The 72,089-nt window shown below is 40.2% G+C and overlaps 1 protein-coding gene and 3 pseudogenes across 1 annotated transcript; all 4 read left to right on the forward strand.

The window, feature by feature from the left end:
• Nucleotides 1-3,763: 3,763 nt before the first annotated feature.
• Nucleotides 3,764-4,365, forward strand: LOC143627025 (ethylene-responsive transcription factor ERF025 pseudogene; annotated as a pseudogene).
• Nucleotides 4,366-28,339: 23,974 nt separating this feature from the next.
• Nucleotides 28,340-29,069, forward strand: LOC143627026 (ethylene-responsive transcription factor ERF027-like; annotated as a pseudogene).
• An 11,904-nt stretch (nt 29,070-40,973) lies between these two features.
• On the forward strand, nt 40,974-42,028 carry LOC143627027 (ethylene-responsive transcription factor ERF026 pseudogene; annotated as a pseudogene).
• A 1,548-nt stretch (nt 42,029-43,576) lies between these two features.
• Nucleotides 43,577-44,089, forward strand: LOC143627052 (MADS-box transcription factor PHERES 1-like). Its single transcript, XM_077096952.1, has one exon. It carries the CDS (start codon nt 43,577-43,579, stop codon nt 44,087-44,089), a length of 513 nt encoding a protein of 170 aa, XP_076953067.1.
• Nucleotides 44,090-72,089: the final 28,000 nt, after the last annotated feature.

The following is a 72,089-nucleotide window of genomic DNA, read 5'->3' on the forward strand; positions in this document are numbered from 1 at the left end:
AAACACAAAAAACCGGGTGGAAACCGGGTAAATGTGACATTATGTGTCTAATTAATGTGTGTGCTTTTTCAACACCAGTAGGCCCGACAGCTATAAATACAATAATCCCCCAAACCAAGCCAAACGTACTGAGTGAGAATTTGGACGAATTTGGGGCGATAAAGGGGATGAACACCCCCCCCCCCCCGGCGATAATTGGGCAAAAAGGGACGGGGGTGGCAAATATTTGTCGCTGCGAAGTGGGAAAGAAAATAATATAATAATAATAATGTCGTTACCCAACGGCTATATATATATAAAAAATATTTAAAAACTTAATATATATATCAAACTTTATCTAACCATTTTCACCTTATCATACACAAACACAAACATAAAAATACCAATCATTTTTATTATTTTCATACTTATTCAAACTCAATGAGTTCCTCGGATTCCACGATCTCTGCCGAGATTTTGATCAATTAATATACGAGAGTCTTAGAATTCATCAGATTCACCGACAAGTGGCGGAAGAGCATTTAGAGGTCACGAACACGGTTCGGGCCGTCGTCAATAACATGGTGTCCGGCTCTGCTCCATCTACGGCACCACGTAGACGGTCATATATCCTTCGGGATTGTACGCAAAAGAACGCTCGTTTGATGAATGACTACTTTGACGACTCACCTACATTTAACGACGCTATGTTTCGACGTCGTTTTCGGATGTCCAAGCGTTTATATTTGCGCATCGTTGGAGATATGGAGCGGGAGTATGAGTATTTTCAACAGATACCCGATGCAAGAGGATATTTAGGATTCTCCGCCATCCAAAAGTGTACTTCGGCTATACGCATCCTCGCATTCGGCAACACGACCGATATCAATGACGAGTATTTAAAGATGGCTGAGAAAACAACGAGAGATGCGTTGGAGAATTTTTTGCATCGGTAATATTCAAATTGTTTGTATTAACTATTGTTTTTAATATAAATATTGTTTAATAATTTATTTGTATAGGGATAATACAATTATACTCTCGTCGTTATCTGAGGATTCCTACTTCAAACGACCTGTCTTCAAGCCATTTGTTCACACGACCTCTGGATTTGGTCAGCCTTCTTCGGCTCAGTCGGGTCCAACAACGACATAAACGTTCTCAACGCGTCACCCGTGTTAGAGTATTACATCAGCCGTAGCATACCGGTCTTACCGTTTTATGCCAACGATACCTTCTATCGTCACGGATACTATTTGGGAGATGGGATATATCCAGAGTACTCGATCATCGTCAAAACGTTTCAAGACCCTATCGAAGAAAAAAGAGATTATTTGAAGAAGAAGCAAGAGTCCGCGAGAAAGGATATCGAGAGGTGTTTCGGGGTTCTAAAAAAACGTTGGCATTATGTGAAAAACCCTTGTCGTGTATGGACGTTGGCAAAGATGAGCGATGCCATGTATACGTGTATCATATTGCATAATATGATTTTAGAAGACGAGGGAAAAGCAATATGTCAACACTATATACCAGGAAGCGTTCCAGAACATTTCCCTAAACCAACCCAAGACCAACGAACATATAACATTCACCAGCTCACATCAAGTGATATACATAACCAACTGAAAGCGGATTTGGTTCAACACGTGTGGGATAATCGTCCCGTTGAGGATGACGAAGACGAGTACGAGGACGAAGACGAAGACGAGGAGGAGGACAATGACGACGACGGGGACGAAGACGAAGATGAAGACGAATAAATTAGTTTTTTTTATGTATATTTATATATCGGTGTGTTTTTTTATTATAATTTATTTTATTATTCGTGCATTTTTTTTAGTTTATGTATTTTTTTGTATTTATTTTTAAATTTTAATACATTTTTATTTAATTATTTAAATAAATTGGTTTTTATTTAATTAGTTTAGTTATAAAAAGAAAGTAATAAAAAAAGAAACTGTGGGCTCAACTTGTAGCCCTAAACCATTACACCCGCAAAACAATTTTCCACTCCATGCTGACTGGGCGCCACGTGTCACAATTCGCCCCCAATTGTAGCCCCTTAACTACACATAGCCTAATGAACTACATCAAATTTGTTTTTTTAATCAATTGATCTAGACAATGTCTCTTAGAAGATTATTATCATTTTTTATTTTTGTCAACGAGTTGGTGGTGTAGTGATATAAAATAGGTAATTGAGGTTCGATTCTTATCTTCACCATTTAGTTTCAGATGCACTTGGTGATGATGAGAGACTAGATGAGTTGGGTGCGATCACCAGTTCGATTCTTGAACTGAACGAGCTTTAATTCACCGCACTGTCGTGCATTCGTGCTAGTGTTCATGGGTTTCGGCCCTAGAAGAGGGTTTTTCCCGGTTCGGCGGCGAGTGTATCCCGATGTGATGAATTCACGAGTAGTTTATTTGGAGATTTTTTGGCCGTAAAAAATAATCTTCCAAAGAAATTCCCTCCAATTATTTTCCATCACAAGCACGATCAGCATTATGAAAAAAATTCACATCGTGACACGGCGTTTACCGCGGTCTTCATGATCATCACTTGATTATTTGGCTCCATCACGAGAGTGCCAGTCCCCCCTTATAGTTAACTAGAGTTTTTTTTCTGGCGTGTTGCACTGAGCAGGTTGATAAAACATGAATGGTGATAAAACACAACCGTTGATACGATAACTCGACGTGAATTCGGTCGGTTTCAGTTACGTGCGTTATTGTATCGAAACTAAGGTAAAAATAAAACAAAAAAATTATAAAAGTTGGGATGGACCAATGACGTGGTGTCGGTCGGTAAAACTCGATCATTAGTAAAACCCGAATGGGGATATGCATGAAACCAAAAACCATCCAAAACCAAAAAAAGCCGAATCGAACTAATTCAATATGATTTATGCCTAACTCTTTGTTTTAGCAAATCATTTGCTTTCTATCAAAAATTTTCAAACCGACAAAATCAAATAAACTGAAACCAAACTACAGAACTTAAATCGAAAACCCAAAAAACAAACCGAATGCTTTGAAAAATCAGAAAACCGAAACCAAACCAAAACGTGTGCACCCCCTACTTTCGTAGTATTCTTGTTTTCGAGTGAAGTAAAATAAAAAAAACGAAAAATGAAAAATGTTATTAGCAAGTTATTAATAACTCAAGGATTAACTTGTATTTTTCTAAACTAAAAAAATGCCAAGATTAATAATACACAATTAAATGCTTCTTATACGCTCTGCTTGCGGTGCACAAAATTAAATTGCAATAATTTTGACGTTATTTTACTAATCTCGTGAAAATAACGTTAAAAGTGGCGGAAGGTTAATCAGGCATCATGTGGTGGCGTTGATAGCCGAAAGACAACGGTACATGCACCAATCAGTCGGTGTCCCGATGATTGTGTGTTATGTGTCTTATGTCCAAGGCTTGATGCAAAACTACTATCGAGCCGGGGGTCTCACCGGAAGCAGTCTTTCTATCCCTATGGAGTTAAGGTAAGGTTGTCTACATCTTACCCTCTTCAGACCCTACCATAACTTTGTTATTGGTGGGATATACTGAGTACGATGATAATGATGATGATTCATTAAATGCTTCTAATAGAACTTTCTTTTTTTAAATTCTTGCCACAAATAGAAGCACACTTAGCCCCCACGACTTTCCCGCGTTTAATAATGTTTCCAGTTAATGACAACATGATCTTCTTCAACTATAATAATATATAACATGTTCCTTAATTCTTCCAAATCCACAACAGTCGACAACAGTGTATGCATGCATGTCTAACCGTCGCCGTCACAGTTCCGGTTCCTCCGGCCGCCACCCGGTTTACCACGGCATCCGTTTACGAGCCGGGAAATGGGTTTCGGAGATTCGTGAACCGAATAAAACTAGTCGAATATGGCTCGGTACATACCCGGCACCCGAAATGGCAGCCGCGGCCTATGATGTGGCCGCATTGGCACTTAAAGGTAATTACGCAACGTTAAATTTCCCCGAATCGGTTCTTTCGATTAGTCTTCCTGAATGTCCCACATCTGATGATATCAGGGCTGCGGCTGCTAGAGCCGCAGCCTCGAGATTACCAAATTTTGAAAGTGGTGGTGGGAGTGGGAGTGGGAGTGGGAGTGGGAGTGGGGTGGGCCCTAATGGAGCGGATTTTAATATTGCTCCAGTAGGGTTTGTGGACGATGAAACTGATCTTGATATGCCGAATTTGTTGTCGGAGATGGCGCAGGGAATGTTGTTAAGCCCGCCGAGGATGGATTATGGTACTCCACCGGAAGATGGATCGTATTATTCCGGTGGAGGGAATTTATGGGACTATTAAAGAAAAAGATTTTTGAATCAGGGGTCTTACTGGATCAGTATTTCTGGGATAGAGGAAATGGATGAATTAATGTACTCATCCTGCCCTTCCTGAACAATATCAATAACTGTGCTGTTAGTGAGATTAACTCTGTACGCTTTGGTTGTTTGTTTAATTGTTTGTTGTGTTTCTTTTGTTTAATTGTTTGTTGTGTTTCTTTTGTTTAATTAGGTGATTGTGACTCACCTAGTGTTTGTGAAATGATTGCACCGTTTGTTGTTAACGTGAAAAAGTAAGGTTGATTTGAGTCATGTTTTAATGGCAATGGTTATTTATACACCTTTTTTGGTTATTCATACACCCTCTTAACACACATATTATCTTTATATACACCCTATAAAGGATGTATGAATAACACGTCCCGTTTTAATTTTTTGTGTCACTAATAATGTAAAACATGACAATTATTCTAAATGTCTTGGATTACATTCTCAATGATGGTTTCAGTATGGTCATTTAAGACACTTGTAGACTCCCCATGATTAAGAATTAGTGGCTGTGATGTAGGTGACGACGACACTATTGAATAATCTTCAATTCTTTCTGAATGTTCAAATTTTACATGAATATAAAATAAAAAATCCAACAAATCTTTATGTGTGTATGATTATTTTTTAACAATTGTGGGTTATTATATATATATATATATATATATATATATATATATATATATCACACAAAGTATAAATTTCTCGCAAATGTGGTGATTGAGGGTGAAATGAGAGATTCATATCCTTAATCATTCCATGAGTCATGGATGGCTCCGCTAAGTGAAAACAAAATACCACGAATCGCTGCTAGCCCCGTTTAGTAAAAACGAAAGCGAAACTTTTAAAATAAAGAAATGGAAACCCGAAAATAAAGAAATTGAGCACACATCGGTCAAAAGAAAAACTAGAATGAGAGACTCACCATCTTAATCATCCCACGGGTCACTGCTAGGCCCACTAAAATTAAAAAAGAAAACGAAAAACTCTTTATTTATTTAATATATTTTTTGACAATCGTGGATTACTATACACATATGTATCATATAAAGTATAGTTTTTCGAAAATGCGATGATTGAACGATTGTTCAAGATACATAGTGGAATGAGAGATTCCCCTCCTTAATTATTCCACGATTCGGTGATAGCCCCGCCCCGGTAAGTGAAAACAAAAGCCCAAGGGTCGCTGCTAGTCGCGTTTAGTGAAAACGAAAGCGACACTATTAAAATGAAGAAATAGAAGCCGAAAATGAAGAAATGGAAAACACAACGACAAAAAGAAAAACTAGAATGAGAGACTCACCATCTTAATCATCCCATGTGTCCTTGCTAGGCTCAATATAAAATATAAAACCCAACAAATCATTATTAGTTTATTTATTATTATTATTTTTTAATAATCCTGGGTTATATACACCCACGTCACATAAAGTAGAAATTTCTCGAAAATGCAATGCTTGAGCTATTGTTCAAGATATTGGGGGGTGGAATGAGAGATTCACCTCCTTAGTCATCCCACGAGTCACTGATAGTCCCGTTGAGTGAAAACTAAAGCCCACGATTCGCTGCTAGCCCGTTTAGTGAAAATGAAAGCGACAATATTAAAATGAAGAAATGGGAGACGAAAATAAAGAAATGGAAAACACATCGATGAAAAGAAAACTAGAATGAGAGACTTACCATCCTAATCATCCCATGGGTGTTTGTTAAGCCTAATATATAAAATCCAACAGACTCTTTATTTATTTACTATCAGTATTTTTAACAATCGTGGGTTATAATACACATGTCACATAAAGTATAAATTTCTCAAAAATGCTTTGATGGAGCTATTGTTCAAGATATTGAGGGTGGAATGAGAGATTCACCTACTTAATCATCCCACGAGTCACTAATAGCCTAGTAGAGTGAAAACTAAAGCCCATGATTCGCTGCTAGCCCCGTTTAATAAAACCGAAAGCGACAGTATTAAAATGAAGAAATGGAAGACGGAAATGAAGAAATGGAAAAGACAGCGACGAAAAGAAGACTAGAATGAGAGACTCACCATATTAATCATCACACCGGTCTTTGTTAAACCTAATATTAATATCCAACAAACTCTTTATTTATTTATTATTTTTATTATTATTTTTAACAATCCTGGTTTATAATACACATGTCACATAAAGTAGAAATTTCTCGAAAATGCAATGATTAAGTTACTGTTCAAGATATTGAGGGTGGAATGAGAGATTCACCAACTTAATCATCTCACGAGTCACTAATAGCCCAGTTGAGTGAAAACTAAAGCCCGTGATTTGCTTCTAGCCCCGTTTAATGAAAACGAAAGCGAAAGTATTTAAATGAAGAAATGGAAGACGGAAATGAAGAAATGGAAAACACAGCGATGAAAAGAAAACTAAATTGCGATACTCACAATCTTAATCATTCCACGAGTCTCTATTAAGCCTAATATATAAAATCCAACAAACTCTTTATTTATTATTATTATTACTTTTAAAAATCCTGGGTAATAATACACATGTCACATAAAGTAGAAATTTCTCGAAAATGCGATGATTGAGCTATTGTTCAAGATATTGAGGGTGGAATGAGAGATTCACCACCTTAATCATCTCACGAGTCACTAATAGCCTCGTTGAGTGAAAACCAAAGCCCTGTGTACACTTGGACCGTAACATCCGTATCAATAACTCTGCTATTAGTGAGATTAACCCTGTGTACACTTGTTTGTTTTGTTGTGTTTCTTATTTGTTTTATTAGGTGATATTGTAACTCACCTATTGTTATTGTTATGAAATGATTGCACTATTTGTTGTTAAGGTGATTATGTGTTAAGTATACTTTTAAGTAAATGTAACTCTCATTTACAAAATGAAAGGTTGACTTGAGTCATGTTATATGTTTTTATGACATTAATGATGTGTTTTGTTTTTGTTTTTTTCTTTTTTTTTTCATGAAAGTTATTTGTATCCTCCTTCCACTACATCTCTTCTCTATTTACTTTAAAATATATAACTTCAATATATCAGTCTTTACTATAAATAAAATAATGATTGTAAATAATATTGACTAAACAAGTGGTCTAATTAAAGATCAACCTTTGATCCAAAGATAAAAGTGAATAGTGATTCTGAGTAACTTAGCAATGAAGTGCAACACTCGTAACCAAAGTAACCTTTATTAATTAAAGAGAGAACTTGATATATAGTTAGTTCCTGTTAAATCTATAACCATATAATCTGGATCATTCTCGTAAGGCAATTACACATATCTTGTTAGAGGAAGATGAGACGCAACCCATCGAGTTAGGGTTCTTCAAGAGTAAAACCGGGTCAGGATTGAGAGTTGCAATCAGTTATTTGAGTTTTATTTTCTGATTAATATAGTTGAGAGTTAATTATTTAGTTCGTGTTCGTTTATCAATCAGGACTTGATATCTATGATATTTCTGTACAAATATTTAAAATATTTTTGAAGTTTTTTTCTAGATTGATATTATTATATTTGTTTTCACATTTTTAAGTTTCTAAATGTGTAAAAATTCTAACATTTACCATTGCGATTATATCATGTTTAAATGACCTACATTAGATGGTGGTTTAATACTGGTTTCATATGGGTAAGGTTGATAGTCAGAGATTGATCGGTGACAATTTGGATGTGTTCTTTGTTCACTGAATGAGGTACTGGATTTGTTGTGCAAGTGGGATACCTGGATTCCGATAAAAATCAACTGTTTTATTTGGAGACTTTTGCAATATAGGATACCAGTAACGATTAACTTAATTATGCACGAGATGAACGTCATTGTTCCTTTGAAATGTTTTTCATTTGTTTCGATAGAATAATGTGGAACACGTCTTCCTTGGTAGTACTTGGGCTAATGACATGGAAAACAATGTCATTATTGTGTGGTTGGGATGTGACGGTTTATGGGTCACGTTCTCGGGTTATGCAGGCTGCTGAACAGGGAACTGCCTTGGGAAGGAGAATCTTAAGGATAGGATCCATGTCTCGCTAGTTTGTTTGGAAGCAAAGGAACGCGAGAACTTTTAGTCACCCGTGCCTTTCTACGAAGGCTATTTTGAAGGAGATTGTGACGAGTCCTTATGTTTGGGTTAAGTCAAGGTCGTCTCATGTTTCTTATGTATGATTTGATTTTATGTTTGTTGTTATGGGTCTTGTTCAACTTTTGGCTAGTATTTTTTTATTTTTGAACAAGCAAATATTGTGGGGTCTTGTTTTTTCTAATAAAAGCGCTTTAAATAATAGAGGTGCTTTGTCGTTCAAGAAATAAAGAATGAAAGGAAAGGGTCAAGCTTAACGTACCCTTCTGGTTGCTTGTCATACCCCCCCCTCTTGAAAAAATCAACTTTCATATTACCCTTAAAATTATATAATTATCAAATTAGCACAAAAATAAGGATTTTATATATTTTTTTTACAAGTTGCGTTTTTTTTTTATGATTTCGAGTTTAGGGTTTCGGGTTTAGGGTTTAGGTTTTCGGGTTTAGGGTTTACGGTTTCGGGTTTTAGGTTTTTGAGTTTCGGGTTTATTTTGTATAAGATAAAGAGGTAAAATAAAGCTATTATTAATATATATCCTATTAAAATTAAAAAATAGATATTATAAATATTTACAATATTAATACTAAAAAAATAAATTAATAGTAATACTTGATAGTTTTTAATTTGATATATGTAGTGAAGACTATTAAGTAAAAAAAATGTTGTAGGGACTAACATGTATATTAATAATGTTAAGAGGTAATAGTAATTTATCTAATAAGTTTTTTTTTTTTTTTTTGAAATATAACGCTCCTTTTATATTTCATAGAAACATCCAAACGATTTACAATGAAGTGGCAGGTAAGCGGGCAACAAGCTGCGCCGCAACCCCATTTTTGGATAGCAAACCCAATCCGACTAAAAACAAAGTTTAACAGCACCCAAAATGAAAATCTACATTTGAAAATGTTTAACAGCACCCAAAAGGAAAATCTACATTTGAAAGGTGGCCATTTTATAGATATTAGTTACGATCCATTAAATAAACGGTAAACTTAAAAATAAACAATTAAAATAAATGAGTTGGTGATAACTCACAATTTACTAATTAAAATAATTCAAGAAAGTCTTCAGAATCACTTTTGAGATTCATTAATGCTGTTTTCAAAGTGTCTACCACACTCCAATCCCATTGTATGTATGTAAGCTTTAGTTTTGGTATAATTTATTATGCCTGCCGTCAATATATGTATATATACACTCTTTGAGATTCACTGTTTTTCTAACACTCATCAAGTGTAAGTTTTGATTTTGATTTAATATATTATGCTTGTCGTCAAAATACATTAATACATATATATAAATTGTTTGAGATTTGTTGTTGTTTTCTAATGTGTCTATCACACTCTCATCAAGTGCAAGTTTGATTTTTGATATAAAATATTATGTATGCCGTCATAAAAACATATAAATAAAAACTGTTTGAGATTCGTTGTCATTTTCTAACGCATCTACCACAATCCCATCAAGTGCAAGTTTTAATTTTTGATACAATATGTTATACCTGCCGTCAAAAAATATATACCTATCGTAGGGTAGCAGCGATGCGTTATGTTACTAACGTAGGGTAGCAACGAGGTGTTATGTTGCTAACGTATGGTAGCAGCGATGCGTTATCCACTAACGCATCGTGGAACCTCTGCTTTAAACCTTTTCCGGCCACGTGTCGTTATCCTATTTGTTTTAGTAACGCATCGTCGGTGTTCGCTATCATGTCGTCGACGATAAGATACCAATGGGACAAAGTTGAAAACTTGAATTAGTAGAAATAATTTTAGAAACATATTATATAAATAGACTATTATGGGAATTTTCCCCATATACTATGCCTACAGTAAAAAATGATCCAAGCTTAATCATTAAATTATAATAAAAAAAAAGCTTTGCAAGCTTAGTCAATGATGATTGTCCGTTTAATACTGAACACTTAATTATTTTACTTGTTTCACAATCAAAGCTATTTTATTACTACCACAAAATGCATAGAATTAAGCTGACACATTTACCTTATCTAGAAACCTTTATCCTTTGTTAAAAAGCACATACGCGAACTTGCCACGGTCCATAATGTTTCTTGTCACCACCGACAAACTATATTAGTCTATAAGACTATATAACATCCCCCAAATTCATCCAATGACATAATATGGATAACCGTCGCCGCCGCAACCCTTTTTCTACCGGTACACAGGGTGGCAGCTCATCCACCCGTCACCCTGTGTACCATGACATCCGAAGAAGAGCCACAAAATGGGTTTCTGAAATTCGGGAGCCAAGCAAGTCAAGCCGTATATGGCTAGGCACGTATCGAAGCTGCCTATGACGTGGCGGCATTGGCACTCAAAGGTAAGTATGCAATGTTGAACTTTCCTGAATTTAATTATTCAAACATGGTTCCCGAGTTTCCCACTTTTGATGAGATCAGGGCTGCAGCCGCTCAGGCGGCTGCTGCTCGAGCTCTAGCTAATGAAAGTGGAAGTAGATCCTCGACAAATGTATTATGTGACGATGGGGAAGATAGTTCGAGTGGAGGTAATCCGGGGGACAAATGAAGGAGTATGAACTATGAAGTTAAAAGTTAATACTAGCCAAAAGCTTGTTGAGTGTATGTGTGCATTGTTTCTCCTCCAAAATAAGGTTACAAGCAGTATGAAGTTGTTGTATGGTTGGTGAATGTATAAAACTAATAGGTCACCGAATTGTATGAAAGGATTGCAATGATTGTTTTATAAGCGTACGTGCTACTTATACCTTATGATTTAATATGCATAAGTTGATTGTTCCGGATATAACGAGTTGTTCGGCTGTTGTTCCATGCATGTTTTATTGTGGATGTCTGAGGATCAAACTCCAGTACCATCCGGCTTACACCGAAATATGTAATTTACCTCCATTATGTTGGTCATGGGATTGATCAGCGGGGACATCCTATGGTGGTTTACATCATTTTTCACTACCGAGTTGTTATTTTAGGGACAATGGTTTAGTGTGGTTTGGTGAAAGTAACATATGAGACGCGTAATTTATAAAATTTTGCATGTTTGACGTATGTTATAATGTTTGTATTCGATTACTAATTTCCATTACAAATGTGTGAACTTTTTCTAAAATGATTATTTTATCCTTTTTGACAAACCAATTGACTATTTATTAGAAGTTTTACCTTGACGTTTTTTTAAGGGGTCTTTTGTTTGACGTCTTGGGTTTAAATCTCAATTATATACCATATTCTTTTGTTTAAGCCTAGATGAAGCGTCACAAGATGTCAAGGCGTTAGATTGTGATATGGTTGGTTTTAATTAGGTGCACATTTTTAGTCTTGTTTTGTGTATGCTTTTGTGTAAACAACTCAGAGTGAAAAAAATTGCAGATTGCTAGCTGCCTAGTATTGTTCAATGTGTCAAACAAGCAATGTGTTATCTTGGTCTCGATATCAAGAATGTAAAAATATATTCCATTTATGAAGTACATAAAGTTTCAATTTCTCACCTCTAACGTCCAATGGCTGCTGTATGATTTTTGATTATTCATTTTAAGAGAAAGTTATATTATAACAAACGAATAAATATATCTTTATAATAACCCGTTTCCTTTTTTTTAAAAACACACCCCACACCCACACATAAACAAAACCCTATATCAATGAAGGATTTGAACAAGGTCTTGTGAGCTTGTGTCAGTTAGAAGCCCGAGCCCACCTGTGTTTTAGTCTCACTGTGTATTACGTCAGAGAGTTACACTCTTATGGCGACACAACGACTGTCATATGGCAGTCGGCTACGAGCATTGGGGAACAGGTACGTGACCAGGGTACGGGGACGACACGGGAACGGGAAAAGACAAAACTCAAACATCCAAGAAACTAGTATGACAATAAAAAAATAATAAAAATATATTAAACAAATTCCCACAATGGAGGTTTTGCTACTGATGTAGTTGATGATCCTTATGTATCTTGAGAAGACATAGTATGGTGAGATGATGAGACTTGACAGTTTGGAGATTAGAGGAACCGAATATGTATCGTCTATTTATTTAATGGCCGGTTTTAGAATTGGAAGGGGTTAAACCCTAAAATTAAATGGAAACGAGCTGGATATATACTTCTACCAGATACGTCCCCGACATTAGAAACGTTTAGGATACGTCCCCAACAAGTACCCATGACATTTCCATCCCCGATGAGTACATAGGCCGTATGGTATCCTTGGGGAACGTCCAAATCAAACTTTAAAGCTAGTGTGTACCCGGTTAAGATAACATAGTGTGGCTAGAGTGGGTCGACAATTAACCGGGCTCTCCAAGTGCGGTGACCTAAGAAGAAAGTCGTCGTTTAAACAAAAAAAAAAAAAAAACTAAACCTTAGCTACACCGCCTGCATGCTCTGTATTCTTTTTTTCATCAAAATAATAATGTCAAATAGCGTACCTCCTGCTGATATCCAACGGGAAATCTTGAATATCCTTCCTGAGAAATCTTTACTACAATTCCGTTCGCTATACAAAACATGGAAGTCCATCATTGACAGCTCTGACTTCATCAAGCATTATAGTAGACCCGACCGTCTGCTTGTACAGGCTCGTGATTTAGATAACAACCAAAGAATAATATACGTTGCATTTGCCATGACGATCACACTTTTCCTAAGCACAAGCTTTCCCTTCATATCCCTCATTCTCTTATGAATCTTGAATGTTGACTCTACATTGGATCTTCTCGCAGGTTGTTGTGTATGCGTACACTCAGCTCTTCTTACGACGGTTTGCTCTTTGGAATCCGTCTATTGGAAAAGTAGTTAATATCCAAGGAGGGATGTATGGAGAAGTTGTAGGTTTTGGAGTTTGTCGTGAAACCATGACCCTAAGATTGTCAAAATTGTATATATATATATATAGGCACAGAAAGAGAAAAGAATTTCAAGTCTCGGGTTTTTGCGTTAAGCATAGGGGCTTGGAGGTGTTCATATGGCGATGACGATCTTACTAATGAATTAATTGATCAAATACGCTTTAGTAGTGACACTGGCATTGAAATAGATGGATATCAGTATTGGCTTGCTAGAGATATGTATACTTATAAGGGTACGCGTATTATTATTTTGTTTGATATGACAAGTAACCCTTCCTAATGGTTTAAATAAAGAAGCCAGTTACTTGTTTAAGGTAGGGGAGTCTCTTGTTGTTCTTGTTGCTACTGAAGATGGACGTGGCGTACTGAGTTTTGAATGCCATGCATGTATGATGGAGTATGGTGTTCCAAAATTGTTTACAAAGATATTCACTGTTGCGCCAGGCATGCATGGTTTACATGTCAAAGCTCGGAAGACTGGAAAAATATTCTTAGATGTTCGTGTTTACGACCCCTACTCAAACCGTTCTTATTACTTTGGGATTGTGGCATTATATGGTTCGTTTAACGTGGATACCTACATGGAGATACTACTTCCTTGATAAGCCAGATCTTATGCTTTTTAAGGGTCGCATTTGAAGGTGGAGAGTAAAAAGCTTTTGAAGCATACAAGCAAGGTATAGAGTTTTCCAAATGATCTTTGTTCATGGAGTATATGTTTTTACAATGCCATTGGTATGAGTGTTGATGCAGTTTGCATTTATATGTTGATTTCACATATGCTTAAATGACTTTATTATTATTATTATTATTATTATTATTATTATTATTATTATTATTATTAATGCTATTGAAGAAACACGGACTTACTCCCCTAGACGGGTCCTAGATCCAATGAGTCAACAGGGTAGGATACGGTTAACTGCCAATACGATATGAACTCAATTCCCAAAGTCCAGTGACGTGAATCTGCAAAACAGACACCATGAGCTCGTTACGGGAAGGACAAGAGGGGGGTCTTCCCGTAACCACCCTCCGGCGTGAGAATAAGTACAATTCCGATGAAGATAAAGTACTTAAGTAAATTGAGAGAGTACAGTGGGAGTGAATGAATACCTCATGATGATTGAGAGGGTATTTATAGCCGAAGGGTGTGGGAAGGTGATTGGGCCAGCTGTCCTTTTCAGAAGATGCTCTCGTAACCACCTGGACACGAGTCCCCATTTGATAGGTTCGGTTATACGTTGCATGTGCATGTATAACAACCTGGACACGCGTCTTCTTATGATAGGGTGGTGGATAACCCTAGCCATGTGCACGGTTATAACGACCTTGCCAGGTGTTCTCTTCTGGTTGGTTAAGGGATCACGTATTGCTCAAGAAAGTATCTTGGTAGATCTTCTAGAATGTTGCTGGTTACTGACACCTATCCTGAGGCATTACCTCATAGTTATTTACGCGGACGAATGTTTCGTCTTGCGGATGACTCCTGAGGGTGCCATGATGCTTCCGCATGCCTTGTGAGGGTGTTTCCTCCGTCGATCATTATGCGGGTGTTCCATATGTCCCGCGGGTGTCTTATGAGGGACTTCTGGTTGACCCGCAGGTAATACTTAAGGGTATTTGGGTCTTTTTGGTACCCTACATCTATAGTTATGTACTGATTTATTTGTGTTTTGTATTGATTTGATGGGTTAATGTGGAAATGAACTGATCTTGTAGAGAACATGTACACTTTTGATTTCTTTTTGAAGGTTTTTTAGTAGGCTTTGGTGAAAACATGAATTTAGATAACAATATTGCCTTGTTTTCTTTTGTAGTGGCATACAGATTGTACTCAGTTTGAAATTCTTTATCATTGAATTTAGCAAAATACTGTTAGTTTTGTCAGCCAGACACGTACAACATTGAGTTCATGTGACCAACATTCATAGTGATTAATAGTATCTGAGTTATTGTGTTCTATTCATTATGTTCACTTGTGTAAGCTCGCTTTTAGGCGTTTGAATTGTATCGTACTTTGAGTAAGCATGGAGTCGTTTGTTTGTGTCCTGATATCCCCACGCAATTAAAGGGTTTGCAAACATTATTCAAGCTTGTTGTAGGTGATATCACGCAATTAAAGGGTTTGCAAACATTATTCAAGCTTGTTGTAGGTCAGATCGATCTTTCTTTTGTCAGATTGTTTTATCTAGTGGAGTAGAATTTCTTTTTGATGACCTCGGTGACCAGAACCTGAATTTCGGGTCAGACACGTGACTCATGAATTGACTTGAACACGACATAAGTGATTAGAAGCTTAATAAAAACAAGCATATTGCGACTTAACAACATGGTTTCCTCCATCTCCTAGCCAACCTTAACCATTTGTACATATAAAGATTGTTTCTTTATAATGTTGGAAAACTTGTATTATAAAATCCAGAAAATGAAACGAAAATAAACGATGCAGTAAAACCGGGCTTGTGTTTAACACAATTCCCTTAAACAGATTCTCGGTCTGTTCCCAGGGTACTCCAGTTCGAAACAGAATCGGTGCTCTGCCAGACTCGGACACTTGCCTGAAACGAAATCGGAAATAATATTGTTGTAGAGAGGTAGAGGAAGAAGTGTGTTTGATTTGGTGTGTCTAAACTGAAGAGCCGGTGTTGTTTATATAGCCATACAATCACAATAATGATAATCAATATTGTTAATGACCATTAAATAATAATAATAATATCAAATAATGGCCATTAGTGCAGATTATAAAGCTACAAATCATAATCATTCTCTTAATGATTATTAATTGTATTGACTAGACCAGTTTTGAATTTCAAAAACGAATTCAAAAAATCGTCTAACGCGGGCTTGGGTTTTCAAAGTTGCATTTGTGTCCGTGGGACGTGCGAGCACACACGAGTTCGATGAATTTCTAGTCCAGAAACCCAATATTGCACCACCCCCTGCGCGCGCGTAGAACTTGTGGTAAAACATCACAAAGAATTCAAATGGATGTAAGGGCTCCACCTTATAAACAATTCATTATTTTGTTCCCAATCCGATGTGGGACAAACATTTACCACTTCCACCACTTCCTTCATTCACACAAAACTTCCAACAATCCCCCACATGAATGGAGGTCGTAACAACAACATTATTCCGATTAGATTTCAGCAGTTGAATCTTGCATGTAATAGGTAGGTGTTATCCTTTGAACCTTTGCTTATGAAGCATACTTAGCCAACTGGCTCTGAGTAGACAGTGATGCCTTTGAACTCGTCTGCCATTTGTGTAGACGACAATACACTTCACACAAGACTGTCCCTAACAAAGTTAAGTCCTCATAGTTATGTTCGTTATGGTCATGAACATGCGCCTAGTTCTGCAAGAGCTATTAAGTATTGTGCCCACCAACACCCTTCGAAGCGACCCCACTTCTCTCTCACATAGGTGATTCACCATGTATGACTACCTTGGTCGAATCATTAAAAGCCATATGCTTAGCCTCACACTTGTCACTTTTAGGAATGGACTAGGAAGGTTACCTTGCCACATGGTAAACTCCCTCTTAAAATTGTAGGGTTATCCCCCCACAGTGACCGCACTAATTCATACAAGTAGGTTTTCCTATTGAACTCAACTCTTGGGATCTCCAGTCTGTTGAGTTAGGTTTCCTTCGCATGAATTTTAATTTTTCAAGGGCTTCAGTCCCATTCCCATGGACGACTTCTGAATTAACTCTCTACTTAGGCCTTTTGTTAGCTGATCCGCAATATTATTGTAACATCCTAAAATTTTCATATTTAATAAAGAAAGTTACGTTTAGTGTTTTCGCATTAATAATTAATAGAGAAAAGATCATAGTCTTAGATTAATCAAGATGGGATTATGGATAAGATGGGCTTAGGGTCTATAGGCCTTAGAAGTATAAATACTCCCTTAAACCACCCTTAAACCCTAAACCCTCATTTCTTTCCATCCTATTCTCTACACACTCAAAGACACACACATACACCTACACTATACACGGCCGAGAGAGAGGGTGAGATCCAAGGCCAAGAAAACGTGATTCTTGATAGACCCTTCATTACACAAGATAAATACCAGATCTAAAGTCCGTAACTAAGCCAATCACGAAAAGGTATGTTTTGATATTAAAGTTTACGTTTTTGTTAACGTTTAGTCTTGAAACGTAGAACGAGATTAGATCGGGTGTAAACGAAACGTAAAGTTGCAAACTTGACATTAAAACGAACTTAACAAACCCACGGCCAGGCACGACTCGTTTATGATAAACCGTAGTTATGTTATTGAACGTTTTAAGCTTAAAGGTCCAAACTTTATGCTTTTCCGGGCCTAGTTCTACCCGAGAAAGACCATGGGAATGATCACGGGTTCAGTTAACATCATATCCAGGAATTTCTTGATGAAACGAAGATGATTTTGGTGATCAAAGACGAACAGCGGCGGCTGCTGAACAACTTCTCCTGCAAGCCAACTTCGCCTGCACGCAAGTTCGCTTGCAAGCAAGTTCGCCAGCTAAGTTCGCTTATGGTTAACTTCGCTGGACACAAGTTCGCCAATGGTTAACTTCGCTGGACACAAGTTCCCCAATGGTTAACTTCGTTGGACACAAGTTCGCCAATGGTTAACTTCGCTGGACACAAGTTCGCCTATGGTTAACTTCGTTGCATACAAATTCACTTAATGATAAGTTCGCTTAAAATGCTAAGTAAAAGTAATCCATTACTAGACCACGAGTCGGGCTAGCGAATTATAAAATGAATTAAAGTCCTAATGGAAAATGTGTTAAGACATTTAACCCCAGCCAGGAGCTCTGCCCCCTTGGACCCCGCTAGGGGCTGCCGCCCCTAGAACCCCGCTGCCAGGGGCGCTGCCCCCGGACCCCCGTTCGTGGAGGGCAATAATTAAACTAGAAACACGTTATGGGTAGTGATAGTTAAATTTATACGTGTAATTGTTATACAGTTAGTCGTGCACAGTTAAAGAAAGGGATTTCGATAAACAGAGAACGAAGCAGGATTCATGTGAGTTTCTAGCCCCATTTCTGTGATATGTTTTCGGGGCTGTGTGCATACTCGATGTGAAGTGTGAATACACTTACCTTAAGTGGTAAGTGTATGCTATAGATGTTATACGAGGTAGCTATTATATAATGCTTGTCGGTACGTGAACAATCTTCGGATATTGCACGTATCGCCAAGGATAGTGATTGCCAAGTGGTTGTTAGTGTGTATGAATGCTATGATGTGACTTACTTATTATGTAAACGATATGAAGTGTGTTGTAGACAAGTAGAGGTAGTGTGTTAGAAGTGGCAAGAGTATAGTAAGAGTGTTAGTGGCATGACGATAGTACGTGGTAGGGTAAGCCTATACATGACTATGTTATTAAAGTGGCATAACGTTATACGTTATTAAAGTGGCAAAGTGGCATAACGTCATTCGTTATTAAAGTGGCTAAGCGGTAGGGGTATATAAAAGGTTAAGTGGTAACGTGAGCAGGTCGGATAGTGGGCTACGTGTCTTCGGATACGTATATGATATTTGTAGTGGTTGTATGATAAGTTGCTTGATTAACTAGAACTCACTCAGCATAGCTGTCTTTTAGTATGCACGCAGGTGAGCTGATTATAGAGTTAGCATGAGGATGGCACATGGCATGGATTGAACGGCTGGCATCTGAAGACGGAATAAATGGTGTTTAAAATATGATGTTTTAAGTTGGTTTTAGGGAAAGGATTTAATGTTTTGTAACAAATGAATGATGTTTTATATTCCGCGAAAAGTTTTAATAAACTCTGATTTGTAGAACTATGTTTATGAGTAAATCCGACGCTAAAGTAGGGCTACCGGGAACGGGGCCTTACAATTATCCTTTGACTTCACGTAGTCAACAGTGATAATTCCAGTAGATATTAGTTGTCGTACCGTATTATGTCTATGTATAATATGTCTATTCTTACCATTATACATTGTGCTATGAGCTCTGCCAATTGGCTATCACAATGTATACAGATGGCCGATGACGGCTTAGGCCATCTTGGTATATCCTCAACAAATTGACGTAACCATTCTGCCTCTTCGCCCGCTTTATCTAGGACGATGAATTCTGATTCCATCGTGGATCTAGCTATAACCGTTTGTTTTGACGATTTCCATGATATAGCAGCACCTCCAAGTGTGAATACATACCCACTTGTTGCTCTGGAATCATTCGTGTCAGATATCCAATTTGCATCACAATGTCCTTCTACAACTGCAGGATATCTGTTGTAATGTAACCCGTATTCTCTAGTGTATCTAAGGTACCGAAGCAACCGAATCACACAGTTCCAATGACTTGAACTTGGGTTGCTTGAGTATCTACTTAGCTTGCTCACAGCATATGCAAAGTCGGGTCTAGTGCAACTCATAAGATATATCAAGCTGCCAATAATTCTTAAGTATTCCAACTGGTTAACGGGTTCACCTCTATTCTTAGCTAGATGTTGACTTGTGTCAATGGGAGTTCTAGCTACATTAGAGTCATTCGTATTAAACTTCTCAAGAATTTTGCTCACGTAATGGGATTGACTTAAAACAAGTCCATTTTGGGTTCGTGTGATTTTAACTCCCAAAATCACATCCGCAAAACCCATGTCCTTCATGTCAAATCTTGCTTTTAACATGTTCTTAGTGGACGTTATGATTTTGTCATCACTTCCAGCAATGAGCATATCATCTACGTATAGACACAAAATGACATATCCATCAGATATGTCCTTCACGTATACACATTTGTCACATTCATTGATTTTGAACCCAGCATCAAGCATGACATGATCAAACTTTTGGTGCCATTGTTTAGGAGCTTGTTTCAATCCATACAAGGATTTCACAAGTTTACATACTTTCTTTTCTTGCCCAACGGCTATGAAGCCTTCGGGTTGTTCCATGTAAATCTCTTCCTCTAGATTTCCATTTAAGAAAGCCGTTTTTACATCCCTTTGGTGAACTTCCAAGTTTCTAATGGCGGCAATGGCAAGCACCAACCTTATAGATGTTATTCGCGTAACCGGCGAATATGTATCAAAGTAATCTAAACTTTCTCGTTGTTTATATCCTTTGATCACCAACCTTGCCTTATACTTATCGATGGTGCCATCAGGTTTCATCTTCTTCTTGAAGAGACATCGATATCCTAGTGGTTTACACCCTTGAGGAAGATCCACTAGTTCCCAAGTATGATTTTGTAAGATAGAATCTATCTCACATTTGATGGTCTCCCTCCACTGAGGTCCTTCAGCGGAATTCACCGCTTTTTGATACGTTTGAGGTTCTTCTTCTACCATGTAGGTAAGGAAATCAGGGCCGAAGGATTTTTCAGTCATTTTCCTTTTTACTTTTCTTGATTTCAACCTCCTCTGTCTCATATTGTTCCCGAGGTTCATCTCCAGTACTCTTGTTTTGAATACTTTCCTCAACCGGTCTAGAATAGCTCGGTTTTCCTTTATCCAAACATGGGAACTTATATTCAAACCATGATGCATCCTTTGATTCTATTATGGTGCCATTGTTTATTCCGGGATTCTTGGAATCATGCACAAGAAATCGATATGCACCACCGGGAAGGGTATATCCTATAAATACACAATCCACGGTTTTGGGTCCTATTAGTAGGCGTTTTGGTTGAGTCACCACTACCTTGGCTAGGCACCCCCACACTCGCAAGTATTTATATGGTGGTTTAATTATCGTCCATAACTCATATGGAGTTAGATATGTCTTCTTATTCGGTATCATGTTTAAGACATAATTAGCCAATAAGATTGCTTCCCCCCCACATGTCCGGCTTACCCCAGAACTTATCATCATAGCATTCATCATTTCTTTCAAGGTTCGGTTCTTACATTCCGCAATGCCATTTGATTGAGGGGAGTAAGGAGGCGTGACTTCATGTATAATTCCTTCTTTTTCACACAAGTCAATAAAAGGTGAAACATATTCACCTCCTCGATCACTCCTTACTCTTTTAATTTTTCGATTTAGTTGATTCTCAACTTCGGCTTTAAATAAGATAAACTTATCGATAGCCTCGTCCTTACGTTTAAGTAAGTAAACATAGCAATATCTTATACTATCATCAATGAACGTGATGAAGTACTTGTTCCCACCACGAGTAGGAATTGCTTTTAGATTACACACATCGTTGTGAATCATCTCGAGGGGTTTGGTAAATCGTTCAATCTTTTTGAATGACGATCTCGTTTGTTTTGCTTCGACACAAGTTTCACATTTATTTTTTGAGTCGATATCGAATGTTGGTATGCAATTAAGTTTAATCAAAAGTCTAATAGAATTAAAATAACATGACCTAGTCTACCATGCCAAACATTAGAAGACTCAAGCATATAAGTAGAACTAGTAGCATTCTCATTCATTTCATTAAACACGGTTACATTCAACTTAAACATACCATTGAGGGCATAGCCCTTACCAACATACACACCATTTTTGGTCAACACGACCTTATCAGACTCAATCACCATTTTGAACCCAAACTTGTTCAACTGCCACCCCAACACAAGATTCTTACGAATTTCGGGAACATACAACACATTTGACAAAGTGAGTTCTTTTCCCGAAGTCATCTTCAAAACCATATTCCCCTCACCTTTGACTTCGGCCGTAGCAGAGTTTCTCATAAACACCTTTTCTCCATTAGTCACCTCTTTGAAAGTGCTAAAGAGACTTTTGTCAAAGCACACATGACGGGTAGCCCCCGTATCGACCCACCAATCTTTGTTATTTTGACCAACCAAGTTAACTACGGTGACCATAATCGAGGGTCCGTGACCACCACAACAAGGTTCTCAACCTCATGAAACATGTTAACTTGTCGAGCATTTTCTTTCTTTGGAAGCTTGCACTCATTGGCCCCTATGGACTTGCTTTCCACAATTATAGCAAGTTCCTTGGAACTTCTTTTTCTTCCCAACTCCCCCCTTAGGACCAAGGTTGAAGCCTTTCCCATGATTTTTCTTTCCACCATTTTTACCCTTTGAAGATTGGCCATGTTCAACAACAATGGCATTTGTTGTTCCGGGACCGTCAATTCTTTTTAGAGCAATTTTGTTATATTCTTCAATACGAAGACGAACAACAAGATCTTCAATGGTCATCTCCTTTCTCTTATGCTTGAGATAGTTCTTGAAATCGACCCAACTTGGTGGTAGTTTTTCAATAATATAAGCAACTTAGAATGTCTCACTAAGTGACATCCCTTCCGCATGAATATGAAGAATGACTTGCAAATCTTGGACTTGACTCATAACAGTTTTTGAGTCTATCATTTTAAAGTCCAAGAACTTAGCCACCACGAATTTCTTAGTACCGGCATCTTCGGTTTTGTATTTGAGGTCCAACGGCTCCCATAATTCTTTGGCAGTCTTGGCCTTACAATACACGTTATAAAGTGCATCCACCATGCCATTCAAGACATAGTTCCGGCACAAGAAATCCGAATGATTCCGAGCATGAATCGTGCTTACCGACAGCGCATTCGTTGCCCCTTTATCGACTTGGGGAACGGTTTCAGTCAAGAACCTCGCGAGGTTCAAAGTGGTTAAATAAAAGAACATCTTTTGTTGCCACTATTTAAAATTCACACTGGTGAACTTTTCCGGTTTCTAGCATGATAATCTATATTTATAGAAGGTATAGAGTTTTGGTCAACATATTAAAGTTTGTGAAAAAAATCTATATTAATCCAGAAAGTCAAATTGTAGAAATTGTAATAATCGGATTTGTATATTCAGTTAGATATATATATTTTAACGTGTAAATTTAGAAATTGTTAGAAATACTTACTAATAGGTTTAGAAATTATTAGAAATACTTACTAATTGATTTTTGTTTTGTTACCTTTTAGTGTAATTAAGTCTATTTATATCATAGTTATAATCTTCCATAAATGGTACATTTTATTATAATATAAGATTTCAATATATATTCCATGTTAATTTTAGTCAAATCATTATTATGAAAGATTAATTATCATTATTTCGTGATTTACTTATTTACTTATATATCGATTATATAAAATATATTACAAATAGAAATGAAAAATAAATTTGTAAATTAAAACATATTATAATATAAATAGAAATCATATCGTTTTTTAATTGATCAAAATACGGTAATAAAAGTAAATTTTCTTTAGTTTTAGTCAACTTATTATTATGTAAATTTTTTATTAATATTTCAAATTAACTATAAAATAATTAATTTGAAATAATTCAAATTAACTTTAATATTTGAAATAATAATATAACATTTTAATTAATTTATTGTTATTATAAAATAATTAATTAATATTGACGTTGACTATAAAATAATTAATTTGAAATAATTCAAATTAACTTTAAAATCGGCTTGTTTATAAATTAAGGAAAATCAAAGAATATAAAATGTTTTAATGAGATAACTAAATCACAATATTTATGTTAATGAAGTTATTTAAAACAATAAGGAAAGTCAAACAAAATAAATCGTATCAATGAGATAATTCTTATAATATTTTGTCAAACAAAATAAATCGTATCAATGAGATAATTCTTATAATATTTGAACTAACAATAAAACATTTTAATTAATTTATTGTTATTATAAAAATAATTAATTAATATTCACGTTAACTATAAAATAATTAATTTGAATAATTCAAATTAACTTTAAAATCGGTTTGTTTATAAATTAAGGAAAGTCAAAGAATATAAAATGTTTTAATGGGATAATTAAATTACAATATTTATGTTAATGATTTACATAAAACAATAAGGAAAGTCAAACAAAATAAATGGTATTAATGAGATAATTTATATAATATTTGAACTAACAATAAAAAAGAATATTAATATTGATAGTATCGATTATTTTAATTATAACTAATAACAGGAAAATTTTAAAGGCGTTAATGGGAAAACAAAATTTAAAGATGTTACCGGAAAAAAATTGTATAAGCTGTGACACTTACCGGAAAATTTTACCGGAAATAATAAATAAGAATATTAATATTGATATACGGATCATGTTACCGAAAAAAATTACCGGAACAACGTAACAATGGAATATAAGATTTTGATTAACAAACTAAAATGAAATCCTCAGCAAATTAAACGGGTAAATAACCTGAAATAATGTAAACATAAAAAGCTTAGAAGAAAGATTAACCGGAAAAAATAATAAGGTCGCCGGAAATTAATTTATATAAGTTTACCTTGCATCGGAATTAATAACCGGAAATAAGAGGATTAGAGCGGCGATTAGGGTTTCTGATTAGTGGCAGCAGACGAAATTAAACTAAAATATAGTATTTGAATTTACTGGTTAATGGGTTAAATAGATATCCAAGACCCGCGAGAAAATAAGCTTAAATGGGTTAATGGGTTAGATATAGGTTACTTGCTGAGTTGGAATGCTTAAGAAATGTAAGGGGTGACATGGCAATGAGTTGGCATCCTATGTGGACACCCTAGAATTGTGACATGTGGAAATTGTTCCTTACTTTAATAATATGTATAGATGTAGCTCTTCGCGGGCAGGTTTTTTTCGGTTACCATCAACTTGTTCATCAAATTCACTTCCATTTCATCTCGTCGCTGTCTGCCTTAAAGGTTTGCTTGTTCTTGGTCCAACTTTTCTATTGTTTCTTTCGCGCCTTTGAATAACAATCAAGTATATATATTACTAGTTAATTATCCATATATCTTATGCTAACTATGTACCTCAAAAGACATGATTTCAATCAACGCGTTCGTCTCTCTCAAGTAACGAGTCATTAATCATCACATTGTCGCTACTCGCTAGCTAGCACTCTCTAATCTGCAAAACAATTACATCCACCTTAATTATTATTAGCTTGTTCTCATCTGCAGCAAAACAAAATGAAATAATAAAACACCTGGGTTTATTAATTAAAGCAATATAGTAATTGTATGGTTGGTTAATGTATATCTAACTATAAGTCACCGAATTTTAGAAAAGGTTTTGCAGTGATTAGTTTATTATACGTGTAGAGGTAAGTGCGGGTTTCGTCCATATGGTTTGTTCAAATCTGTGGTTTTAGTCCAATAGTTTCAAATTTGCGATTTTCGTTCATGTGGTTTCATTTCACTTACAATTAAACCCGAATTCACTACTCCTGTTAAGTTTAGTCGTTAAACCCATCAGTGTACACTTCACGTGAGGGACAGTTTTATTTATTTTATTTTTTTTTCAAATGCACCATAGCAAGGGCTTGCGAATTAGGATTGAGGTTTATTTGGTGAGAAAAAAGACAAAACAGCCCCTCACGTGAAGGTCAAGTTGATGGGTTTAACGACCAGACGAAACGAAGTTAATGAATTCGGGTTTAATTACAAGTGAAATGAAACTATATGGACGAAAATCGTAAATTTGAAACTAATATACTAAAACTGCATATTTTGACAAACTATATGAACGAAAACCGCAGTTTACTCAAACGTATAAGTTATAATGCAACATGCATTTTACTTCTAGTAGTTTTATAATAAGGCCATATGATTGTTCCCTTATATAATGAGTTGTTGTTAGGGACAGTAGATTACTATGGTTTGGTATAATTAACATATGGGACGCATAATTTTAAAAATTTGCATGTTTGAAGTATGTTAGCTTTTTTATTTCTAACATGTTTGTATTCAAATTACTAATTTCCATTACACATGTTAACTTTTTTTTTAAATAACTATTTTACCCTTTTTGACAAACATGACTATTTATATAGAGAAATATGCAATTTGCCTCCATGGGTTATATCGTTGCTGGATGGATTGACCACTGAAAAAGATTTTGCGAACTTTGCGCCCCTGTAATTCTCGGGCGGGTTTTTTGACTCCTGCCGTCAGTTGACCGTCAGTTGAGTGACGGATGCCAAGGGCATTTTGGTAATCATCTCGTAATAATAATAATAATAATAATAATAAAAATAATAATAATATCTTATCATCATCATCCTCATTTTCTCATATCCATATCCATCCATAACAATTCCTTTTTTTTTATCTAAATCTCATTATCATCTTCGTATCCATAACATAAACCACTTTGAAACTAATCAAACTTTCAACCCTTTCCAACTAGTGAGTTTAGGGTTTCAAGATTCTGAAATCAAGAATGTAAATTGAAGGAATTAGGAAGAAGGTGGTGGTGGCGGCTAGAGAGGGAGAGATGTGTGGCGGTGATTGCTCCATGGTGGTGTAGAAGACCGATTCGTTTTTTCGGCAACAGGAAGACGGCGGTGGTGGCGCCGGCTAGGGTTACCGCCAGCATGAACTGTTACTGGATGAAGATGGTTGTGGTGGCAGCGGTTAGGGTTCCGGCAACAGGAAGACGGTGGCGGCGGCGGTGGCGGCAAGGGTTTCCGGGTCACCTCCGTCCAAATTCAAATCCGGACATCTTTCGTTCAAATTCTTGATTTTCCGGCGGTCACCTTCGCCGGGATTATGTTTTAGGGTTTGGGGTATATAGGTTTAGGGTTTCCGGTTTTGGTGAAGGGGGTACGTTGGTGGTGGTGTGGGTATGATGATGATGAAGATCTAGGTTTGGTGTTGTATGATGATGATGATGATGATGATGATGATGATGATGATGATGATGATGATGATGATGATGATGATGATGAAGATCTGGGTTGAAGAAGATGATGAAGATCTGGGTTTGATGGTGAAGATCTGGGTTGAGGAATAGAATTACAGGTAAAGATCTGGGTATATTATTATTATAAAAGGGCATAATGGTAACTTCACTAACTCAACGGTAAGTCAACTGACGACAGGAGTCAAAAAAACCCGCCCAAGAAATACAGGGGCGCAAAGTTCACAAAATCTTTTTCAGTGGACAATCCATCCAGCGACGATATAATCCAGGGAGGCAAATTGCAGATCTCATTTATATATTCCAATAAAAGTTAATAGAAAGGAAAAAAGAAAAACTCAACCTCTCTCCCTAGCCACCCAGCCATATATGTTAATCAGGATTTACCGGTGATATATTATTCCGAAGGCTTTTTAGTCATTCATTGGTGTTCTGGTCTATGTCAAACTCAGGATAATCCGGTCTCTTTCTCTTTATTTCTTAATAGAGGAACTTAAAATGACAATTTTACATTATACTAGCTAACACCAACAATTGTTTGAGGTGTAAAAGGAATTAGATTTGGTATAGTGATTTATTTTGTTATTAATTTTATTTAGTGTATAGTTTGATTTAATTAGTAGACTACTTACATTAATTTGAACACAGTCAAGCTTTAGTTTCTACAACATTCTATAAGTTTACATGATGTTTTTCATATTCTTTCATAAGTAAAAGATACAGTTTAGCATTTATATGTTTCGACATGACAACTACCAATATTAATAGGTCGACGATGGGTTCATTTAAGCCAAGAAAAGAAACGACAAGAATAGGCTTTTGAGTGGTGGTTTGGATCATTGGTTGAGTGGGGTTAGCCAAAGAATCATTGAAAATCATAAATCTAAAACATAACTTGATAAAAGTTAGACCGAAAGAACTAATTTTGCCTTAACTCGTTGACTCATGTACTTCATTTTGGAAAGAAAAAAGTAGTTTAAGTTAACTAAGCATTTTATGTGATACGTGACGGCTACTTGTTGGCTTAAAAGAAAAGGGTGTCGGCTACATACACCAAGCCCATGACGGGCTAGGTATATGGTGGTTTTGTTTGATTATAAGGTGTCCTCATATATTATACCAAATAAATCATGTTTTTGAAAATAGAACAAATGGTAAAAATTAGTCCTTTTATTTTTGCACTTCTTATGAACACCCATTTTATTACGTCTTACTTGCGGTGTGCGCATATAATTTATATACGTGTCGGCCTTCGAGTGGGCAAAACTAAAATATTAAATTATACTTCTTATGACCACCCCTAATATGATATATTTAAGATTTAAGATCTAAATAATAAAGGGGTAGATATGCACTTCTTTGGAACTAGATGGTCAAATATTAATATCCAAATAAACCGTTTAAAAGTCTTGTCTATATGCTAAAAATAGCATCCGCGAAACCGCCACGCACTCATAATGTTTCCAGTTAAAGACCCAACCACCTCTGGGCCAAGCCAACAACAGAATCTATTGGTCTATAACTACACACATACACTCACCCATAACCTTGCATGGCTAATCGTCGACGTCGTAACTCCTTACTATCCACAAATGATAACAAATCTCCTCATGCTCCTGCTGCTGCTCCTGCTCCTGCTCCTATAGCCAGAACCAGTAGTACATCTACTGTTCTGGCCGTCACCTTGTTTACCACGGCATTAGATGCCGATCTGGTAAATGGGTGTCAGAAATCCGTGAGCCAAACACGTCCACCCGTATTTGGCTCGGACATACTCAACACCCGAAATGGCGGCTGTTGCTTATGATGTAGCCGCATTGGCTTTAAAAGGATCGTATGCGGTACTAAACTTTCCTGACTCGGTTCTACCTAGCACTCTTCCCGAGTATCCCACCGCTGATGACATTCGTGCTGCGGCCGCAAATGCAGCCGCAGCACGACATCCAGCGAATGAAATTGGCGGTGGAGGCTTAAGTGCCACTCCGGGTGAGTTGTTTATGGACGATGAAACGGTATTTGGCATGCCGAATATGTTATCCAACATGGCGGAGGGAATGCTGCTAAGCCCGCCGAGAATGAGCTCTTTTTTGCCGGACGAGTATGGAGATAGCTCTGGTACTGGATGGAGTCTTTGGGATTACTGATCAAGACAAGCTAAAGCTTGAAGCTCTAAATAATGTGTGTGCAAAACTATTATTATTTTCATATATGATGTTGGGGTTGAAAGAAACTATATGTTAAGAAGTTATTTTTACATTGGTGATCATATATAACTCACCAATTAAGTTAATTGTATCATCAATATAAATATATAAATATGCATATCCTACTTCTTCCAAGTAGTTGATGTTGCATTATATATAAAAAAGAAGGTTGATTAATTGATTGATAAGTGGATGTCGGTTTAATTAATTTTCTTTTGTAGCATTTTGCATCAAATATTTGTTTTGAAACTTTAAATCCAGATGTTATTATTACTAAAAATTGACATTGAACCTTAATTTTAAGTTGTTCAATTTATTTAACAATTATGAAATCAAAAGGCGGTTGGGTACCATATTGTTGTTGGATCGGACCACTTCCTCTCTTATGACTTGGCTCAACTCAGCTCATTTGATGTTATCTAAAAAATATTTAGTGGGATCAATTATTTTTATTACTTGGTGGATTACTTGGAAGTTGAGAAATGACATTGTCTTCAAATCGAAAGAAATCAACAATTGACTTTTCGATAATATTGTTCGTCTTTTTTTTTTTGGTTTTATAGTCGCTCTAGTAAATGTTGTATCACATGAATAGAGTGGATGATGAATCCCATTTTGTACTTGTAAAGTTGTAAATATGTTTATGTACTTTGTCCGTCTAGCTTCTTGCTAGTCATAGTCTGTTCTTTTTTCTTTTTTGTATTATTGACGCCTTCCAAAAAAAAAGAATCAAAAGGCGTTTAAATAAAAATACCAAGATAAAATTACAAACACTTTCAATTATTCTAATTAAATTCCTGACATCATACCACTAGACCACTGTAATACTTTATAAGTATAAATGGCTGGTCACTTAAAAAGTTGAAGACTTTGAAATAGATTATCCACGCTTGTTCAAACATGATATGATCGAACGTACATTGTTTGAAAAAAAATACCGTATGAAATCATCTTGAATAATATCGAGCTAAATCGAGGGGACACACAAAAACTTAGAGCCATATATTAGCGATGATGAACTAGTTGGTTAGCTCGCTTAAATATTTATTTCATTGCCTTTTTTCTTCCTTGATTTTGAACCGAGCTCGTCAAGCCATGTTCGAGCTCACACTTCAAATCAGTAAAGTACGTATTTCAGGCACTAACTCTTTAAATTTCAAGTCATGCTCGAGCTAAGCTGTTTCAACTCTTGAAGACCCTAAAATACATATAAAAGATGAATTTAAGTAACTAATTACTTGTTTAATACTTCTTATCACATATTAAATCAAGATGAATTTAAAAATAGAAGTATTTGTCGTTATCATTTATAAGTAAGCTGGCAAACAGAAGAAAATAAAACATTGCTTTCATTTTCATTGAGATCACCAACCTTTTTGTATGTTTAATCTTTCAGAAAATTTAATAAGACATGTGAAACATACGATTCAAATGTCCAACTATTCATGAACAAGTGATAAACGGGTGGAATTAAACTGTAATCGTTTGTGAACAGAACATGCCTTAAGAAAGTTATATTGCAATATAGTCATTAGCTAGTCACACATATTGATACACTAAAGTAAGGCAATATTTCTTAAAAGTCCCCTCATACTTCATAGATCATTACACTGCCCCCACCAATATGCCTAAATGTGAATATTCAGATTATTAATGATTATTACAATGTGACGAGTAGTGCAAATGAGCCAAGAATCGTTAGTTACTCGAGATTAACTCATTAAAAACTTGAATCAAGCCGAGCTGTAACGAACTCGACTCAAGAACCATAAAATTAGCTTGCTTAATAAATGAGATTGATCTTATTTTAGAATGACGATATTTTATGTGTTAGGTCAATGCACTCTCTAATTTGGAGCATCTCGTTGCCCGCACTCTAACCAGATTATGCTGTATAACAAACCATAAAATGAAAATAAAGAGACAAGTGAAGGAAATTTCATCCCACATTGGTGGAGGAAAGAAATTGAGAAGGAACCACCATAGTATAAAAATGTTTGTAAACTCTTGTCCCACATCGCTAGATTAACAAACTAGTGAGCTCTTTATAAGAAATGAAATTTCTATGTTAATGTTCTTATAAGACATATCACACCCAGTGGTCCTAGCGGAGGGTGCGGAGCACCCGAAAGCGCATGCGATAGGCGCAATGTGGCGCTTTGATGGTGTACTTTGCGCATTAAGGGTCGCCTTACTATTTTTGTTGAAAATTAAAATAAAATAAAAATCCTTCGATCGCGTACCGCGACGGGTTTGGGTTACCCATCGCGTACCGCGACATTGAGGTTACGCATAGGACACGTGGCGTGCCACGTAGCAGGCCTAGGGCTAACTCAGCGAAGCTATAAGATGCTTCGCGATACGCGACGGGTTTCTATTTATGGCCATCGCGTACCGCGACGGGTTCCGAAACTTACTATAAATAGGAAGGAAACGAGACGTTCATTTCTTGCTCAAAATTTGTCTCTCTTAATACACACACACATATAAGAGTATAATATAATACCGAGTATCGTAACGATATCCTATCCGATCGAAAGAAATATACACGAATCCGAAAGCTCTGCCTGTTAAGGTATGACATTGTGCCATCGTGTAAAGTTTCTACTCTCGTGATTATCGTTATGATTATTGGTTTTATACTAATCTAGTTATACTACATTGTATTTATCCTAGGTGCTTAATACCAGGAGGTGATCTTTAATTGTAAACTTGCAAGGTGAGACATTCGAGTGTCTGTACAACTCACATTTGTGTGAGACAACTATTTTTCCGACACTGTCATGGTGATTTCAAAACCTACAAAACCCATGATAAATTGTCTAAATGGTTTCAAATATATTTTTAAAGTATTTTAAATACATTACAGTGATTAAGTCTCTGTAGACTTACGGGATGGTTACTACTGGTATTGTAGGGTTTTGTGTACAAGGCTTGCCTACTGGGCTATTACACGTTACTTATTGGACAAATGTTAGCCAATAAGTAATATGACCACAGTCATAGATACGGTCGAGTGACAAGTACCTTTCGGTAATTTATAAGCAGACAGGTGTAAAAACATCTTAATGCTGTAACTGTAAAATGTGTCATTTTCAAATGAATGTACTCACCAGTATTTCTTGCTGATCAAATATTTTAAACATGTTTCAGGTGACTTGTTAGAGACAAAGGAATGATGCATGCGGGCTTCCAGCTTAAATAAGTGGCTTGTCACCAGAATAAAGAAACGTGTTTTGTAAATAAGGGTTTAACCCTATAAAACTTATGTTTGTATCAAAAGGGATTAAATTCCCGTTTTATCATAATAATAATCATGGTGTTTTTATAACTCTGATCATTTTCCTAACTACGGTTCTGATGAAATTTTCCACCGCAAAATAATTTAATAAACACCGATACCACCAATCAATGTTCACGGCTCCCCTCCCGGGGTATAGGGGTCGGGGGCTGTGACATGCTGTCTTAATGGGGTCAACGCTGTCTTCAGAGCTTTGATTGAGCATTCTTCCGGGAAACCATACCACCAGCTAACACTTGACAGTCGATGTGACATTATAAGAGCTAAACTCTCTATGTAACACATATGAGACTTAAGTTCGGGTGGCTCAGAATTCGAACCGACAACTTCGCAAGGCTTAGCTCAAGTACTTAATTGTCAATATCCACCAAATGCTTCACAAGTGGAGATCGAACTTGGATCTCCATGGGAGAACTCAAGCCCCCCTACCACTAGGCCACAAGCAAGTTTAACTTGTCAAGCCTATTATTTATTTAGTTTTATATTAACATATATATGTGTGTGTCTGCGCGCGCGTTCACTCTATATAAACAGCGTAATTAAATATAAATAAAAATGTGTATAAATTAATTAATATATAATAAGTATGCCGAGTCCGAGCCAAGCTAGACCACTAATTAAAATAAAAAAAAAACTTAAAACAAACTGAGTTTGGCTCGACTGATTCACACCCCTACCGTTAAATGTGATTAGTAAAATTACTTCTAACTTTGTTTACCTAAAATTTCATATTTACATAGTAAAGGGGTTTATATGTACCTTTTTAGAAACAGTATTTATGTCTAGTTTCTTCTTCTTCCTAGAAGCTAGCTTTGTCTTTTACCCAAAAATAGATCCACGACATCCCCACGCACAATCATGTTAAATTTCTAGTTAAAGACCCACGGCACCTGAAGAAACACTAGGTGACCCCGGGCAGATTACGGATAATCTGGGGGTTAAATAGATGTTTCCCACGAGGGTTAGGTCTGGCAAAGATGGTTATTCCTCTGATGACCTACAAAACAGACACCGTGAGCACGTCACTGAGAAGGAGGGGGGTACCTCCTTGTGACCACCCTCCGGCGTGAGAATCAGACTAGATTGCACTTGAATATAAGTGTATATTAAGAGAAATTGCTAGAGCAGATATCAGAATATATGGAGATATAAGATAATGATACCGTTCCAAGGTGTTGGAGTATTTATAGCCGAAGGTAGGTTTCCAAGCAGGTACAACCAGCTGTATACTATTCCTTTTCTACCAACTGTAGGCTACGCACGTGCCATGCTGGTGGTTGGTGGGTAGGCAGCGGCTGATAGTGACATGGCCGGCTGTGTACTATTCCTTTTCCACCAACTGCAGGCTATGTACGTGCCACAACAAGGGTTGGTGAGTAGGCAGCGGCTGATAGTGACATTTTGTACTAGAGCGTGCTCCTCCTCGTACTGTTGTCGGTGAGCTGTCACCCTGTGATTGGTTCATGGGCTGCTTTGGTCAGATCTTGTCTATTTTGTCCATACCTTGGCAGGTATAGTACAAAAGATCTTCCAGAAGCGTACGGACTGGCTCATTTGGGCGGGAGTATTCCCGCCTTGCTCATTCCTTCAGGTGACATTACTGAATTATTGAGTTAGTGCCTTGTGCGTGTAGCCTTGCTATTAGTGCGGGTAGCCTTCCCTGATGGCTTGTATCCGCAGCTGCGGGAACAGGCGGGGTACTTAACCATTGGGAGGCTTTTCCTGCAGGAACAGCTTGCGTACTGCGCGTAAGGACGTCATCTCTGAGCATGGTGGGTCCTGCGGATCCAGTTGGTCTTTGCGCAGACGTCCCTCTAAGGTGAGTCTTGCGGGTCCAACTGCGCAGACGTCCCTCTTTAAGGTGAGTCTTGCGGGTCCAACTGGGTTCTGCTGGGACCTACCTCTTCAAGTCCCCCCAGTCCAATGTTCTTCTCATGAATTGTTAATAAGTGAGGTGAACTTTTGGACTTAAGCAAGGGGTTTCAAAAAGGGTTTAGTTTTAAGGTTCTCCGTGGGGATTCTTCCCGCGGGTTTCCTAATGTCACGCAGAATTTCCCACTTTTCTGCTTGATCTTTGGGTATGATGCGGGTAGGTGTGTAACCTCCTCGCAAGTCAGGAGCGTTGAGTTTCAGTTGTATAGGTTCTCCACGAGGTTTTGGTAGTTTTAGACATAGTGATCAATTATGTTTAAACAACCAATTCCATCTTGGAGCATCAAACAATCTAGTTCTCAATGTTCCCGCTATGCGGGGATGTTATATCCCTTTCCACAAGCATGGCCCAGAAGATCCTTCTTGGTTTCAATTTCCTACGGGTGCTAAGTATGTGAAGGGTTTTGCCTTGACACTGTACCCGCACCTGTCTTATAGTTACTTGGTTGCCAAGATATTCTTGGCTTCAATTCCCTGCGGGTGCTAAGTATGTGAAGGGTTTTGCCTTGACACTGTACCCGCACCCGTCTTATAGTTACTTGGTTGCCAAGGTATTCTTGGCTTCAATTCCCTGCGGGTGCTAAGTATGTGAAGGGTTTTGCCTTGACACTGTACCCGCACCCGTCTTATAGTTACTTGGTTGCCAAGGTAAGGGGGTGTATTCCCTCTTATTTTTGAATCTTTTTGAATAATTTTGAAATTCGAAGAGTTGGTGAAAGGATAAGAACAGTCCAACTGTTGAAAGGACGTCAGCGTGGTGTGACGGTTTCTTCTGACAGTTTCAGGACGTGCATGAATTTATGGCGACGTGACAGTATATGGTCATTCCAGACGCTTTTTCAGGCGCGTGGGCGCGAGTTTTCGGGCGCGTGGGCGCGAAGTTTACGGCACGCGTTCTGTCAACAGCTGTTGCCAGCGTGCTCTTTCCACGTGTCATAGTTTCATTGCACCTGCGCTTTCCTCTCTCCTCCGCATCAAATTCATCGCATTCATTGCGATGAGTATATAAAGGGAGGAGAGGATGCATCTCAACTCACAGTTTCACTTCTTCTTCTAAGCGATTTCCGGCGAATACTCTAACTTTTCCGTCGAGCTTTCTCCTGAAATCGTTCTTTCATACCTCCAAGATGTCTTCTACTCATGATCCTGAGGCTACTTCCGAGGAGTCTGACGTGTACACGGAGAACCCGATGTCAGCGTCTGACAAGGACGATAAGAGTACTGCTGGCGAGTGCCAGTGTGCTCTTTCCGTCGACCTGTATCACTACATCGTCAAGAAGTTCATGCTCGAGCCTTTCGAGACTGAGTTTCCTGAGCCTCACCAGACGGTGTACGATGCCTCCAAGGGCAAGATATGGGTGTATGCTGCATTCTTCATCTATGGGAATCTCAGGTTCCCATTGACGAAGTTTGTGGACCGTGTTCTGGAGAAACACGGTGTACATTTGACGGAGGTGCACCCGATGGCGATCGCAAAGGTTCGCCATTTTGAATGGGTGTGCCACATTCTGGGCGTTGAGCCTCGCGTCGACCGCCTGATGACCTTCTACTCCTGGAGGTGCATCCAGGGCTGGTATACCCTGATTACTCAGATCAAGGGTTTGAAGATCTGTGCTACCGAGCGCAGTCTTTGGTCCTGGAAGCGGGAGTTCTTCTTTATCTCTGCCCGTGTCGTCCCCATAGCGATGAAATTCAAGAACGGGAGAGCACTACCGAACCTTCACGCCTCCAACTACCAGGAGGCGGAATGGTTTACCAAGATCTCCCGGATCCAGACTCCGGTTTATCGTTTTGCGGAGTCTGGGATGGTGATGCTTGGGATGAGCCGGGTATGGAAGGATGCTGGGGCAGAGGCGCCACAGATTCCCATCGTTCTTGAATACGGTTCGAATTCTATTCCCTATTGTATGCTCCATCTCTTTTTGCTGATTTAGGGTTTTTCTTCTAACTGCTTTTCTGCTTATTTTCAGAGGGGAACAATTTGCAGTCGCTTCTGCAACCGCGTGAGAGCGGTGGTCCCGCTCGGTTGGGTACTCGTGCTCTCGACGAGAACGAGTTGCCCATCTTGGAGCAAACGGCGGATCGGTTTGTGGAGGTCTACCCGCCAGGCCACGAAATTCTGAGCGCCACGCGGCCAGGTAAGGGTTTCATTAACCCTCGCCCTCTTCATACTCAAACCTCTGCTGGAGTTTCTCTAATTTTGTCATCTTCTGATGAGGAATCCGTAGACGGTCCTTTCTTCGTGAGGAAGAAGAAAGCTGCCGGCGTGAAGGGCAAGGCGAAGGTTGCCTCCACTGCCGATCAGGGGAACCGGTCTGACTCGGAGACCGAAAGTGAGGAGGCGGCGGGGAACCCTGGTGGTGGTGAGACAACTGTCTCGGAGGTTGAGACCGCTGCCACCTCCGCGCGACCAAGTTCTACGACGGTGACTGGCGTGAAGAGGCCAGTTCCATCGGGTTCGTCCCCGCCCGTCAGAACCTTCAAGATTAAGAAAACTCGTAAGTACTTTTTATTTATCTTACCCGCAATTCTTTTCGCCATTGTTTTTAATATCTTGTCTTCATGCAGGCGTGGATGTAACCGCATTCCAAAGTGATGCGGGAAGGAGCAGTTCTGGACCCACGACGGTAGGTTTGGTCAACCTACCCGAGGCGATGACCCAGGCAGCTGCGCCTGTTTGCAGCATTGGTTCAGTTGTTCATCCCGTTGAGGCAACTGTTCCAACTGTAACGTCCTCTCCGCCGGCTGTCAGTGCCATATTCACTGCATCCTTCACTGAGCCGGTGGTGATTGTTTCTGCGGGCTCCTCCGCAGCGGTGGCCACGGTTGTGAGTTCACCTCCAGTGAGTTCACCTCCGATGGTCTCTACCGCGGCGGTTTCAACCGTGCCTCCGGCACCGGCGACTACCTCGTCCCCGGCCGGTTCAGTAGGTATGTTCAGGGTTGGGGCTTCTAGCAAATCTCTGCCTCCTTCCCATCTGCCTGACCTCTTGGATGGATATCCCTTAGGTTCGGGTGATGGGTTTGGCGGCTATCGGCCTGTTGTCGACCCTACAGGTGCGTAGGGTTATTTTGGCCTTTTTTTTTGTCGTTTTTTGTGTTTATGCGGGTTTTGCCGCCGTCCACACGCAACGACTTACTTCCCCACTTATTCATGCGGTGAATACCAGCATCAGTGTTTTGAATAAGTTAAACCTTTCGACGCGCGGTTGTCAATAGGTTAATGTTCAGTTTTCTCTATCATGATTGTGCGGGTAGGACCGTCACTTTCATTTAGTGGGATGACCAAACTTTACCTGCAACTGACCTGCGTGAAGGTTGTCCTCATCTCTTAGAAATTTTTGCCGTTTTGTGTTTATGCGGGTTTTGCCGCCGTCCACACGCAACGACTTCCCCACTTATTTATGCGGTGAATACCGGCATCAGTGTTTTGGATAAGTTAAACCTTTCGACGCGCGGTTGTCAATAGGTTAATGTTCAGTTTCCTCCATCATGATTGTGCGGGTATGACCGTCACTTTCATTTAGTGGGATGACCAAACTTTACCTATAACTGACCTGCGTGAAGGTTGTCCTCATCTCTTAGAAATTTTTGCCGTTTTGTGTTTATGCGGGTTTTGCCGCCGTCCACACGCAACGACTTCCCCACTTATTTATGCGGTGAATACCGGCATATCAGTGTGGAAAGTTCATAAGTATAAATGTAAGACCATCAGCGTCAATGTAATAAGGAGAATCATTTCCATTAGAAGTGGCTCTGGGCCTTTTCTTTACAAGTTTGGAATTGATCTACATGCAACCTGTGTAATTGAGCTCCCTTCCATGTTCTTGGGATGGGGGTGTCATCGAGCCTTTCGAGCCGATATGCACCTGGTTCGGAATCTCGTTGTTTACGCAGTATGTAGTCTCCAACATTGAAGCTGCAGTTTCATTCGTGTTTTCCCCAATTGGGGTTCTACACGCACTAGCCTGCTCAGCGTTCATTGCGCCACGAGGTGCGTGAGTTTCCCATCTCTGACAAATGCTTCGACGACGTCTTTCAAGTCTAAGCATTCCTCGGTGGTGTGGCCTTTTGTCCTGTGGAAGTCACAGGATTTGCTTTGATCAGCGTTTGGACGCTGTCGGATAATTGGAGCCTCTGGCCATGGGAGCCTCTCGGTGGCGAATATCTCGGTGACGCTTTTGGTGAGTGGCGTCCATCTGGAGTTCCGGTTCGACAACTGCATGTTATCCCTTCCGCCTAACCGAGGGTGTGAGCCGGATGAGGTGTCAAAGTTTACCCTTGACTGCCAAATGCCTAGCTTCCTCTTTTTGTTTAGTCGGGCGGTAAGGACGTTGTTTTCTCTTGTTTTCTGAGTGTAGAGGTTTGTGCTCTGGGGAAGATCTCTACCCAGTTGCTTTTCCGTTTCCGCGAAGCGTTTAGCTGCTGTCATGATGGCATCCCATGTGGATGGCATGCCGTCTTTACCCGTCAATGTGCGGATAAGCTCTGGGTATTCGGCGCCTTGGATGAAAGCTGCGCGAACAAGATCTTCGCTTATTGTGCCCAGACTCAGTTTCTTTGAATTGAAGCGCGTGATGAAGTCTAGTAAAGACTCATCTTCTTCTCGGATGCAGTTGAGGATCGTCCATTGCTCTTCGGTATACTTTCTTTGTTGACTGATGTGTTGGCTGAACTTTTGCTAGAAGTCAGCCCAATCGTAGATGTGGTGGACCGGTAGACAGTCGAACCACGCTCTGGCTGCCCCAACAAGCGTCATTTGGAACATATAACACCACGTGGGTTCCGTCCAATTGCTGACGGTTGCCCCCGCTATGAATCTGTTCAAATGATCATCTGGGTCAGATATACCATCATAAGTGCCGATGTTGGACATCTGTTTAGCACTCTTCGGGGCAATTGCTTCCGCAATGTCCCTTGCAAACTTGGACGTTCCCGCATTTGCAACAGTCGGTCTAAAGGTTTTGGAGAAGTCACGTGGGTTTCCCCCCGCGTTCCTTTGTTTGAAGGTTTCTCCAAAATTCCTTGGTTGGAAATCCGTTTCCTTATGCTTCCCTTTCGCCCTAAGGCGAGGGTTTGCGTCGCTGTCGGACTCCTCCGAATCATCGTCCCAGTACTCGCACTCATTGCTCATGTTGAGCTGTTGTCGAGTGCTTCCGAATTCGTCAGCCTGTTGGAGTGAACGTAAGCGTTCATCCAACTCAGCTTGGAATTCCTTCTGACGTGCTTCCGCCCACGCTTTAACTTGATCAAGTGTTTGGCGGGGGAGCTTCATCTGTCGTCTTTCCACCTGGGTATCAATGAATCCCAGGGGAGGATTGTTTGCTGCACTTGCCCCGGCTTGGGTAACCGGGGTAGTGTTCGTAAAATTTACTGCACTTGCCCCGGCTTGGGTAACCGGGGTAGTGTTCATAAAATTTGTGTACTCGCCGGTGTTCCCCCCAGTAGCTGGGGTTGTGGTTACTGGAGTTACTTGGTCACTCGTTGGCCTTGGCAACGGAGTAACCTTAACCATCTTTCCAGAAGTTTTGAAAAAACTGAGAATTGGTTCTAGCTTTTATGCACGGATGGCGCCAATGAAGAAACACTAGGTGACCCCGGGCAGATTACGGATAATCTGGGGGTTAAATAGATGTTTCCCACGAGGGTTAGGTCCGGCAAAGATGGTTATTCCTCTGATGACCTGCAAAACAGACACCGTGAGCTCGTCACTGAGAAGGGGGGGTACCTCCTTGTGACCACCCTCCGGCGTGAGAATCAGACTAGATTGCTCTTGAATATAAGTGTATATTAAGAGAAATTGCTAGAGCAGATATCAGAATATATGGAGATATAAGATAATGATACCGTTCCAAGGTGTTGGAGTATTTATAGCCGAAGGTAGGTTTCCAAGCAGGTACAGCCAGCTGTATACTATTCCTTTTCTACCAACTGTGGGCTACGCACGTGCCATGCTGGTGGTTGGTGGGTAGGCAGCGGCTGATAGTGACATGGCCGGCTGTGTACTATTCCTTTTCCACCAACTGCAGGCTATGTACGTGCCACAACAAGGGTTGATGAGTAGGCAGCGGCTGATAGTGACATTTTGTACTAGAGCGTGCTCCTCCTCGTACTGTTGTCGGTGAGCTGTCACCCTGTGATTGGTTCATGGGCTGCTTTGGTCAGATCTTGTCTATTTTGTCCATACCTTGGCAGGTATAGTACAAAAGATCTTCCAGAAGCGTACGGAGTGGCTCATTTGGGCGGGAGTATTCCCGCCTTGCTCATTCTTTCAGGTGACATTACTGAATTATTGAGTTAGTGCCTTGTGCGTGTAGCCATGCTATTAGTGCGGGTAGCCTTCCCTGATGGCTTGTATCCGCAGCTGCGGGAACAGGCGGGGTACTTCACCATTGGGAGGCTTTTCCTGCGGGAACAGCTTGCGTACTGCGCGTAAGGACGTCATCTCTGAGCATGGTGGGTCCTGCGGATCCAGTTGGTCTTTGCGCAGACGTCCCTCTAAGGTGAGTCTTGCGGGTCCAACTGCGCAGACATCCCTCTTTAAGGTGAGTCTTGCGGGTCCAACTGGGTTCTGCTGGGACCTACCTCTTCAGCACCCCAACTACTTCTGGGCCACATATAAAATCTATTGGTATATAACAACCCACACATGCTTCCTAATCTTGCATGGCTAATCGTAGACGCACTCGCAACTCCACAAATGATAATAATACTCCTACTCCTGCTCCTGCTCCTGCTCTGACGGCCAGAACAAGTAGAGGTAGTAGAACAACTGCTGGTTCCTCTACTGGTTCGGGCAGACACCCCATTTTCCATGGCATAAGATGCAGAGGTGGAAAATGGGTTTCTGAAATCCGCGAGCCAAATAAGTCCACACGTATTTGGCTCGGGACATATCCCACGCCAGAGATGGCGGCAACGGCTTATGACGTGGCCGCATTGGCTTTGAAAGGAACGTATGCGGTACTGAACTTTCCCGACTCGGTTCTCCCTAATACTCTCCCGCAGTCTCCCACTGCTATTCGTGCTGCGGCTGCCAGTGCAGCCGCAGCTCGAAATCCAGCTAATGAAATTGGCGGTGGAAGCTCAACTGCGAATGCGGGAGAGTTTATGGATGATGAAGAAGTGTTTGGCATGCCGAATATGTTGTCGGACATGGCGGGGGGAATGCTGCTTAGCCCTCCGAGGATGAACGCTCCCCCACCGGACGATGGAGATAGTTCCGGTGGAGGGAATCTCTGGGACTACTGAAGTCAAGCTTAATTAGTATGATCAGCCGGTAAGCATATGATGATATGAAGCTAAATATGCATGTTTGTGAAAATGTATAATTATAAGTGTGCTTTAATTTGTCCGAAGCAAAACTTGGGATTAATTATTAAATAAATTGTGTGTATTAACTAGTAAGATGTTGGATTTCATTGGTGACATATATTATAAGTCACCAAGATGTAACAAAGGATGGAAGTGTCTTTTTTTAAAAGTATTGTGCAATAAATATGCATATCCTACTTCTTGGATGTAGTTGATGTGCATTATGAATAATAAGGCCGGTTGATCAATGGATATTAATATAAAGTAGTGTTGTGTTGTGTGTATAACTAGTTATTTTGTTTGTGGTTGGTATAGGAAATTTAATATTAATTCTTATAGTTATGATTTCAGTTGGTGTTGTGAATTGTGGAATTAATCTTTAAGTTTGTAATGGTTCCATAAATACCAGTTGAGGGTTTTTGTTTAGTGTGAAAGAATTTTTTACATGGCTTTGGTGTTGTACTTCGGAAATAATTTGCACACACATTGTTGATTTGAATGGTTGTATTATATCATCTTTTTGTAGGAAAGAGTTGAAATGAGAACGGAAATGGGGTTTTTTTAGAACAGTTTGGATTCTGAGATGGAGCTGATCGTGAGACGGTTTCTAAAGATCACTGTATTGTTGTGGATGCCCTTATGTTGGATATGGATTGGTAGGAACCGAGAATCACGCATTTGTTTTGTCAATCAGGTTAATTTAGACACTTCAATTTTATTGTTTCTTTTTATTTTAACATAAGTTTTTATTTCACACGTTTGATCTAGTTTAAACAAATAAAAACCGATATATAAGTGATACGTCAACAACCATATGACTTGAACTTGCAAGCTGCAATGTTATTATGTTGTATCAATATTATATTTTCACTGGTATTCTTATTCTTTCTGTTTTTTATATATTCCGAACAACATCTTTTATTAAAAAGGCAAACTAGCAAGATGCTAGGGCAAGAAAAACAAACAAGCAACATAAAAATGAAAAGTTACACCAATCTTTTTGGTTAAGAGATTGAAAAGAAGACCTAATTTTAATCCAAATGAACCCTCGATAACTTTAGATATCGTAAGGGCATTGCTTTCAAATATAATCTCGTTTCTTGTCTTCCAAATGCACCAGGACGCCGTCAATAAATACCATGTAGAGCTTTTTTTCTTCTTCTTGCATAAAGGAGTTGTCTTGTGTGTAACAAAGAGATTCCGGACAGAAAAAACAGGGTGGAATGAGACACCAAGCACTTGCAAGTTAGCACCAAACTTGATTGGCAATTTGATAAGAGGTGAGTAAAATGATCCACCATTTCTTGTAGATGAAAGGAGTATTGAATCCTTTATTACAAAGGTTAACCCGTATTGATAGTCTATCAAGCAAAAGTTTCAAAGTGAATATGTTGATATTTATAGCAATATAACTTTTTTTAACAACGAAGAGTCAGACACCTCAAATTACCCTAACAAATGAGAAAAAAAAACTTTGTTTTAGCCATAAGGAAATCCACAACTAAGAAAAACTTTGTTTCAGCCCGAAACAATTTCTCTAGTTGATACTCGAATCCACGACCTCCGTAAAAAAGTTCATCAGGCATTTAGGCTACCTTTGGACCGGTGTGCGTTTGGTCAAATTTGATATAGATGAATGTGGCATCTAGAGTGATAGTAGTTTAATTTGATACTTCTTTTATAATCATGGTGAAAATATTTAAAATGGTCAGACAAATCTTTGCAATTAATATTATAGTCAAAGTATGACATCTCATACATGACTAAGAAACCATTATAGAATTAAATGCCCGGTATTTTTATTCCAACAAACCCTTTAGTCACATGTTTCAATGCCCATTTGTACTTCTTATATATACCCCCAAAATCATCTTATAGAATCCACCAAGAATCAAAATATATGGCTAGGGTTAGGGTGAAACTTGCTAGGATTCTTAATGAAAGAATAAGAAGGTCTACCCTCGAGCATAGAATATTAGCTTTGATCAAGAGGCTACAAGCCCTATGTGTGGTATGCGAAGCGAAAGCGAGCATGGTCGTTTGCGATGGTTTAAACGATCAAGGCACAAACAACCAACTGGTGTGGCCATCGAGGCAAGAGGTTGAAAGAATGATGCCAAGTTTTATGGGTGTGCCCGAGCAAACACAAAACAAGATGGTTACTAGTGAAAAGTTCCTTGAGAGTATGCTTGTCAAGGAGAAAAACAAGTTACAAATGTTAAAGGAAAAGAATGATCAGATGGAGATCGAAGAGATCTTGCACAAACTCCATATTTCTCCAACTGCTAATATTGATATCGAGCCTATGAACGGGAAATTGAGTAAAGCATATTTTTATATCGACGCGTTGATCAAAAACATCGAAGAAAAGGAAAATGTGCCCCAAAATGCAAGAGATGTTAATGTTACTTGATGTTTTCTTTTCATTAGGTTATATTTTTAGTTAACTTTCATGAATATTGTTGGAAAAATAAATGTTATTTTGGTAAGAGAATTAGTCACCCGATTTCTTGTGAAGCAAGTACTATTATAAACATTCCGAATTGATCATACATTTAGGTACATTTCAATAAATACAAATAAGACATTGTGCCACTGAATTGCACTATTGTTTAGATTTAAATTTAAAACTTTTTTACTAAGTCAATGTGTAATGGAGCGAAAAGTGAGGGCGACAAGGGCAAATTTGGGGGGGAACACCGCCCCCCGGGCGAAATGGGGCTGAGTCCTGGGTAATTTGTCGCCGAGAGGAGATGGAATCTATTATTATTATATTATTTTAGTATGTGTGATATATATATACATATATATATTATTAATATATATATATATATTATATTACTATTTGTAGCCCTTACACCATTACACCCAAAAAACAAATTCATACCATTTGTTAATTGGGCGTCACGTGTCGCAGTTCACCTCAATTTGTAGCTCCTCTACTACGCATAGCCTAATAGACAAGTATCAGGTGAACTATACATTGGCATTTATTAATTTGGTTTTATTGATCTTTATAAAATAATATAATCATCATGATAAAATATAAAATTTATATGTATTATTGGAAAATAATAAAATAATCATCATAACGGCATTTACAAATAAAGTAATAATTTTAATTGTAATGGTTATAAATGTAAGTATAATAAATGCAAAGATAATGCAACTATTTAATTTTTTTAAGTTATCAATATATTAAGGCTATGTCCAGTGGAGGGGTTACAAATTGAGTGAATTGTGACACGTGACGTCCAGTCAGCGAAGGGTATAAATTTGTTTTAGGGTGTAATGGTGTTATAGGCTTATATATATATATATATATATATATATATATATATATATATATATATATATATATATATATATATATATATAGGATCAGGATCATAAGAGAACTTTTTTGAAATTGAGAACCATGAGAACCATTTTGGACCACAAAAAACCTAAAAATAAAAAAAATCATAAAATAAAAAAACACAAAAATGAAAAAAGTAAAAAAATCAAAATTATTATTTTAACATCCCGGTTTCATAAAAAAAATCCCGGTTTAGCCAAATTATATACGCATATGTATAATATATACATATATGTACATTTACATGATTTTTTTATACACATGTGTATAATTTAAGATAAATGACAATGTACATATGTGTATATTACGTAACTAAAGATAAAATAAAATTATACATATGTGTATAATGACATTTTTTTTATTATTTTTATTTATTTATTATTTTTTTTAATGAAACCGGAATGAAATATAAGAATTTTGGTTTTTTTACTTTTTTAAAATTTTTGTTATTTTTTGTTTTATGAATTTTTTTAAATATTTTTTTCAAATATGTTTTTAGTGGTCCAAAATGGTTCTCAAAGTTCTCAATTTGCAAAGGGTTCTCTTAGGATCATTACCCTATATATATATATATAGGGTAGAGATACTGTATGCTAATGCATTAACGTACGAGAGGTACGCAAGACGCTCAAAGGCCAAAAACAAAGGTAAAAACCAAAAACGCTCACAAAAACTTAAAACGCTCAGCCAAAAACCTAAAACACTTAAAAAACGGTCTTCATGAAAGAAGTTAAAATTGATCGATTAACGTTCAAAAATTGTTTTTTTCGGTTAACCAATGATTAATTAGATATGTATTGACGATTCCGAGATGTTGGGATGTGATTTCATGGATCGATTCGTGAAAAACGGGATTCGCGTACGTTAAGGATTAGTGTATTGGATCTTTTCACTATATATATATATACACTACACACAAACATATATAATAATATTTAATTATTATTTTCACCACATTCTGCCCAACAAATAGTTGGCGCCCCCCTTAACGCCCCACATCTCACCCGGGGGGGGGGGGGGGGGGGGGGTTGTAGCCCCTATCGCCCAAAAATTACCCCAACAATTAGCCCACTACGGATGGCCTAAAAGCTAGTGTTTTGTTAGAATGACGAGACACATTCCAAAATTTAACATCATCAATATACTCATAAATCATAATAATATATGAACATTCACCGTAAATGTAATGCAGTGACAGACTAAAAAAAATTCATTAAGGTTGAAGATTCTACAAAGTCGGTTGTGTATTGCTAAAGGGTCTAGTAGGGACACCCCCATATATATCCCGTATAAGACTATACTATACATGCGGGGTATAACCTCCCGTATAGCATTATAATTTTATAAGGCCATGTGTAGTGGAGGGGCTACAAAATGTGACGTTTTGCGTCATGTGTGTCCTGTCAGTAAATGATGGGTTTTTGTTTTTGAGGTATAATGGTGTTGTGGCTCTATATATATATATATATATATAACACAAACAAATATAATAATAATAATTAAAAGAAAAGGGAAGCCGACGACAAATAGATTCCCCATATATATATATATATATATATATATATATATATATATATATATATAACACAAACAAATATAATAATAATAATTAAAAGAAAAGGGAAGCCGACGACAAATAGATTCCCCCCCCCCCTCTTATCGCCCCACATTTCGTCGGGGCGGTGTGCTCGCCTTCCGTCGTCCAAAATCACCGGAAATTGTAGCGCAATACAGATGACCTAAGGAGCTTATTGAAGTGTGTTTCGTGTCCCTGCAAAATAGGTCACATTATATGGAATAAAATTATTTTATTGGTCATAAGACCATGTGTAGTCGTAAAGCTTCACATCCAGGGGTTATGCGCCACGTGGCGCCCAGTCAGAGTTATAGTTTTGTACAAAAAACAAGTGTAGTCATAACTTGGAGGGGGCGGTGTTTCCAGAGTTATAAAGCCTCCATAACTTGGAGGGGGACGGTGTTTCCAGAGTTATAAAGCCTTGAAGACCGCGTTGTATCTAAAACGCACAAAAAAAACTTCAACATAACGCAGGAGGGCCGGTGTACCCCCTGCGTTTTCACCCAAAACGCTAGACATAACGTGCCACTACACCTGGTCTAATGCCAACTTGTAAGTGGCTGGGAAAAGTCTAGTTACAAAAATCTACCTGGAGATAGAATGGGGCCACACTAGTGGTATTAGCACGTGACCCATGTTAATATAGGCACATGATTCACGTGCTTGTCATGCCCTGTCTTGCCTCTTCGTCCCCACCACTGCCAGCTGCCAAGTAACCAAAATTATAGTTTTTTCATTCGTAACACCAAAAGTTTTGTTTCATATGTAACAAGATTTTTGCAATAATTATAATAACTAGTAGAAGCTCGTCCTGTTGCGGCTAGTGGCTATGCACTGATGGGAATGTGGTCAGTATCGGTTAATTTTGTTACGGCCAAGACTCTAAATTCAAAAAATAAATTTGTAAAAGCCCAAAATAATATCGACACACATACAATTTATGATTTACAAGAAGTCAGTCGATATTGGATAGGTTCGTTAAAATATTGGCGTTGAAGCAAAAAGAGTTTTTTCAAAACAAAGTGATAACTAAAAAGTATATGTTAAAAAAATCGGTAAAACCCGGACATTGCAGCATCTAATCGATATGAATTTGATCTGCATTGGTTAATTCGTAAATTGAAAATATCTAAAAAGAAAAAACAAAACAAAAAACATTAATTCAGTCAGTGTTGGATAGGTCGTTACGGTACTATGACTAAATCTAAAAGTTCATAAAACGATCATATTAAAAAAAACAACAAAAATTAGTAAAATCAGGGCGTTGCGATGCCTAGACGACACGAACTTGATCGATATCAGTTAAGTCGTTACGATAGTAAAACTAAACAAAAAATATACTTTTATTTAAAAGAAACAAAAAGCAAAAGAAAAAAAACTAAATAAAAATGAATTCAAATAAGTTATTTCAAAAATGTTTACGACACCAAAATCCAATTTTTATCTTTATAGTATAATACGATTCCTACATTGTTTTGTTTAGAGGGTAGACTTATTATGATCGAGTTAATAACATGTATAATTGCTACAAGTCACAATGACTATCTCTGTCACACATGATTTTCATCTTTAGTATAATTGTCTATATAGAAATTTGGGACAACCTCATGAAGAGGTATGTACCCGCCTCAACATCGAGCGGGGCGGGTCAACCCACAAGATATATACAAGACATTAGAAATCAAAGATATTATCAAGGCACAAAGCCAAAACTTATGCGCACAGCGCATATCGCATATGCTCAAGCATCACATGCTTGCACATATCACATATGCTCAAGCATCACATATGCTCACACATCACATATGCTCATGCATCACATATGCTCGCGCGTATCACATGCTCACGCATCATATATGCTTATGCATATCACATCGTGCGTGGCGCATCCGCGCGCGGCGCATATCACATGCTCGCGCATCATACATGCCCACCCATATCACAGTTGCGCATGGCGCAGCTGCGCGTGGGGCATCCGCGCGTGACGCGTATTACATGCTTGTGCGTATCACATCTGCGCATGAAATATCTGCGCGTGAGAATAAAGAGAAGACCTCGCGCATCCTCAGGATGGGCGCATATCACACATGCACATAATCAACCTCGTCCTTATCCAAATCAGGATTAGGGCAACCTTGATTGTGCACGTCAGACAACCTTCCAGAAGGCATCTTTTTAAGGAATAAGGATATGCTGATGTTGACAGCTGCTAAATGAAAGGTGGACAGCTCAGCATGACTCATGGGTTACCACGTGATTATAACCAATGAAAAAGCACCAGGTGTCTCCAAGGACACGTGGCGCAAATCGATTGGAGGAGGCCAACAAAACCCTAATTTGGTCTCAGCTCAATCAGTGGAAACCCTAGCACTATAAATACAGCATCAACTCCACAAGGAAAGATATACAAAAACACAGTCACACAATCATACAGAGTAACATACAGTATTCAGCTATTAAGCAATACTCTCCAGATTCCCTTACTCTCACATTATTATCTTCTTCTACATATACTTATTCTCACGCCGGAGGGTTACCCCAAAGAGGACCCCTCTGTTCCTTTCTGAGGGGTAAGTTAACGGCGTTGTTCATTTTGTAGGTGGAAGAACACAGATCCAGAAGAACCATCGGTGAAATAGTATAATCAAAACCCGAGGAAAGTAGATCTGCTACCAGTGAGTAGATCCACGTTTCTTCATTGGCGCCATCCCCTGTTACAAACGACAACCAGATCTCATCAGATCTGTATAAAAAAAAATTTCTTTCACCATGGTTTCTGGCGTTCGTAACGTTGATCAAGCTCTGGAGGATATTGAACGTGAGGGTGTTAATGAGGGACAACAGTTTCTGAGGGTGCCGCATGATTCTACGCGCACCACCAGTAACCGTCCCTTCGTCACAACCCCTCACGGCCAGACTGAAACTCCTCCAGACGATCTCACGTTACAAAATCTTGCCGGCGCGAAACAGAAAGGACCAATGGGTCCAGAAGAAGAAACAAATGATCCGAATGAATGGCTCATAAACGAGCAGCGGCGTCTAATGGAAAAGTACAATGAAATGGTCAAACAGAAAAAGCTAGCCGACCAAACACAAAGGCAAGCGTTTGATAGGCAGACTACAAAGAGGCCGCGCGCGCCGGAAGAAGGACATTCTGTTCACACTGCACACACTGAGTTCAGTGATGAAGAAGTGCATAGCATGAGGAAGACGCGAGATACTCATGCAGGAGGCTCGCAACTCCGCGCGCCTGTGAACATGGCGCCTGGAGCCAGAGCCGATCTGGATCTGCACATGCTGTACAGCCCGCCAGTGAGGGGGCAAGTGGACGTAACCACGCCGTACCGCCCGGCCATCTTAGTGAAGCACTCAAAGTTTACTGAGCGCATCGCTAAGGCCCCAATTCAGCACAAGACCAAGATGCCAAGTGGTCTGGGAAAATATGATGGCACAACTGATCCAGATGACTTCTTGCAAGGTTTCTATAACACTGGAAACCTAGAGAGCTGGACGATGCCAACATGGTGTCACATGTTTGCTCGCTGCCTTACGGGCGCGGCGCGTGTCTGGTTCGAGAGCTTGCCGACTGGGCAAATTGATGGGTTCGAGGAACTATTGGAAAAATTCCAAGCCCACTTCGTACAGCAGCGCAGACACACGCGCGATCCTGATGACATCATGCACTGCATGCGCAGGAATGATGAAACGATTGAGGACTACATCACTCGTTTCAATCAGGAGTCTCTGGCAATTGGAGGTATAACTGAGCAACTCCTGCGCGTTGCCTTTATACAAGGCGCGCGCAGTGATCAACTCCGCCGAGCTCTTGTAAGCAGAGATGGTATGCCCACCACTTGGGCAAAACTAATGGAAGCATCGCGAGTCTTCGCGAGAAATGAAAAACAGATTGCCCAAGATAGGGCAAGAGAAAGAACGCATCAGGCTGAATCACCGCGCAGCAAAGAGAAGAGGGCCAAACAGAACTCTGTATGGTCCAGGTTGCAACCAACAAGTTTTTCTTCCGCAGAAAAGCAAGCGCAACCAAGCTCACCCCAGCCCCAAAAAGATGTTCGTAATCGCGGGGAGGGTGACAAGAGGGAGGGCGGCAGAGATCCTAGCAGACCTCTGCCAAGAATATGGACTCCCCTCACTAAAACACCTTCACAGGTGTTAAGTACTGAGAATGTCCAATTCAAGCCCCCCAAGCAACTACACTACAAGGGACCGCAAAACAGTGTCAAATATTGTGAATTTCACAGGTCCCCGGGCCACAACACCGACCCATGCCATCATTTAAAGGATGCGATCGAGAAGGATGTAAAATCAGGCAGGCTGGCTCACTTAGTGAAAAACCCAAGAATAAAAGATGAGCAACCGGAAGGAGCCTCTGCCAGCAAGAAATACAAAAGAATCTGTGTGGCTGAGGGGGGATGACAAGGGCAGACGTCAAAAAAGAGAAGCGCGCAAATCCACGGAGATTGGCGCGAGCAGCAAGTCATCTTCCCAAGAATCAGGGGAGGCCCTTCAATCAGCAGTCATCTCGTCATCACCACACACATTGCTCATTACGAAGTGTCAAAAGTCCTGGTGGACACTGGAAGCGAATCTGACATTATGTATGAGCAATGTTTCAGAAAGTTAGACCCGGCAGACCAAGCGCGGCTCGAAATTGTGAACGCACCAATCTGTGGTGTTTCAAATGAAATCTTCCATCCCCTAGGTCAAATTCAGTTTGAACTAACTATGGGGGATGATGAGCACAAGCGAGCCGAAGTTGTCAACTTCTTGGTCTTGCCCACCACGTCATGTCACAATATGATCCTGGGTAGGGGAACGATTGCCCAATTTAATGCTATACCGTCGCCAGCGCACGGCGCATTGGGGTTCCCTACACCAACAGGCGTAACATTTGTTTACCGCGATCATTTGTGCGCAGTGACAAGTACGCCGCGGGAAGGGAGAATGAAACTTCCAATGGCGGACAATGCGCCAGAGAAGTGGATTTTAAACCCAAAATTCCCAGAGCAAACGGTCACAATTGGCGCTACCATTTCAGACGAAACGAGATTGAGAATGAAAAGGTTGCTCACAAAATACACGTCGGTCTTCGCGTGGCAACACTCCGATATGACTGGGGTCCCGCGAGACTTGGCGCAACATTCTCTTAACACGTTCAAGTCGGTGGAGCCAATTGCTTAGAAAAAGAGAATCATGGGGGATGAAAAGGCGAAGGCCATGAATGAGCAAGTTGAGGACCTGTTGCGCGCAAACATCATCCGCCCGATCCGATACCAGACGTGGGTAGCCAATCCTGTGATGGTAAAGAAAAGCAACGGGTCATGGAGGATGTGTATTGACTTCAAGGACCTCAACAAAGCATGTCCGAAAGACTGTTACCCTCTCCCAAACATCGACGCAAAGGTGGACTCCGTGGCGCCATTCAAGCTCAAATGTTTCCTGGATGCCTACAAAGGCTATCACCAGATTCAAATGGCACCACAAGACGAAGACAAGACTGCCTTCAGAACCGACAAGGGTGTTTTTTGTTACACAAAAATGCCCTTTGGTTTAAAGAATGCGGGCGCCACCTATCAGAGACTTATGGATTCGGTTTTCAGTGAACAAATCGGAAGAAATCTAGAAGTCTACGTTGATGATTTGGTGATCAAGAGCAGGGAGGAGAGACAAATGCTCAAAGACATCGAGGAAACTCTTCAGCGCCTAACGGAAGTTAACATGAAGCTCAACCCGAGCAAATGTACTTTCGGCGAGGAAGAGGGGAAATTTCTTGGTGTAATGGTCACTAAGGATGGTTTCAAGGTGAACCCTGAAAAGGTGGAAGCCATCCTTGACATGCCTTCACCATCCACCATGAAAGAGGTTCAGAAGCTGAATGGTAGATTGGTGTCAATCAACAGGTTCCTAGCGAACCACGCCAGCAAATCTACTCCATTCGTTAACACTTTGAGGAACTGCTTGAAGAAGAGCCAATTCAAGTGGACGCCTGAGGCTGAGCAAGCTTTCAGTGAGATAAAAGAATGTCTCATAAAGCTGCCCGCGCTCACAGCTCCACTTCCTGGCGAAACCCTAACATTGTACTTGTCAGCTGGAGACCGCGCCATCGGCGCAGTATTATTGGTGGATCGCAAGGGGATCCAAACGCCAATATACTATGTGAGTCGGGTGCTGACAGACCCTGAGACGCGCTATTCCATCATGGAAAAGTTAGTTTTGTCACTAACACACGCGTCGCGCAAACTTCATAGATACTTCAATGGTCATCCTATTGAAGTTCTGACTGGTTACAACATCCAGCAAGTCTTGCGACGCCCCGCGCTCTCCGGAAGGCTGACAAAGTGGGCGCTGGAATTAGGTGAACACACGATCACCTATAAGCCCCGTCCAGCAATAAAGGGTCAAGTTTTAGCGGATTTCATCACGGAAATCCCAGAGGGAAAGATTGAAGAAGCTCAGCGCGAGGTAGATCCTCCGCGAGCAAATGATGAAGAAGATGTTTGGAGGCTATTAACTGATGGAGCCTCCAACAGCGAAGGGTCAGGCGCAGGCCTCAAACTGGTGGACCCTGATAATCATGAATATACTTATGCTATTAGGTTGGACTTCAAGAGTACCAACAATGAGGCTGAGTATAAAGCCCTGCTGGCTGGTCTGCGCATTGCGCACAAGTTTGGAGTTAAAAGGCTAGAGGCCCATGTTGATTCTTACTTGGTAGCTGCACAGGTCAACGGCCTTTATGACGCCAAGGAGAACACAATGCCTCTATATCTAGAGCAGGCAAAAAAGCTCGTTGAGCAGTTTGACTTCTTCAGAATCATACACATCTCGCGCAGCGAAAATAAGTCCGCTGACGCGTTGAGTAAGATGGCATCAACTAATTTTGATCACTTTGGCAAAGATGTCAGGGTGGAAGTGATGAGCAACCCGTCAGTGCAAATGCAATCTGTCCTTGTAATTCATACAACTCCTTCATCCTGGATAACTCCAATAATGGAATTCCTGAAGGAGGGGAAGTTACCGGACGATCGCGCACAGGCGAGGAAGATAAGACACAAGGCGCAGAACTATGAACTACTTGATGGTACATTATATCGACGCTCTTATCTTGGACCGCTCATGAAATGCCTGGATGCTGAAGAAGCAAGCTATGTGATTAGGGAGATTCACGAAGGAATCTGCGGAATACACGCTGGCCCGCGCATGGTGGTTGCCAAGGCAATGAGCGCAGGCTACTATTGGCCAGGCATGTACTTGGATGCGCTAAAAGAAATCCAAAAATGCAAGGCATGTCAGAGCTACGCGCCAAACACCATGCGGCCAAAGAACAACTTGATTCCAGTGACCTCCGCATGGCCTTTCCACAAATGGGACATTGATATTGTGGGGCCCCTGCCGCAAGCGCAAGGGCGAGTGAAATTTTTGGTAGTGGCAGTAGACTATTTCACAAAATGGGTTGAAGCCAAGCCACTAGCAAAAATCACAGCTGAGGCGATGAAGCAATTTATCTGGAGCCACATCATTTGCCGTTTTGGCCTTCCTATGGAAATTGTGAGCGACAATGGCAAACAATTCACCAACAGGAAGATATCTAGCTGGCTCAAAGAATTGCACATCAACCAAATTTTCACTTCGGTCTACCACCCTCAGGGGAATGGCCAAGTGGAGCGCGCAAATCAAAGTTTGTTAAATGGGCTGAAGAAAAGGTTAGAGGGAGAATCCCATTCTTGGGTCGAAGAGTTACCTAATGTCCTGTGGGCGCACAAAACTAGCAATGGCGAATCTCCGTTCAGCCTAACCTATGGGACAGAGGCTGTGATCCCAGCAGAAATTGGATGCCCATCCCATAGGGTGCTCATGATGAGCAAGACTGATAACGAGCGCGAAAGAAGGTTAGATCTCAACTTGCTTGAAGGGCGCAGAGAAGCGGCTATCATCAGCGAAGCCAAATACAAGAAAAAGCTGGAAAAATATTATAATCAGCGCGTTAAAGAATGCCACTTCAAGAAAAATGATTTTGTCCTTCGAAACAATGAAGCTAGCCGCGCTATACCCCCAGGAAAAATGTCCCCCAATTGGGAGGGACATTATCAAATCTCAGAAGAATTGGGGAAAGGCGCGTATGATTTAAAATATTTGAATGGAAAAAAGATACCGCGCGCATGGAATGCAGCACAGCTTAGAAAATGCTTCATGTAAAAATTCAAATATGTAATCAAGGCTTTTAAGCCATCATGAATGATGATTCGCGCTATCTTTCAATATTTGTTCTATTACCTTTGCATACATGTTTCACACTTCCTTTATTAATTTGGAGCAATATGACAACACTATATTGACTTCAAAACAAAATAAAACGAAGTAAAACATACATGCGCGAGCCTTAGCTCAAACGCGTTAACGAGTCTTAACTCTAAAACGTCAGGGCCTTAGCCCAAACCTACGAGCCTTAGCTCAAACACGTTAACGAGTCTTAACTCTAAAAACGTCAGGGCCTTAGCCCAAAACAAAGAGCCTTAGCTCAAAACACTCACAAACATCCATCTTACATCCCGCGCAGCCTGATCATAAAAATCCCTAAACACAACTAAGGCAAAGTACATGCCAAATCATAGTTGTTGAGGTCTCAGGTCGAGGTCGCGCACGGAATCATAGTGGATATCTGAGTAACACATGCTGACATGTAATGGCTAAAACTCATAATTCCATATAAAAAACGCGCGACAACGACGCGCAAAAAAGGAATAGTGAAAAGTCATCGCGCGTGTCAGCATAAACAAGATACTGCGAAACCACTTACAAAATAGGACTATGGTTAAGTGAATAATTTCCTTACAACCTTGTTCTTATTTTAACGTGCAAGCATATCTTATATCTATACAAGCAAACATGAAGAGATGAATGGAATGCGCAAGATGTAAAAAAGGGAAAACAAATTTCATTCCATAGCATTGAAATTTACAAGTGTGATGAGTTACAAATTACAAGTATAACAAAAAACAAAAAAAAATTAGAAAGATGAAGGGCTTCTCAAGTCTCCACGTCGACGTCAGCCACTTCATCACCCTCATCATCTCCCGCAGCATCTGGCGCGGCCCGCTCCTCATCTCCAAACTGACCATAGTCAAGTTCTTCCTCCTCAATGGAGTCTTCTATCACGACGGTGTCAGGAGCAGATTCTTTCGCCGCGCCAGAGCCGCTGGCAGGGGCAACATCCCCCGCGCCACCATCATCGCCACCAGCCCCCTCGCATTCATCGAGCAACTTCTTTAGCGCGCCGAGGTCGGGCTGGTCAGCAAGCGCAGCTATCTGCAAATCATTAGAAAAGTATTGAGTACAAAACACTTGGAAAATTAATCAAGAAAAACTCATTAAGGTCAAGGTACCTGCTCAAGGATGGGGATGGGAGTATTCATATACTTCTCCCCCACCGCGGCCATGTCCGCGCAGGCCGCGTCGCTCTTGTAAGGGTACTCGGATGGGTTCTTCTTCAACATGCCATATTCGTAGCCATCCGTAAACCCTTCAGCTCGACCCACCAAGCGCGCGGCAGCATTGCAGTCCATCACAAGGGCCTGAAACTCGCCAGAATATTTCATCGCCAAAGCGCAACGAGTCATGCCCTGTGACACCAGCCATTGGCGATCCTGCGCGAGGCCAGCAACAGACGTCTCGAGGGCAGGAACCTGGGAGTTTAATAACTCAACAGTTTCCTTGGTCTTTTTTAGCTCCTCTTTATCAGACGCTGCTGCCGCCAAAATTTTTTCTTTCTCCGCCTGCGCAGCATCAAGTGCTTCCTGGCTAGACGCTGCCGTCGCCAAGGCCTCATCTCTATCGGCCTGCGCGGCCGCCAACTCCTTCTTCAGGCGCGCAACCTTACTCTCCAGTGATGATTTCTCAGTGATACTCTGGACGATAGCTTGGTCACGCGCCTCCGCCTCCAGTTCCAAGTCACGCACTCTCCGCGCGTACTTGGCAACTTCGGCCTCCGCCACCTGCTGCTTCTCCCGCGCAGCTTGGAGCTCATGCCCGCGCTTAATAAAGGCGGTGTTGGCACTTGCTCGGTTTTCGCTGAGCTCCGCCTGGAGTTTCTCAGCTCGTGCGCGAGCATCAGAAAGGTTCCAGGCAGCCACCTTAGCCTCTTGCTGGGCTTCCACAAGAGCATCGCGTACTTTAATATAATCACGATGAAGCTCTTGGGAGGCAGCAAAGAAAGCCGACCCAGCGAAAATGTGATCGTTGAGCAAGTCAGCGCGGGTGCGCCCCTCCTGATACCTCCTTTCAGTAGGAGGCACGGCATGAGCCCAGAAGTCCTCGCATACACCCATGGATTGGAAGGAACTGTCTTCGTTAATATTCCATCTCGGGCGGTAAACGTGGTCACCTTCCTGCAAAACACAAGAAATGTTCTAAGTCATAAAAACATACTTATATGGAAGTACGCGCAGCGGAGCAACAAATTAAAACATACCTGCGGGGATGAAGCAGAAAAGTCAGCGCCAGCCTCACCAGAAGTCTGCGCTGCGAAGTCTTGTGGCATCGCAGGGCTGGCACGGACTCCGAAGGAGTCTTCAGCTTGAGCTCCCTCATCCTCCTCATCTTCTTCAATCGGCCTCTTCTCCTGCGACCTGGAGGGCTCCAAACCAGTCTCGCGGAGAGGGCTGCGCGTAGGAGGAGGCGAGGGAGGTCTCGACGCCGCCAGTTCGGCGCGCAATACGGCTTCCTGCTCCTTTGTAATCCCAATAATGGGAGACTCAGCACTAGCAGGAGCAGGAGCAGAACCAGCGGCGCCGGCAACGGCGCCAGGAGTGTCACCAGCAGCTTGTACGCCAGCTACAACTCCTATGAACAAATCAACAACAAAAAATGGTTTATGACTTGATCAAAACAAAAAATTCAGAAGACAAATGCGCAAAACATACCTTGGCGCAATTCTGTTCGCGCGGCGAACATCGCCATAAAGTTCATTCTACCCTTTTCTGAGGGTAGAACTGGGGACTTCGAAGCAGCCCCCGGAGCAGCCTCAGCACCTTGTTGCGCCTGCGGCTGATCTGCTACCGTCGCCGGTCCTGCAAACATTCAAATGCGAAAAGATTTAATAATAATTCAATCAGAATCGCCCTCATCGAACCATTATGGGTAAGCAAAGTATACCTGTCGCAGGCGCGGCACTGCTTCTCTCTTCAGCCGCGCGAAGGGAGGAGGTGACGCCACCATACCTCAAGTGGACAGGAGGTCTGCCCACTTTCACAGGCAGGGAAGCTAAAGAAACCTTGGTGGTAAACACCTGGGTTTCCTCATGTCCCTTCGTTTGAGCATGGGGATGAGCGACAGGGGTGTCATCTTTCTTCTGTTTCTTACTGGCCCCTGCGCCAGATTTCCCCTTAGCTTTGCGTTTTAGTAGGGGCGCCTCCTCTTCCTCCTCCTCCTCTTCCGCGAGCTCCAGCTCGTAGTTTTCGAGCGCATCTGCAAATACAAGCAACAGAACTGTTAATAAACTTTGGTATTCTAAAGGAATAAGCATAAGTGCGAAGGCTTACCAGGCGCGTCGCTATCAAAGTCAAATTCCAGATCCACAGGGATGAACATGTCATCGAAGCGATCTGGGAAGCCCACCTCCCCAGCGCCCAGCGGGACGGAGCCACCCTCCACTTGATCGTCGTATGCGGCGTGGAAAAACTCCTTGGTTACTGCGCAAAAACAAGACAAATAATATCAGCAAAGGCAAATTCTATTAGCGCGGAAAGAAAGCAATGCGATAACTTACGCAAGCCGTCCACTTGGATGACAGGCTCCGCCGCGCTGTCGGCCCACAGCTTACTCATGCCGACCCCCACCAGCGCCTCCTCGCGAATTTTCTTGGCGGGGGATGGTTCGGCGGTCAGTTTCTTAACCCAGGCGCCGGTTGGGTTCTTAATAACATCCGCATCCGCGGGCGCAGAATCGATCGCGCGCATCGTCATGCGGATGGGGATTACACCAGCCCTGATGTAGAAGAACCTCTCAGACCAGTCATGAAGGCTCTTGAATGACACGGTGCTGCACTTAACCTTCTGACTGCGAGGAATAAAGGAGATCCAAGAATCTTGGATCTTGGGCTTGTAAAAAAATTGAAAGCGCCGAGGGGTGGGCTCCTCGCGCTGTGATTTGCACATGAACTCGAAATGAGTCATGCGCACAAGTCCAAACGGATGGACTTGGGATATATGAATCCCGAAAAACCGTAACACCGCGCCTACAAACCTTGTCATCGGAAGACGAAGGTTGCAGTGGGTGAAAAAATGGGTGTACAGTGAAATATAGCCGGGAGGCGGGTCCGCCGCCGTTTGCCCGGCCACAGGCAACATGCAGCCAAACACAGGGAGAAAACCCTGTGACGAGATGAGGCTGTCGAGATCGGCCTGCCTCAATTTGCAGGGGATTTCATTCCACCTTTTCACGGCCTTGGTCCTCCCTACCTCCTCCGATGTGGTCTCAACAACCCTCTTCCCCTTGCCCTTCTGCTTCAATGTCGACATCACCACAGATTTCACACGGCGTCTTCGGGAGGCAATAGAGGTGATGGAGGGGTTAGAGGAGTCTGAACTATCAGACATACAACTGCAGCAGCAGATAATCGAAGATTCGAAAACGATGAATACACTTAAATCAAAATATGAAAGGCAGAAATTCGAAAATTAGCAACAATGAAGATGAAGATAAAAAATTTCCTAAGGGCCTGCTTTTATAGGCCCAGGAGAGAGAAATTTGGCAACTGATCGGATTTCACGCGCCCCCACTCGCAGCTGTAAGCCAACGTGGCCGCGGCACGTGTCCTTGACACTGTTTGAGGGGACATGAAAACGTAACGGAACAGCCACGGAGCAGAGACGCGCCCCCACTCGCAGGTGCAAACCAATGCGAGCGCGACACGTGTTCCAGACAGCTGTGCGAGGGGACATGAAAGGCAACTGTAGCACCTCGAGCACACGAAACGTCTGACACGTTTCCGGCGCACGTCACCACCAACCAACCACGTGTTTGGACCCTTCGTTTCAACCAAATGGATAGAACTTCGCGCAACGATGGAAACAACCAAGAAAACGACAAAACCCCATTAAAAGACCAAATCAGTAAGTCTAATATCTATCTTACCGCGCTCGCGCGAGATAAGACACACATTAGACTGGGGGGGCTTGAAGAGGTATGTACCCGCCTCAACATCGAGCGGGGCGGGTCAACCCACAAGATATATACAAGACATTAGAAATCAAAGATATTATCAAGGCACAAAGCCAAAACTTATGCGCACAGCGCATATCGCATATGCTCAAGCATCACATGCTTGCACATATCACATATGCTCAAGCATCACATATGCTCACACATCACATATGCTCATGCATCACATATGCTCGCGCGTATCACATGCTCACGCATCATATATGCTTATGCATATCACATCGTGCGTGGCGCATCCGCGCGCGGCGCATATCACATGCTCGCGCATCATACATGCCCACCCATATCACAGTTGCGCATGGCGCAGCTGCGCGTGGGGCATCCGCGCGTGACGCGTATTACATGCTTGTGCGTATCACATCTGCGCATGAAATATCTGCGCGTGAGAATAAAGAGAAGACCTCGCGCATCCTCAGGATGGGCGCATATCACACATGCACATAATCAACCTCGTCCTTATCCAAATCAGGATTAGGGCAACCTTGATTGTGCACGTCAGACAACCTTCCAGAAGGCATCTTTTTAAGGAATAAGGATATGCTGATGTTGACAGCTGCTAAATGAAAGGTGGACAGCTCAGCATGACTCATGGGTTACCACGTGATTATAACCAATGAAAAAGCACCAGGTGTCTCCAAGGACACGTGGCGCAAATCGATTGGAGGAGGCCAACAAAACCCTAATTTGGTCTCAGCTCAATCAGTGGAAACCCTAGCACTATAAATACAGCATCAACTCCACAAGGAAAGATATACAAAAACACAGTCACACAATCATACAGAGTAACATACAGTATTCAGCTATTAAGCAATACTCTCCAGATTCCCTTACTCTCACATTATTATCTTCTCCTACATATACTTATTCTCACGCCGGAGGGTTACCCCAAAGAGGACCCCTCTGTCCCTTTCTGAGGGGTAAGTTAACGGCGTTGTTCATTTTGTAGGTGGAAGAACACAGATCCAGAAGAACCATCGGTGAAATAGTACAATCAAAACCCGAGGAAAGTAGATCTGCTACCAGTGAGTAGATCCACGTTTCTTCACCTCACAAATTAAAACCTGACATACATGAATCTGTCATATGTTACTGAAATCAGCACGTTGTCGATGTGTGATGAGAGAGAAACTCAATCGATGATCTCTTTACTCACTGGTTAGGAGCGAAGCAATTAACGAGGGATTCGTTATGGCTCAATTTTTTTAAAGTTACATACGCAACGTTAAGAGGTGACTAAAACCACTTGAGGAAAAAATAGCTTAAATGAATTATCTATCAGACATAATTGCTGACATAAATAACATTGTATGTGACAATGAATACTCTATGAAAAGTATAACGATCTTATACATGAAAATTCTCTATTGGGAAAAAATAGTTAATAGGAATTCTTCAATTAACTAATGTCGTGGTAATATTTTTTTAGTAGAAAAATAAGTTATTATTTAAATAATATTTAAATGAGAAAAGAAAACTATCAACAAATAAAAGTCAAAACGTTTATCCAAAATTATTGATTCTCATGAAGGAAAACGTAATGATATGATAAAAAAAATAAATCAATACACACTAGTATATACCAAAAAGTGTATTATGGAATAATAATATTTTAAATAATCAAGTGAAAAGAGGAAAAAGTGTAAGTCATGGTCAAGAACACGACATTCACACGGAACACGTCAGCAGTTGGGTTGAGGTGAGGGCGAGCCTGCCTCCTTATCATAAGCATTTTTATACATTAATTTAAAAACATGCTTATAAAATAAGTTTTAGAAACATTTGATTTTATCAAGTTATTTTTTTATTATGAAAGTGTTACAATAAAACTTAATTCAACTATTAAAAAATAGACAAGAATAAAGCAATCTCAATCAACGTAAAACACGTGCAGGTTTTAAGAGTTTTCCATTGATAAAGGAGTTAAATTGTAACTTTCTAATTTTCGTAAAATGAGACTTTAACCCTTACATAGGTTAAAATGAAATATCACTTTAAAGATGAATTAAACCACGTCTCACTTGTGTTAAGTGTGTTAAAAAAAGCCCATGAGTAATTCTTTTAACGGGTTAAAAGGAACAATATGTATTAATTATGTATTAATAGGAGACAAATGGAGTTAAATAGGTTAAACTATTTTCTTTGGATGACATGGAGTTAAAGAGAAAAAATAAGTGATGTGGAGCTTATGTGGAATTAAGATGAGTTAAGTATACCTCATGGCCTAAATCGTTGAAGAGTTGAAACTTGAAAATAAACCAAATCAAACCAAACTGGCTGAACGAATTTTGATATCACAAAATTTGAACTTGCTGGATTTTATAAGATAATATAAATATAAATTAAAAACTTTCAAATATATAAATTATGCAAATGCATTTGCAGGCGTTACTCGCATGTTGCTTACAAATACATTTTCACGGGAAAAATTCTCAAAATATCTCTTTTATCGAGAGAGATTATGATTATGTCCTCGCAAATTAAGAGTTACATAAATCCCTCCCACCCACTCCCTCCCGAAACATGTTGCTGTAACTGACGGTTTTCCTATTCTTTTGACGTGTTTGTCCCCCAATCAAGTGGTAGGCTGATGATACAGGGTGACACAAAATGGTATATATATGAGACACCTCCGTCTCAAGAGGAAACTTAATACCCATGTCTCATTTGATATTGTAACATCCTAAAATTTTAATGTTGAATAAAGAAAGTTATGTTTAGTGATTTCGCGTTATTGATGAATTAATATCGTGTAAGGAGCGGATCATGGACTTAGATTAATTGAGATGGGTTAAATGAGAATGGGCCTTAGGTCCATGGGCTTAAGGGATATAAATATCCCCTAAACCCTAAAACATCACTCATTCCATCTTATTCTCTAACACTCCAAAACACACCCACACCGCACACACCGCCGGCGGCCGAGGGAGAGGAACGAGCATGATCCGAGAGAGAGTGAGCGATTAGTTGTGATTAAACAAGTTAAACGAGATCCAAACAAGCACAAAAAGGTATGATTCTTGATCTTTGAAGTTTAAAGATCCAAGCTTTATAGTGTTTATACGACCGAAAACGGTTAGGGAGCGTAGTGGGTGATGTCGAACCATAACAAGGGTGTTAAAATCGCCAAAAATGCTTGATAGAAACCAAACAGCGGCTGAACTGGGCAACTTCGCCTTCAAAGCGATAACTTCGCCTTCAAAGCGATAACTTCGCCTGAGGCCAAGTTCGCCTAATTGATAACTTCGCTTACGGCCAAGTTCGCCTAACTGGTAACTTCGCCTGAGGCCAAGTTCGCCTAATTGATAACTTCGCTTACGGCCAAGTTCGCCTAACTGGTAACTTCGCCTGAGGCCAAGTTCGCCTAATTGATAACTTCGCTTACGGCCAAGTTCGCCTAACTGATAACTTCGCCTAAAGCTAAGTTATCTTAAGGTTTAACTTCGCTTAAAGCTAAGTTCGCCTAAGGTTTAACTTCGCTTAAAATCAAGTTCGATTAGGAAATAAATTAAAAACCTAATGAAAAATGTGTTAAGACAGTTAATGGAAATAAAATTTTTCCAAGCTGACCTGGCAGCTCGACCCCAGCCAGGGCTCTGCCCCTTGGACCCTGCTAGGGGCTGCCGCCCCTAGACCCCGCTGCCAGGGGCGCTGCCCCCGGACCCCGTTCGTTGTGGGTAGTAATTAAGACTAGAAAGATGATATGAGTAGTGATAGTTAATTGATATGTATACTTGTTATATAGTCAGCCGTGCACAACTGAAGAAAGGGATTACGATTAACAGTGAACGTAACCGTGTTCAGGTGAGTTTCTAGCCCCATTTATGTGTTATGTTTTCGGGGCTGTGTGCATACTCGATATGTTTGTTAATACGCTTATCCTAAGAGATAAGTGTATGCCTTATGTGAATGATGTGATATGTATGAATGATGGTCTGACGGTACGTGAACGATCTTCGGATATTGCACGTACTGTCAGGTTGTAACGCTAAGTATAAGGTAAGTATGATATGTATGCTTATGTGTATGAATGTGATAAAGTTAACAAAAGAAGGAAAGGGTGGTTGTATGGTAACGAAGAGGGAATCGAACCCTACTAATATTCGAGAACTAAGGAACCGAACCCTACTAATATTCGAGGAAAGAGGGTATCGAGCCCTAATAATACTCGAGGAAGGAGGGTACCGAGCCCTAATAATACTCGAGGAAGGAGGGTACCGAGCCCTAATAATACTCGAGGAAGAGGGTACCGAGCCCTAATAATACTCGAGGAATGTTGGGCGTAATGCTCTTTATAACGTAAGATATGAAAGTAAGTTAATACAAAAGAAAGTATGAAAGTATGAATGAAAAAAATATGTTTTTGTGTATTGTATAGTGTATGATTAACTAGAACTAACTCAGCGTAGCTGACTTTTAGTATGCACGCAGGTGAGTAGGATGAGGCAGCTCGCTTGAGGAGACACGTGGCACTGAATAAGAGGCTGGCATCGGAAGACTCAAGACGTTTAAGTTAAATGTTTCGATTATTTTGAAAGACAAAATGATGTTTTAAGACAAGACGTGTTTTGTTATGAAATGTTTTATGAAAGTTTTTATATTCCGCGAAAGTTTTAATGAACTCTGATTTGTACGAACTGTGTTTATGAGTAAATCCGACGCTAAAGTAGGGCTACCGGGTTCGGGGCCTTACAAGTTGGTATCAGAGCAAAGTTCGAGAGATTTAAGCATCCTACATGCTTAGACTCGAACGGAGAATGGGATTTAAGTAAGAAAGGAAAGAAAATGCCAGTCCAAGAATGCCATGTGTCGCTCAAGCAAGATCAGTAAAGGTAAATTGTATGATTAAATGATATATGTTAATGAGAAAGAAAAGATATGTGAACGACAGGGATAGGAATAATTGATTGTTTGATTTGACTAACTGCTTAAGTAGAACCAGCACAAATAGACTCATAAAGGGAAGTGTATAGGACACGGAAAGCAACGTGATCAGCTAGTCACAGCTGTTAGCCTTGCTATCCTTGTACTAAATAGTTCCTTGAGTGATGATGTTTGTGTTTTCCCTTTTAGAATACGATGGCTGAAGCTGGAGACATTGTTGGAGCTGGAGGTCGCACTGGACGACGCGGCAGGCCTCGTCGTGTCCAGCAACCTTCGGTTGAGACAGCTTCCAATACCGAAGCAGAAGGAAGCGCAGCTGGAAGAAACCCGGAAAACAATGAAGGAGTTCAACTGGATCCCGCAATTCAAGCAGCTATTGTTCAAGCTGTAGCCACTGCTGTGAAAAATATTACTCCGGGAGGGTCTGCGGGAAGCCGTGAAAGAACTGTTGAAGGGGCAGGTGGTAATGGTAGGAAAGATGATGAGAGGGAAAAGGGTGATTCAAGTGAGGTGAGGTCTGTGAAAGTTGATGATGGGAAGAGGGGCCAAGGCGGTTGCAACTATAAGTCCTTCAAAGGTTGCGACCCGCCTAAGCTGACTGGTTTAGGAGACGCAATCGCTACTCTTCAGTGGATAACCGCCATGGATAAAATTATCCGAATCAGCGAGTGTCGTCCTGACCAAGCTGTCGGTTATGCCACCCAATCATTTGAAGATGAGGCTATGTATTGGTGGGAGAGTGTGGAGCAGAGGAAGACCCGTGAAGAGATCAAAGAGATGAAGTGGGACGATCTGAAGGAGTTAGTGATGATGAAGTTCTGTGCTGACGCCGAGGTTGAAAGGGCGGAGATGAAGTTCCTAAACTTGAAAGCTGGGACGATGACACATCGTGAGTACACTACAGAGTTCAATCGAATGTCTAGGTTGGTACCCGATATGGTCAGCACTGAGGCTAAGAGAATCAAGTGTTATGTGAGGGGATTACCACAGAGAGTCCGCATGTTAGTCAGGACAAGTAAACCTGCTACTTTCGATTCTGCTGTCGAACTCGCAGAGATGGTCTATGCAGACCTGGCTGCGGATGATGTGGTGGTGGGAGACGAGAAGAGAGAGAGGAAATGGGTCGCTCCTGCTAAACGACCCGGTACTCAGTTATGGAACCCCAAAGATAAGAAGCAGAGAGTGTGGGAGAAGAGATCGTGTAAGACCTGCGGAAAGATGCATGGTGGTGAGTGCAGGTGGGGTAAAAGTTATGATGTTTGTCTCAAATGTGGAAAGGCTCACGGTGGAGAATGCCGGATGGGGTCTAATGTGTGTTATAAGTGTGGGAAGGTAGGGCATTATGCCAATGAGTGCAGTGTGAAGCCAGCATGTTACAAATGTGGCAAGACAGGCCACATGGCGAGAGAGTGCACCGATGGTGAGGCTGGAGGTAGTGGGAAGAAAGATGCTGATCAAGCAAGGCCGAGGACTAGGGCCTACATGTTGACCCAAGAGCAAGCTAGACAGATTCCTGATGTTGTGACCGGTACGTTCTTAGTAAACGGCATTTCTGCTGCCGTATTATTTGATTATGGTGCGAATAGAAGTTTTGTAGCTACGACATTTAGTAAACTAGCTAAAATGAAAGGCTGCCAAGTGTCTGAAACTTTTGTAGTAGAAACCGCCAGTAACACTTCGGTTAAAATAACAAAAATGGTTAAGAACTGTAAGATAGAATTGGAAGGACATGAGTTCCCGGTTACCTTGTACGTTATGACCTTGGGAGGGTTCGATGTGGTTTTGGGTATGGATTGGTTGTCTGAGTTTGAGGCTCAGATAGTATGTAAGAGTAGGATGATAAGGTTAAAGTCATTGGATGGTAGTGCGGTGACGGTTTACGGCGATAAGGAAAGTTCTGGGCTTAATGTCATTTCGATGATAAAAGCCGAGGGTTTGCTAAGGCGAGGGTGTTGTGCCTACCTGGCGTATGTCGTCAACGCTACGGCCGAGACGAAAGAAATGAAAGATGTTCCTATTGTGCGCGACTACCCAGAAGTATTCCCTGAGGATCTTCCGGGGTTGCCACCGGGGCGAGAGATAGAATTTCAGATAGATTTAATACCAGGAGCCCAACCTGTCGCAAAAGCGCCTTACCGTCTAGCACCGTCCGAGATGAAAGAATTGATGTCCCAACTGCAAAAACTCCTCGACAAAGGTTTCATAAGACCGAGTGTTTCCCCGTGGGGCGCACCAGTATTGTTCGTGAAAAAGAAGGATGGAAGTATGAGAATGTGCATAGACTATCGTGAGTTGAATAAGCTTACGGTAAAGAATAGATATCCTTTGCCAAGGATTGATGATCTGTTTGACCAACTGCAAGGTTCAAGTTGGTTCTCACGAATAGATCTCAGATCAGGCTACCATCAGCTGAAGGTGAAGGAGGCAGACATCCCTAAGACAGCGTTCCGAACGCGGTATGGACACTACGAGTTCCTCGTAATGTCATTCGGTCTAACAAATGCTCCTGCAGCATTTATGGACATGATGAATAGGGTGTGTCGGCCGATGTTGGATAAGTCGGTTATCGTCTTCATTGACGATATATTGATTTATTCAAAGAACGAGTCTGACCATGCTGAGCATCTGAGAGAGGTATTGGAGACTCTGAAGAAAGAGAAGTTGTATGCCAAGTTTTCGAAGTGCGCGTTCTGGTTAAGAGAAGTGCAATTTTTAGGTCACGTGATTAATCCTGAAGGGATTACCGTGGACCCAGCTAAGATTGAAGCGATAACGAATTGGAAGACTCCGCAGAATCCGACTGATATACGAAGCTTCCTAGGGTTAGCTGGCTACTATAGGAGATTCATCGAAGGTTTCTCCAAGATAGCCGCACCGCTGACCGGTATGACCCGAAAGTCGATAGTATTCAGTTGGGGTAAGTTTCAAGAAGAAGCCTTTGAAGAAGTAAAGAAGAGACTCACGCAAGCTCCAATCCTTGCTCTACCCGATGGTGACGAGGATTTTGTTGTTTGTGCTGATGCCTCGCATCAAGGGTTAGGTTGCGTGTTGATGCAACGAGGGAAGGTGATAGCTTACGCGTCTAGACAGTTGAAGGTCCATGAAAGTACTTATCCGACGCAAGTTCGCCTAACTGATAACTTCGCCTAAAGCTAAGTTCGCTTAAGGTTTAACTTTGCTTAAAGCTAAGTTCGCCTAAGGTTTAACTTAGCTTAAAATCAAGTTCGATTAGGAAATAAATTAAAAACCTAATGAAAAATGTGTTAAGACAGTTAATGGAAATAAAATTTTTCCAAGCTGACCTGGCAGCTCGACCCCAGCCAGGGGCTCTGCCCCTTGGACCCTGCTAGGGGCTGCCGCCCCTAGACCCCGCTGCCAGGGGCGCTGCCCCCGGACCCCGTTCGTTGTGGGTAGTAATTAAGACTAGAAAGATGATATGAGTAGTGATAGTTAATTGATATGTATACTTGTTATACAGTCAGCCGTGCACAACTGAAGAAAGGGATTACGATTAACGGTGAACGTAACCGTGTTCAGGTGAGTTTCTAGCCCCATTTATGTGTTATGTTTTCGGGGCTGTGTGCATACTCGATATGTTTGTTAATACGCTTATCCTAAGAGATAAGTGTATGCCTTATGTGAATGATGTGATATGTATGAATGATGGCCTGACGGTACGTGAACGATCTTCGGATATTGCACGTACTGTCAGGTTGTAACGCTAAGTATAAGGTAAGTATGATATGTATGCTTATGTGTATGAATGTGATAAAGTTAACAAAAGAAGGAAAGGGTGGTTGTATGGTAACGAAGAGGGAATCGAACCCTACTAATATTCGAGAACTAGGGAACCGAACCCTACTAGTATTCGAGGAAAGAGGGTATCGAGCCCTAATAATACTCGACGAAGGAGGGTACCGAGCCCTAATAATACTCGAGGAAGGAGGGTACCGAGCCCTAATAATACTCGAGGAAGAGGGTACCGAGCCCTAATAATACTCGAGGAATGTTGGGCGTAATGCTCTTTATAACGTAAGATATGAAAGTAAGTTAATACAAAAGAAAGTATGAAAGTATGAATGAAAGAATATAAGTTTATGTGTATTGTATAGTGTATGATTAACTAGAACTCACTCAGCGTAGCTGACTTTTAGTATGCACGCAGGTGAGTAGGATGAGGCAGCTCGCTTGAGGAGACACGTGGCACTGAATAAGAGGCTGGCATCGGAAGACTCAAGACGTTTAAGTTAAATGTTTCGATTATTTTGAAAGACAAAATGATGTTTTAAGACAAGACGTGTTTTGTTATGAAATGTTTTATGAAAGTTTTTATATTCCGCGAAAGTTTTAATGAACTCTGATTTGTACGAACTGTGTTTATGAGTAAATCCGACGCTAAAGTAGGGCTACCGGGTTCGGGGCCTTACAGATATGGACCGTCTAAAAATGAGAAGGCTCGTAGCATGTTAAACTTTAATAGTTGGCAATAATGGGACGAAAGTTTCATGGATGTTACACAAACTGCTAAGTATGTCACAGTTCGATGCGGTCATAGACCTTTTAGAGTATCTAAAGAAGAAGAAGCATATATGTTTGATAATACAAGCGATTTCATTTGTTACATGTTGGATAAATAACAAACCAGTCTCGGTAAACAATATAGTATTCTATTTAAAAGCAACACCGTTCTTATGGGTGATGCACAAGAGCTTTAGATCGAGCATAGATTATGAAGATCGGTGAAAGTTCAATTTTACCAATTTTTCTTTGTAGTTTGTTTGATGTTCTTGTTTGTCGTCTAGAGATTGTTGTTTCTTTTGTTGGTTGAGTCTCTTGTATCTTGCAAGTTGTCCGCTTTTTATTTTTGTAATATTGCTATGATGACGGTATAATTGTCATTTTTATAAGTCGTCATCCTCTTGTATTATGAATGGTACACAGAAACCCTACAAAACCACTTGCTAGCTATATATTTGTATGGGAAAATTCTGGACATAGTCCAAAATAAGAGAGTGAAATTGAAAATAGTCCAAAGTAGGTTCCATTATGAAAATAGTCCTCCCAAATCTATCTCCCACGTGAGATTGGGATTCGTGACGTGAGATTTGGGTATCCTATCACAAACTGACACGTGTCCTTTCACAATAAAGTTTCATAGAAATTTGACTTGGCCGATAGTTTTCAAGTGAAAATAGTTTTCTAAAAAACCATAGGTTTGGAATGAAAGTTGTCCGTCACGTGAGATTTCAAAGTCACCGTTATCCGCGTTTTTTTTAAATTCATCTCCTCGGACGCATTCCAAATGAATTTCGTCTACTACGTGAAATTTCATAAAAGATAGAAAAAAAACGATACTTTTTCAGTGAACTTAGTTTTGTTAGATGATTTTAAAAAAAAATTAAAAAAAAACGATAATTTCCCAACGAATTAAATCTCTTTAGATGATTTTTATAAAAATTTAAAAAATATGGCAAGTGTTAAAAATGTGGTGGGTGGTGGTGGATGATGGCGGTGGTGGTGGATGATGGCGGTGCGTGGTGGTGGTGGATGATGGCGGTGGGTGGTGGTGGTTGATGATGGCGGTGGGTGGTGGTGGTTGATGATGGCGGTGGGTGGTGGTGGTTATGATGACAGTGGGTGGTGGTGGTTATGATGGCGGTGGGTGGTGAATGATGGCAGTGAGTGGATAAAAAAACTTTTTCTAATACATATTCTTTTTATGCAAAAACAGATAAGTTTCATTAAAAAACCATCGAATTAAAATACTTTGTAACATAATCTATCTTTTTTGACAACACGTCTTTTTATGCAAAAATAGACAAAAAAAACGCGAAAATCATCTTTTTCGAAACCTCACGTGACGGACAACTTTCATTCCAAACCTATGGTTTCTCAGAAAACTATTTTCACTTGAAAACTATCGGCCAAGTCAAATTTTTATGAAACTTTATCTGTGAAAGGACACGTGTCAGTGTGTGATAGGATACCCAAATCTCACATCACGAATTCCAATCTCAAATGAAAGATAGATTTGAGAGGACTATTTTCAGAATGAACACATTTTAGACTATTTTCAATCTCAGTCTCTTATTTTGGACTATGTCAAGAATTTTATCTATTTGTATTCTTTTGCAACGAAGCCGTACACAGAACCTTCTAGACTTCTTCACAACTTGCATATATAATATAATAATAATAAATATATTTATGTGCAAGTTGCAACACACTCATATGTATAATGATAAAGACCACTTTATTTTTTTATTAGTCAATGGTTATTCATACATCATTTTTGGTTATTCACACACACTCTATCTATATATACACCCTATAAAGGGTGTATGAATAACACATCCGCATTATTGACAGAAGATATAGTAACATAAAAAAAGGTTGTTGAACCTTTTTACATAATAAGCAAATTTAATATTACCGTCGCGATACACGAAGGTCTTATCCGGTTTATGCACTTGTATATAAATTATATACATGTTTTGTGTTGAATATTGATTAAAGACAAAGAACATGTAAATATAGTGAACTGTGATTTTTGTCTTTTTAATATTTTCAAATATGCGGTTTTAGTTCATTGGTTTTAAATCCGCAATTTTCGTTTTGTAGTTTCATTTCACTTGCAATTAAACCCGACCCACTAACCACGTTAAGTCTGATCGTTAAATCCATCAGCGTGCCCCTCACGTGAGGGGCACGCTGATGGGTTTAACGACCATACCTAACGGGGTTAGTGGGTCGGGTTTAATTGCAAGTGAAATGAAACCACCCTTCATGTGAGGGGCACGCTGATGGGTTTAACGACCATACTTAACGGGGTTAGTGGGTCGGGTTTAATTGCAAGTGAAATGAAACCACATGGACGAAAATCAAAGATTTAAATCAATAAAAACTGTAGATTTAACAAAATCACTGAGACGAAAACCGTACTTTATACATGTGTAGATATTATCAAACTTATTCAGTTTTGTTATTGCTTTATTAAATGAATTTACTATCGTTTTGTGTTGTACCATGGAATCTTGTAAAAATTAGCATATAACTTGTTGTCATCAATTTCCATAAATATACAAACATATTAACAAACTAAGGTATAGCCCGTGTGTAACATGGGTGGAAAAACATGTCAACAAACAAAATAAATTTAAACAACAAATTCAAGCAACACAATACTTATTCAAATTTTCGGACCAAAACATTAACCATTTACATTGTCTAGATATTAAAAGTTAAAAGTTACAATAAGTTAATGTACATCGAACAACCAAAAAATATCAATAAAAGACATAAACATGTTCTTTCATATTAAACCAACAATCAACTTTTTCAAATAGTCTACCAAAAGAAACT

This window comes from Bidens hawaiensis, unplaced genomic scaffold (assembly GCF_021521415.1).
Source record: "Bidens hawaiensis isolate Kalapana, Puna unplaced genomic scaffold, B.hawaiensis_p1.1 tig00004595_1, whole genome shotgun sequence".
NCBI lineage: Eukaryota > Viridiplantae > Streptophyta > Magnoliopsida > Asterales > Asteraceae > Bidens > Bidens hawaiensis.

What these genes read in the sequence shown, in the direction of transcription:
- LOC143627052 (XM_077096952.1), top strand. Translation starts at nt 43,577, where the DNA reads ATGGCTAGGGTTAGGGTGAAACTTGCTAGGATTCTTAATGAAAGAATA.